This window comes from Schistocerca nitens, chromosome 9 (genome assembly GCF_023898315.1).
Source record: "Schistocerca nitens isolate TAMUIC-IGC-003100 chromosome 9, iqSchNite1.1, whole genome shotgun sequence".
Taxonomy (NCBI): domain Eukaryota; kingdom Metazoa; phylum Arthropoda; class Insecta; order Orthoptera; family Acrididae; genus Schistocerca; species Schistocerca nitens.
The window spans coordinates 252070329-252142417 of NC_064622.1; the positions used below are offsets into that span (position 1 = coordinate 252070329).

General features: G+C 41.8%; 1 protein-coding gene across 1 annotated transcript; it reads right to left on the reverse strand.

The window, feature by feature from the left end:
- Positions 1–19557: 19557 nt before the first annotated feature.
- LOC126202925 (endocuticle structural glycoprotein SgAbd-5-like) lies at positions 19558–29446 on the reverse strand. The gene is made up of 3 exons (XM_049937011.1): positions 29337–29446; positions 25200–25321; positions 19558–20587 (listed from the first exon to the last, which is right to left on the reverse strand). The coding sequence occupies exons 1-3, from the start codon at positions 29343–29345 to the stop codon at positions 20395–20397; spliced, it is 324 nt and encodes a 107-aa protein (XP_049792968.1). The 5' UTR covers positions 29346–29446; the 3' UTR covers positions 19558–20394.
- Positions 29447–72089: the final 42643 nt, after the last annotated feature.

The window sequence follows — 72089 nt, forward strand, 5'->3', positions numbered from 1 at the left end:
TCAGCAGTGGGTGGTGGCTTATGTCGATACTAATGATGACTGTCGCTTCGGAATGGAAGAGATTCTCTCTGGTTTCCGACGGCCGTCTGAAGTGGTAAACACAGCCAGTCTCACTTGCGAGATGAAGGCAGAATCACCGTTTATAGCACCATTCACATAAATGATTGTGGATCTTTGACTCTGCGACCGTCAAGGCGGCAGATTCCACGACGTGCACCATAGTGTGGAGAGGTGTCGGAATCCAATTGACAGGTCCATTACACATAGGAAGCAACTACACAGGTACCGGCTACTGAGTGGTTAGGACGTGGGGTTTTTCATAGGGTCTGAGGAGACTACAAAATGAGCTGCAGCCTCAAAGGATGCAGGTCGCATACAGGACGACAATAGACCTAGGAACTGTCGCTATTGCAGCTGTAAATTGTCGTACCGATGTTGGTAAAGCACCACAGCTACAATCGCTAACAGAAAACACTAAAGCTCAAATATTTATAGGAAATGAAAGGTGGCTGGAGCCGGAAATACGTTCAGACGCTCTTTAACAAGGACCTTGTGGTGTTCTGAAAGGATAGATTAAACTCAGGTGGATGTGGCGCATTTAATGCTTTCAGAACTTGAGCCTTGTGTGCACACTCGAAACGACTCTTACATTTGTGAAATTTCTTTAAGTTTTGTTATCTAGCTACGGCTTCGGCTGTCCTGCATCACCTCGGAAACCATTTAAGCGCGTGCATAGCTCACGCTTGGGCGCTGATAGAATTTGACTGTCAACGAGAAAGTCTAGTTTTAACGAAATCTGCTGTTATTTTCGTTAAAGAATAATTATTAATTATTATTGCTTTTAGTTAATTAATTTGCCTCTCTCTTAAACTGTCTTCTGTAAGTACGAACTTTGTTGTAGAACCTCTCTCTTACTTACATGTGGTAATAAAAATTTCACTTTCAAAAGAATTACGTACATTTAAGAATTACGTGAACTCATATTAACTGATTAAGCATATTTAGTTGAGAATTAAATCCTTTACATAATCCGGCCTTGGCACACATTTTCTAAATCCAGTGGGTTTTTTGTTAAATATTTACTGAATTCTATCCCGGCGTTAGCTATGGAACACAAGATTATCTCTATTAGCAGAAAATGGTTAATTATTGCCAAGCCGACATTTAATTATCACAGATCAAACCTACTTCGCTATACATTTAAGTTATTTGAAGAACCAAAATTATTATATTTCAATGTTAACTAACATTAACTATCCGCCTACGAATGCACAAACGTATAATTAGTTTAAAAATTCATCAGTCTCAGGACCACTGTAAAAGAAGAACATTTTCTTAATTCACTGTTAATTTTTATCTATCTGTTCCCGATTTACGGGTTTGGTTGATTTTTCCTTTAGCGGAACAATTTTTTAAATGTGCCGCCGCTGCAAATCGATCGGTCGCGGCACAGCCCAGCAACACCACTAAAAAATGCTGAAAATTCTTTAAAGAAATTTTATAGATGACATGGGCAAGCTAATTTACATTAATAATACACACATTTGATAAATTCTGATATATTTAGATCCAACAATAATTCAACTCACATTAATATGTAACGCCTCCTCTAATGGCGGCTAAATCTAGACAGAGACAAAAGAAGTCTACCCATTCATAAATCGTCTCGACACAGCTTCCTCTCGCATTCAGCTCTACACAGAGAAGACCAAAGAATACGCTGTACATGGTTCTTTTATACTACTGCTGACTATTAACATTTCTTTGTAATTTGACAATATTATCCTCCTCTGGCTGAATTTCACATCTCTGTTATCGCAGATACTGACACATTTCACAATCACATAATAAATATAGAAAAATTACTATCCTAAATACAGAGAGAATATTAATACAAAAAATATTACGATAATAACAAATGTCTTTTACACAAAATTCAGTAATATTTTTTGTTCAATAATTACGGTATATACAACTTGCTCGGAGCGGCGTATATAGTACAAATAAATTCTTTTTCATTAATAGCGTGAGTTTGCCAGGGAACGTTACATAGTGTATCGCTGCCTCAACTTCCTAGCCATGCAGTTCTGCCTACGGTGTTTGGGTGGTGGATGTGCAACTTGGTGAGCATGTCCAAGTCTATTGAAGATTCATGGCTTCCCTCTGCCTTTCCGGTAGCGCACCGTGCGTAGAAGGTCGACTACGCCGGTTTCTTTCTGCTTTGGTTGGAGGACGTAGCAACATGAGTCATCCTTAAATCTCCCATCCTTAAATTTCCTGGACCCGACGCATGGAAAATGGTGAGATTCACTTTTTGTGTGCGATAAAGTATCTGCTTCAGTTTGTAAAAACTCCTGTGTTTCTTAAAGCGTTTATTAACGGATCATTGTACGTGAAATTCGTTGAAATTTTACGTAATGTACTTTGGACTTTCTAAACATTTTGGTATATCATATATTAAAATCAGACAATTGTGAGACCTTCAAATAATATTTTGAATGTTGTGTGACTCTCAAATTTCGCAGCTACGCATATACTGCCACAGTTGAGCATTCATATCTTGGGAACTACGCGGTCTAGAAGGCTGTAAATTACTTTGTTTTGTGCCTACTGCTATGTCTCTGAAGCTGGCCTTATGAATAAACAAATCAGTCCTTTGTTTCTGATACCGTCTGATGGCAAGACAATAAAATGTACTGGAAGACTAATGGACGAAGTAATTGATGAATTACAAGAATATTATGGGAAGACCATTAGAGATAACTGTGACAATTTAGAGAAGATGAAAAGAGCTGTGTGGAGCACATTCTTTCATCGAATATCAACCGTTCAAAAGCAAACACCAAACACTTGGTGTATGTAAAGGCAATCAAATTTTCTGGCACCCTCAATGAATTAACACATAAACATTCTTTTCCTTTGGCAGTAATGGAGGCAATGAAACCTATTCACGGAGCTACTAAAGAAGTGTTTACATGGGAAGACCCAGAATGTGAATGAGTCCTTCAATAACGTTGTGTGGTGCCGGATGCCTAAAAACGTATTGGTTGGCCTCATGAATCTAAAGTTAGCTGCGAAGAAACCATGGGTAACACAAGAAATACTTCAGTTGATTGATTAAAGGAGGAAGTGTCTGATGCTGTAATAACCTTTAGTGGTTGGAACTATGAAAGACTAAAGGTTCTGGAGAAGTTAGGGGTAAGATTTGGACAGGATACAGCTAAAGGACTATGGGAACTGGATAAGCTTCGTGTACGTAATTGAAGAAGTGTCATGATGATCTCTCCATTGGCAAAAGATTCCGGAATAGTCCCCCACTCGGATCTCCGGGAGGGGACTGCCAAGGGGGAGGTTACCATGAGAAAAAGATTGAATAATCAACGAAAGGATAACGTTCTACGAGTCGGGGCCTGGACTGTCAGAAGCTTGAACGTGGTAGGGAAACTAGAAAATCTGAAAAGGGAAATGCAAAGGCTCAATTTAGATATAGTAGGGGTCAGTGAAGTGAAGTGGAAGGAAGACAAGGATTTCTCGTCAGATGAGCATCGGGTAATTACAACAGCAACAGAAAATGGTATAACAGGTGTATGATTCGTTATGAATAGAAAAGTAGGGCAGAGGGTGTGTTACTGTGAACAGTTCAGTGACCGGATTGTTCTAATCAGAATCGACAGCAGACCAACACCGACAACGATAGTTCAGGTATACATGCCGACGTTGCAAGCTGAAGATGAACATATAGAGAAAGTGTATGAGGATATTGAAAGGGTAATGCAGTATGTAAAGGGGGACGAAAATCTAATAGTCATGGGCGACTGGAATGCAGTTGTAGGGGATGGAGTGGAAGAAAAGGTTACAGGAGTATATGGGCTTGGGACAAGGAATGAAAGAAGAGAAAGACTAATTGAGTTCTGTAACAAGTTTCAACTAGGAAAAGCGAATACCCTGTTCAAGAATCACAAGAGGAGGAGGTATACTTGGAAAAGGCCGGGAGATACGGAAAGATTTCAATTAGATTACATCATGGTCAGACAGAGATTCCGAAATCAGATACTGCATTGTAAGGCGTACCCAGGAGCAGATATAGACTCAGACCACAATATAGTAGTGATGAAGAGTAGGCTGAAGTTCAAGACATTAGTCAGGAAGAATCAATACGCAAACAAGTGGGATACGGAAGTACTAAGGAATGACGAGATACGTTTGAAGTTCTCTAACGCTATAGATACCGCAATAAGGAATAGCGCAGTAGGCAGTACAGTTGAAGAGGAATGGACATCTCTAAAAAGGGCCATCACAGAAGCTGGGAAGGAAAACATAAGTACAAAGAAGGTGGCTGCGAAGAAACCATGGGTAACACAAGAAATACTTCAGTTGATTGATTAAAGGAGGAAGTACATACATGTTCCGGGAAAATCAGGAATACAGAAATGCAAGTCGCTGAGGAATGAAATAAATAGGAAGTGCAGGGAAGCTAAGACGAAATGGCTGCAGGAAAAATGTGAAGACATCGCAAAAGATACGATTGTCGGAAGGACAGACTCAGCATACAGGAAAGTCAAAAAAACTTTTGGTGACATTAAAAGCAACGGTGGTAACATTAAGAGTGCAACGGGAAATCCACTGTTAAATGGAGGGGAGAGAGCAGATAGGTGCAATGAATACATTGAAAGCCTCTATGAGGGTGAAGATGTGTCTGGTGTGATAGAAGAAGAAACAGGAGTCGATTTAGAAGAGATAGGGGATCCAGTATTGGAATTTAAAAGAGCTATGGAGGACTTACGGTCAAATAAGGCAGAAGGGATAGATAACATTCCATCAGAATTTCTAAAATCATTGGGGGAAGTGGCAACAAAAAGACTATTCACGTTGGTGTGTAGAATATATGAGTCTGGCGACATAGCATCTGACTTTCGGAAAAGCATCATCCACACAATTCCGAAGACGGCAAGAGCTGACAAGTGCGAGAATTATCGCACAATCAGCTTAACAGCTCATGCACAGAAGCTGCTTACAAGAATAATATACAGAAGAATGGGAAAGAAAATTGAGAATGCGCTAGGTGACGATCAGTTTGGCTTTAGGAAAGGTAAAGGGACGAGAGAGGCAATTCTGAACTTACGTCTAATAATGGAAGCAAGACTAAAGAAAAATCAGGACACTTTCATAGGATTTGTCGACCTGGAAAAAGCGTTCGACAATATAAAATGGTGCTCTTCAAGATTCTGAAAAAAGTAGGGGTAAGCTATAGTGAGGGACGGGTCATATACAATATGTAAAACAACCAAGAGGGAATAATAAGAGTGGACGATCAAGAACGAAGCGCTCGTATTAAAAAGGGTGTAAGACAAGGCTGTAGTCTTTCGCCCCTACTCTTCAATCTGTACATCGAGGAAGCAATGATGGAAATAAAAGAAAGTTTCAGGAGTGGAATTAAAATACAAGGTGAAAGGATATCAATGATACGATTCGCTGATGACATCGCTATCCTGAGTGAAAGTGAAGAAGAATTAAATGATCTGCTGAACGGAATGAACAGTCTAATGAGTACACAGTATGGTTTGAGAATAAATCAAAGAAAGACGAAGGTAATGAGAAGTAGTAGAAATGAGAACAGCGAGAAACTTAACATCAGGATTGATGGTCACGAAATCAGTGAAGTTAAGGAATTCTGCTTCCTAGGCAGTAAAATAACCAATGACGGACGGAGCAAGGAGGACATCAAAGGCAGACTCGCTATGGCAAAAAAGGCATTTCAGGCCAAGAGAAGTCTACTAATATCAAATACCGGCCTTAATTTGAGGAAGAAATTTCTGAGGATGTACGTCTGGAGTACAGAATTGTGTGGTAGTGAAACATGGACTGTGGGAAAACCGGAACAGAAGAGAATCGAAGCATTTGAGATGTGGTGCTATAGACGAATGTTGAAAATTAGCTGGATTGATAAGGTAAGGAATGAGGAGGTTCTACGCAGAATCGGAGAGGAAAGGAATATGTGGAAAACACTGATAAGGAGAAGGGACAGGATGATAGGACATCTGCTAAGACATGAGGGAATGACTTCCATAGTACTAGAGAGAGCTGTAGAGGGCAAAAACTGTAGAGGAAGACAGAGATTGGAATACGTCAAGCAAATAATTGAGGACATAGGTTGCACAAGTGTTACTCTGAGATGAAGAGGTTGGCACAGGAAAGGAATTCGTGGCGGGCCGCATCAAACCAGTCAGTAGACTGATGACAAAAAAAAAAAAAAAAAAAAAAAAAAAAAAAAAAAAAAAAAAAACGTGAATCTGAGTTAGCTTCTCAGCAAATGACAAAAGAAGCAAGAAAGAAGAGGAGGAGGCAAGCAGTGGGCTGCTGTGACACTGAAGAAGACACGGACTGCGGCCCAGGGCAATCCTAGTGCATCAAAGACGCAGAAATGTAGGTCTGTATAAGAATTTGTAATTAAAAAAAGTTTAAAACCCCAATATCTCCGAACTACATTTCTATCAATAAATGACCCGTTTCCTAAAAAATTACTGATAAATCAGAGATGAAATTTTGACAGCATGCTAAGTGTGAGATTCAACACGTTTTGAACTATAACAGCTAAAAAATCCTGACTTCTTATGTTCATTTATTTACAAAATTCTATCAAAAATTGAGTCTTTGAAAAAGAAAAGATAACATGTCCCACAATAAATTTTAGTAACAGTTCCAGTTCAGTGTATCTAGGAAGGTGCACTCAGTAATTATGGGAAATTGTAAATTGCTTTCCTAAAATGTTTCCAAAATAATAGGTCACAAATTTCGATAATTTAACATTGGTGGCATAGGACATACAATGTCCGATTAACGGTTCTGTCAATATAAACGCTTCAATGAATTCAAATAAAGTTGCTGCCTCCTGCCAACGAAATGTTGAAACTGAAGAACTACTGTGTTTCGTTAGGAGTCACTGTTATAATGTGGTCAGTCTTATACTGATGGCCGTTATTTTGCCGGATCACCTTAAGAGATATTACATTTTACCTAATTCTCTTTCGGGGTGCCTGGTATAGAAATATTTGCTTTTACCCGCGCTACTCCTGTGTTTATGTAGCTCTAAAATTTTTCATTGTCAGTTAACTCTGACCCAGAAAGATTTGCTTTATCTGCACCACTGATGCATTTGCCTTGTAGGTTAAGGTATCTTTAAAATTTTCACTGTCAAACTTCCCCTTATATGCACTACAGGCGGACGTATTTTTTTAGGTTTATGTATCATGAACATTTTTCATTGTCAGTTAACTTTATCAACTTGTATCTCAAATGGACTCTCTGTTTCTTTATTATAATCACTCAGGCAGAATTAAAAAGCCTATGTGAATATTGCAGTTTATTTGTTTATGTATATTTTACTCTTTGAATACAATGGGCCGATAGGGGCTCAGTTGACTGCCCTATCTGTGGAACGGTTGGAGGCCCGTGTGATATGTCAATTATTTGGTGTGTGATTTTAACGTTGATTCTATGTGCATGTTGTAGAATCTGTACTGAATCGAGCAACGTTAGGGGCGTGGGCCGAGCTCAGGCCGGTTATCATACGTTAGCTAATCTGTGTGTTTTAGTCCCTTGGTTTCAGTTTGTCTTTGTTGCACTCCTAAATTACTGCGCATGCATGTTGGTTTCGGCTGGTCCCGGTGGAGGTTCGACTCCTCCCTCGGGCATGGGTTTGTGTGTTTATCCTTGGGATAATTTAGGTGAAGTAGTGAGTAAGCTTAGGGACTGATGACCTTAGCAGTTAAGTCCCATACGATTTCACACATTTTCACATGTTGATTTACTGACGCTTCTTTTCTTATTCTAAACTCAATATTTTGCTATGTCGAGGGTGCTTAAATATTTAAAGTGTCATGGATATGGTGTTCATTGTAATATCAGTTTTCAAATAACCAAGACAATTGTTACATTCCTCGATTACCTCTGGGGTCGATGTTTTTAATATTTAGCACGCCCAAAGGCTTTGCTTTGTTATAGGTTAAAGTAAAAGATTTCTCTGAAATGTTTAAGGGAATCTAAAAAGTAACTTACTGTCGTCTGCTTGAGCTCAACTATCATTTTTATTCATATTGCATCTGGCCTCTGTGAAAAAGAAAAAAAGTCTAAAATTACCAATTCCCAGCACCATGCCACACTAAGATCCAAGCTCTCTGCCGTTATAATCATAGCAGAGCATTGTTCTGATGGTGTACTGCGCTATAAATACACTAAGGAGATTTTGTAGATCATTAAGATATTCAGTATCGGCAAAGTGCACTGATTTTTGTTATTGTTGATTGGAGGTGCCTATAAAGGTGGAATCAGCCACGGACAGGAGTGCAGTGCTGGTTGACTGGAAAACAAATGGCACATGGTCTGGGGCAGAAGACAGCATAGCTGAGCTACTTCAAGGACTGAGTGGTACGTTGGATCGTCGCCTCAACAATCCACTGCAATCTTTGTGACGCCTGCGGAGTATACGGTAGGTCACGTCTGGTGTGAAGGCGGAAATCTACACCGAAGAGCCAAGGAAACTGGTACACCTGCCTAATATCGTTAGGGCCCCCGCGAGGACGCAGAACTGCCGCTACACGAAGTAGCATGCATTCGGCTAATGTCTGCAGTAGTGCTGAAGGAATGGACGCCACTAATCCTGCAGGGCTCTCCGTAAATCCTTAATAGCAAAAGGGGGTGGAGACCTCTTCTGAACAGCACTTTGCAAGGCATCCTAAAGATGTTCAGTAATGTTCATGCCTGTCCAGTGGAAGTGGTTAAACTCAGAAGAGTGTTCCTGGGGCCAGTCTGTATTAATTCTGGACATGTAGGGAGTCGCATTGTCCTGCTGGAATTGCTCAAGTCCTCCGGAATACACAATTGATCTGAATGGATGCAGTTGACCAGAGAGGATGCTTACGTACGTATTACCTGTCAAGGTCCCATATGACACATATCATTCCAACTGCACACGCCTCACACCATTACAGAGCCTTCATCGATATGAAAAGTCCCCTGATAACATGGATTCATGAGGTTGCCTCCATAACCGTACATGTCAACCCGCTCAATACAATTTAAAACGAGACTCGTCCGATCAGGCAATAAGTTTCCAGTCAACAACAGTCTAATTTCGGTGTTGACGGGCCCAGGGTTGACGGGCCCAAGTGAGACGTAAAGCTTTGTGTCGTGCAGTCATCAACGGTACACATATGGGCCTTCGGTTGCGAAAGCTCATATCGATGATGTTTCGTTGAATGGTTCGCACGATGATACTTGTTGGTGGCCCATCACTGAAATCTGCACCAATTTGTGGAAGAGCTGCGCCTCAGCCACGTTGAACGATTCCCTTCAGTCGTCGTTGGTCCCGTTCTTGTATGTCCTTTTTCAGGCCGCAGTGATGTCGGAGATCTGATATTTTACAGGATTCCTGATACTCGCGGTACACAGGTGAAATGGTCGCATGGGAAAACTCCACTTCATCGCTACCTCGGAGATGCTGTCTCCCATCGCTCGTCCGCCGACTATAACACCACGGTCAAACTGACTTAACCGATATAACAAGTGCGCCAGACACTAGATGTCTTATATAGGCCTCGCCTACCGCAGTGCCGTATTTTGCCTGTTTGCATATCTCTGTATTTGAGTACGCATGCCTATACTAGTTTCTTTGGCATTTCAGTGCAGTTATTTCAAGGCAAAGTTCCTTCGCGTTTGGAAGACTGTAGGATTCAGGCGCATTTGAACCATGTTTGTAACGATATTCGGGGTTTAAGTGTAATAAATACGTATTGTAAACAAGTCCCTGTTATTGAAGACCTGCAGGGTAAATTTTTCAGTTAGGGCTTGATGCCAGTTTACTGGATTGGCGACATACCTCTGGGCGGGGGAATAAGATGGGTGTCTTCCCAACCCAACAGTCTGCGTTGAGGTGTTTGGAACCTCAGGTAGAATTTGTTAGGAAAGGTGGAAAATATTTAGCAAATTACCTAATACACTTTTAATAACTGATATGTTGTCAATTGAAAAGAGTAATGAAATTGTAGATCCTTTGTGGTTAACCGTACATTTACAAAATCTGGATGAAGTTCAGCAAATTACACATTCTGTGATATTTCAGATTATTTACCCATTAACATGTGGTAAAAAGAGCAGAGCTCTAGCTGAGGCCACGGACAATGGTGTGACGCGACCAGCGTCCGTAAAAAACGACTAGAGGAAATTAAGGAATGTTTATGTCAGCATCCTTATCGAACTCAAAATCGTAAGAGAAAATCGTGCGATGTACTTTGCTTAGAGTTCTCAAATCGGAAGCTATATACAGGTTGGTTCATTGATAGTGACCGGGCCAAATATCTCACGAAGTGAGCATCATACGAAAACACTACAAACAACGAAACTCGTGTAGCTTGAAGGGGCAAACCAGATGGCGCTGTTTTTGGGCTGCTAGATGGCGCTGCCATAGGTCAAACGGATGTCAACTGTGAATTGCGGAAAAGGTCGATATCGTCTTGTGATCAAAATGCCCAACGGGCGTGTGTTATGTGTACTGCTCGGTATCCTGGACGACCGTTCGCCGGATAATTACATTATTTAAGGAAACAGGAAGTGCTAGGCCACATGTGAAACGTCAACCACGACCTGCAACAAATGATGCCCAAGTCTTTCTTTTAGCTGCTGTCGCGGCTAATCCGCACATCAGTAGCACACAAATTGCGTGAGAAATGGGAATCTCAAAAACGTCGGTGTTGAGAATGCTACATCAACATCGATTGCACCCGTACCATATTTCTACGCACCAGGAATTGCATGGTGACGACTTTGAACGTCGGGTACAGTTATGCCACTTGGCACCAGAGAAATTACGGGACGATGAGAGATTTTTTGCACGCGTTCTATTTAGCGACGAAGCGTCATTCACCAACAGCGGTAACGTTAACCGGCATAATATGCACTATTGGGTAACGGAAAATACACGATGGCTACGAAAAATGGAACATCAGCTACCTAGGCGGGTTAATGTATGATGTGGCACTATGAGAGGAAGGATAATTGATCCCCATTTTATCGATGGCTGTCTAAAGGGTTCAATGTATGCTGATTTCCTACGTAATGTTCTACCGATGTTACTACAAGATGTTTCACTGCATGAAAGAATGGCGATGTACATCCAACATGATGGATGATCGGCACATAGCTCGCATGCGGTTGAAGCAGTATTGAATAGCATATTTCATGACAGGTGGATTGGTCGTCGAAGCACCATGCCATTTCACGCACGTTCACCGGATCTGACGTCCCCGGATTTCTTTCTATGTGGAGAGTTGAAGGATATTTTCTATCGTGATCCACCGACAACGCCTGACAAAAGTCTTCAGCGCATTGTCAATGCATGTGCGAACATTACGGAAGGCGAACTACTCGCTGTTGAGAGGAATGTCGTTACAGGTATTTCCAAATGCATTGAGGTTGACGGACATCATTTTGAGTATTTATTGCATTAATGTGGTATTTACAGGTAATCACGCTGTAACAGCATGCGTTCTCAGAAATGATAAGTTCACAAAGTTACATGTATCACATAGGAACAACCGAAATAAAATGTTCAAACGTACCTACGTTCTGTATTTCAATTTAATAACCTACCTGTTACCAACTGTTCGTCTAAAATTGTGAGCCATATATTTGTGACTATTACAGCGCCATCTATCATAAAGCGAAGAAAGTGGTACAACTAAAACATTGATATTTCTTTACATACTACATGAATATGTAATAAAAATGGGGGTTCCTATTTAAAAAAACCGCAGTTGATATCCGTTTGACCTATGGCAGCGCCATCTAACGGGCCAACCATAGCGCCATCTGGTTTCCTCCTTCATGCTACACAGGTTCCGTTCTTTGTAGTTTTTTCTTTTGACGCTTATTTCGTGAGATATTTGGTCCGATCACGATCAGTGGACCACCCTGTATAATATTCTACAAGGTATTTGTTCAGACCATCCGTGTATTCTCTTTACTAATATAACGGAGACCTTCGCCGAGTTGGATAAAGTAGTGGCGAGCATAGCAAATACCCTGCCTAGTGATGAAAGGCACGGCAATCTTGAATGTAGTTTGAAAACCTTTGTGACAAAAAAACCCAAAATAAAAACAGGCAGCATCTGATAGCTAGACAAGTACACCGTGAAATCCATTAAGTTAGCTGGTGCGAGATTACCCGAACTGTTCGGTAGTGGCTTACAATAAGAAATGGCGCGGTCCTCTCAAGGGCTGAATTTAGTTAAAGTTTGTTGTTTCTTCATCTTTACAATTTGTTTGTGCCACCTTTAAGGACACATTTACAGGATGAGCGAGGAAATATAGCAAAAATCTAGATACAAGTTCAGAAATAAATAAAGAATTACGTAAGATATTAATTAGTATAAGTGGTTGTGTCGATTGTGGCGCGGAACCGCTGAAATATGGGAATTCACCTGTGTTGCCGAGAAGACGGCACCTTTTTGTTCTGTAAGCCGTCCTGATAGGACACATATCTGCCATCGCTGCAGATAATTATTTGGCTCACCACCGTTATTCTATGAGACGCAGTCTCACGAGCCGTAATCATAGTTGCACACGGCAACAGAATTAATGTGTCTAAGGGTAAGGCGAACTCTATATTGCGGTTTATTGATAGAATCCTGAAGCAATGCAGTCCTTCAACAAAGTTGGGTTTGATTCCACAAATTGAGAAGGTTCACAGAAGAGCGGCAAGATTCGTGACTGGTACATTTAGCCATTGCCAGAGCGTTACAAATCTGAGAGAAAGTTTGAAGTGAGACACACTTGCAGGACGACGCGCTAAACGGAAGGGACTACTCACTAAATTCCAAAATCCGATCTTCGCCAAGGATGTAGAGCATATATAATTACCACCAACTTTCAAATCTTGCAAAAGCGCCATTCAAAGATAAGGGAAATTAGAACTGGTCCTGAGGCGCTCAGTCGTTTATCCCTCGCGCGATCCGCGAGTGGTACAGAAAATATGCCTTTGGCGCGAATAGTGCCCTCCGCCACACACCGATTGGTAACTAGCGGAGTATATATGTAGATGTAGATGTATGTAGAAGTAATTTAATTTAGTATAAATTTTTGTGAATACAGTGATATTATTTAATCTTGTGTTTCATTTATGTTGCAAGCTATTATTACATTTAAACGGCGTCTTGACAAGGCTAAAGGTTACGAGTTACAAATTACATCAAATGTCCATTATGAACTAAACCTTTGGAATTATTCAAACTACGAAGTCCGATATTTTCAGAAAAATCACTAATGGTCATAATTACAAGGAACGGACGTTACTCAAAAATCCATTTTCAAGTGCCCAAAGTTTGTATAAATTGATCACAAACTATTACCATTACTTCTTGTTGTTCTTTTATATACTCAAACCAGACAGGAAAAGCCAATATAAATCAAACTGGCGACTTCGCATGTGGACCTTTTACTGTATTTGCTACATTGTTTTTCTTTGTTGCCTGGATAATGGGATCATATCTGATGGTCCATTGCCACTGAATATTTGTAAAGACCAAACAAAAAGACGAACCATTGAAATTGTTGATTAAACCAGGAATCTACACTGAGTACTTGGATCGAAGGTAAGACATCATATTTTTACATTAGCACGCTAGTCCAAGCTCTTTCAGTAATTGTTTGCCTCCTAGCTTTGTCAAAATTTTCCATAACTGTAGCAGTCATTTTTGCGCAAAATCGCGTATTTATATCATACAGTTTCTTACAACAGTACAGTCATACCATCCCACAAAATGGCCGAATTGTGTCATGTGCAACGCAAAATGGCAAGCAGCCATGAACGTTAATTTTTTCACCATTAGTGGCAATTCTTGCTCAATTAAGCCAACATTGTTTCCATACAGAATTAGTTTCATGGATTCATCCTCAAAATCGAGTTTAAAGACTTTTTAGCAATATACATTACTTGTAGCGTGGTGGTAACACGTAAACAATTAGCAAAAATGGAACACGACAGACAACAGATACAAACCGAATCCAACTTGGACATTGGACAAAACTTTGACAATGACTCCACAGTTGATTCCAACAGTAACGATCAATCAGCAGCTAACATGCCTAGTGACGGAAATTTCATAAATAGGCCGACCAATAATCATATAGATAAATCCAGCTCAGAGTCCAATCTTGTCCGTGACGTCATGTCAAATGACGTGGCGGGGGCAGAGTAGTTTAAGTTGACAAATATTGCCAGCATGTTTGACACTATAATCAAGCAAATGACTGAAAGCAAAAACCACATGACATCAGTACAAAATCAGATCACTAAAAACAAGGAAGACACCGACGCACATATGTTATCAATACATAATCAGGTGACTGAAAACAAAAATCTGATAACCGAACACACGACAGTTTTAAAAACGCGACATGACGAGATTAAGGCTGAATGAAGAGCGCTAAAAACTTGCAATGATATTTTATCTGAAAGAGTAAACGAGATTAATATGAGACTGAGCGGCCATATGTCCGAGTTTGACTCAAAATTTTCCGTATTGAACTTACAGCAGGAAAAAACCACAAAAGACGTAAAAGATATTCAAACTGAAGTCAAACATTTAAACGCTACATGCGAAGCTGTTGCCACTCCGTCAGTTCATGACTCAGTAAAAACACGCATTACTGTAATTGAAGGCAAATTTAACACTATGGATAAACAACCAACAGACAAACTGCAATTACACACTGACAACCTTTTTGCCAAGATAAATAAAGAATTTCATGACTGGGTTGATCACACAAATAAATATTTTGACCAATGTATAGAGGAAAAACTACCGACGATTGTGTATGACAGCGTAGCCGAATTTGTTGAAAATAGTAAACATATCATAGCTGAGGCAGCTCAGTCCAATGCAGCACAACAGAAACAACTAAACGATGACATACGATCGTGGAGGAGTAATACTAATCATGCCCGCCCGGTTGGCCGTGCGGTCTAACGCCGGTGAACCGGCCAATCTGTGGATGGTTTTTAGGCGGTTTTCCATCTGCCTCGGCGAATGCGGACTGGTTCCCCTTATTCGGCCTCAGTTACACTATGTAGGCGATTGCTCCGCAAACAAGTTCTCCACGTACGCGTACACCACCATTACTCTACCACGCAAACATAGGAGTGACACTCGTCTGGTCTGAGACGTTCCCTGGGGAGTCCACCGGGGGCCGAACCGCACAATAACCCTGGCTTCGGTGTGGGGCGGCGGAGGGGTGAAGTGGACTGCGGTAGTCGTCGTGGGGTTGTGGACCACTGCGGCTGCAGCGGGGACGGAGCCTCTCCGTCGTTTCTAGGTCCCCGGTTCAAATACAAATACAATACTAATAATCAAAGTGTACGATTTGGTAATGAAAACAGATATGTTTACGACACGTGTCCTCGATACACAACACACACCTCACAGCAACAACAGTACACACCCGTACACATGACACCTAATTACAATCGCGACATTTATGGGTAGTGCACTCTTTTCCATTCACCAGCCGATCACTACAGTAATTACAGTGAAATCAATCGACATTACAGTGCCAAAGAAGAAGAAAGTCTGTTTAAACATCGGCAGTTTCAACCTTACATCCCAGAAAAACGTACTGTACATCCTGTAATTTTTCTGAAAGCATTTAGAAGTACATTCCGAAGAGCATGGAGTGACCAAAAGAGAATTTATTACGTTGTTGGTTACATCCAGGATGACTCAGGTGTGTGGGCATATAATGAAACCGACTGATTCGTGACACATGAGCAATTTGAAAAAGCTTTCTTGGCCAAGTTTTGGCCGCAGTCAGTACCAGAACGACTAAGCAAACAGATTGTGCAACCAGACCCTTTCAATGCTAAACATGGAAACCTGCGCCAGTATTTTGAGAAATATTTGAATATGGACCACGTACTTGATGAACCTGTAGCTATGCTTGATATACTCCGTGCATTGAAAGCCAGACTGTCTTTTAACATTAAAGAGGAGTTACTGCACATTTGAGACAATGATTCAGAATATTTTCTGACTGTGATTGATTCTGTTGATATGTTATATGAGGATCAACGTTCTGCATGGCTAAACAGCTGCCACAATGTTTACGTCAGAGGCGTACAAAACGCGCAGCTATCCAAATAATCCTGGGGAGCCGGCCGCTGTCGGTTACGTAGCGCAGCAGAATCAACAGGTTCTTTCCGCGAAACAATACACGTTCCATAAATCAGCAGACACACCCCATTATGAACAATAATCATATCATACACAACAAGTGACCACACAAGAAGCACCGCAACGATAATAATGGAAATAACATATATGGAAACAACAGAAACTGGAACAAAAACAGAAACAATTATCGGCCTGTACAAAATTCTGAAGGCAGCTTGGACAAAATAAAGATAGGGAAAGATTGTTTACAGCTTGAACATAAACGGGATGGCAGGTACTGTATTAGAGTCAAGAGGCATGAAAGATAATCAGTGGTTCAAAAGGGAGTAAAACAGGGTTGTAGCCAATCCCAGCTGCTAATTAATATGCACATTGAACAAGCAATAATGAAAACCAAATAAAATTTGGAGCGGGAATGAAAGGTCAGGGAGAAGAAATAAAAACGTTGAGGTTGGCCAGTGGCATTGTAAGTCTCTTAGAGATGGCAAAGGACTTGGAAGAGTAGTTGAAAGGAATGGACAGTGTCTAGAAAGGACAAATAAGATGAACATCAACAAAAGCAAAACATGGAGAATGGAATGTAGTCGAATAAAGTCAGATGATAGTAAGGGAATCAGATTAGGAAACGAGATGCTTAAAGTAGTAGATGAGTTTTGCTATTTAGGCAATAAAATATCTGAAGATGACCAAATGCATAGCAAGAAAAGCATATCTAAGGAAAAGAAATTTCTACTAACACTTACCATAGATTCAAGTGTTAGGAAGTCTTTTCTGAACCTATTTGTCTGGAGTGTAGACTTATACGAAAGTGAAGCATGGACAATAAACAGTCTAAATAAAAAGAGAATAAGGCTTTTAACATAACTGTTTTCAAAAACAGAATAGAAGCTTTCGAAATGTGGTTCTACAGAAGAATGCTGAAGATTAGATGGGTCGATCACGTAACTAATGAGGTGGTACTAAACAGAATTTTGAAGACAAGAAATTTGTGACACAACTTGACTAGAAGAAGGAATCAGCTGATAGGCCTCATTCTGAGTCTCAAGGGATCACCAGTTTAGTCTTGGAGGGAAGTGTGTGGAGTAAAACTCTTACAGGGAGTCTAAGAGATGAACAGAGTAACCAGGTTCAGAAAGATGTGGGTTGTAGTAGCTATTTGGAGTTGAAGAGACTCACACAGGATAGAGTCGCACGGAGACCTGCATCAAACCAGTCTTCGGACTGAAGATCACAACAACAAGCGCCGGCCGCGGTGGTCTAGCGGTTCTGGCGCTGCAGTCCGGAACCGCGGGACTGCTACGGTCGCAGGTTCGAATCCTGACTCGTGCATGGGTGTGTGTGATGTCCTTAGGTTAGTTAGGTTTAAGTAGTTCTAAGTTCTAGGGGACTTATCACGTAAGATTTTGAGTCCCATAGTGCTCAGAGCCATTTGAACCATTTGAACAACAACAAGCAACGTGAGGAATATAAATTAAATCGTAAATTTCATTCAAGTACGTCCAAGCTGGAGACCGTATCATGCTTCAAGTAACTTTTACCACGGAATATGTGACACACCCTAATACAGTCCACTGTAATTGGTGGTTGACTGCTTTTAGAACGTAACACACTCTATAACCCAAGAGATCAACTTGGAAGAAGCTCAAACAGTAAGATTTCGGCTGCGACAGTTTACACAAATATGAAAGATCGTATGTATATCTTTGCGTAATTCATCAAACTAATGAGTGTATCTTGGTGATATTATATTACCGATACAAAGGGACAAAAGTGAAGATGGAACCTCTCTGCAGGGTGAATACGAGGCAACGTTACATCACCTTAGTTCGCCACACCTCGAGCAAAAGATTGAAGTCGCATAAATTTAATTACTGTCAGTGATTGAACATGTAAGACGTACTTAATATGCTGTAACTGAACCCTAATAGAAGAGCCATATCTTAATCATCAGTTGACACTGGAGGTGACTAGCGGTTCTAGGCGCTCAGTCCCGAAACGCGCGACTGCTACGGTCGCAGGTTCGAATCCTGCCTCGGGCATGGATGTGTGTGATGTCCTTAGGATAGTTAGGTTTAAGTAGTTCTAAGTTCTAGGGGACTGATGACCACAGATGTTAAGTCCCATAGTGCTCAGAGCCATTTGAACCATTTGAACACTGGAGGTGAAACATGTTGCCTAGCAATGAAATGGTTTCAGTTCCTATCATACGATAACTTAAGATGACTATTACTATTAATTTTTTATCAATAGAACAGTAGTCACAGTGTTGTTTGACGAAACACTTGCTGGGAAAAGGAATAAGCGAAAAATTTACGTTTTGATTGTAGATTCATACTTTTGACGCCAAAAATGAAATCCAAATTTCGTCGTTAAATATTTCCGAAAGATTAGACGGCGACTCTTAAGACATTCAGGATTAATGTTTTGAACGTTACTTTTTCTTAGTCCTGTTTAAAAGTACCATATTTTTTATTTTGCAGTATCTAGGAGTTACTCCCCTCTAAAAATGGTTCAAATGGCTCTGAGAACTATGGGACATTAACATCGGAGGTCATCGGTCCCCTAGACTTAGAACTACTTAAACCTAACTAAACTAAGGACATCACACACATCAATGCCCGAGGCAAGATTCGAACCTGCGACCGTAGCAGCAGCGCGGTTCCAGACTGAAGCGCCTAGAATCGCTCGGTCACAGCGGCCGGCCTACTTTCCTCTACATTATCATTTAGTCTACATTACTCTTGGTACTTTATTGGTTAAGACAAGTGGTTTTGTTTTCATTGTCGCTCAATTTTATGACTCCGTTCAGAATTCCGAAATTTTTCTTTTGCTGAGTCTGGTGACAGGTGTCTTCGCAATGATTTACATTTTACTATGATTAGTTAAATGTACGTATATGTACATTTACGAGAAAAAATTTCAAAATAGTCCCTTACGCCTCAAGTTGTTTATACAATGTATACTTCATGTTTCAGAATTTTCAGAGTATCAAACACCAGTAAAAAGTTGTTGATACAAATTTGGTGTAATTGTTTCACCGTGATATCAGATCAGAAACTATTCATGAATTTGAAGTAGTCATAATTTGTGTGACATTAATTATATAAAATAAGACACTGAATTTGTGAAAATTATTTTTCGTGACGTTTTTATGTAGCGACACGAGATATTCACCTTTGCTGTTTTTCTCACAGGACATAACAGAAATATGATGTAAGGCATAGAGAACTGTTGATTGAAGGATATCTGAACGACATGTCTATTACCAGCCAGGCTGGAATGTGCGTTAGGAATAACTAGGTAGATAGGAAATACAGAAATAATAATACGGACAACGTTTTATATGATTTGAGTTGTACTTTATTTATGCACTTCACCTTACACACAAACAACACCGAACAGGCAAAGTAGATAGGTATAGTACAAAAAATAGAAAATCATGAGCAGGTGTGTCGAGTTGTGTGCTTCGGTGAATTTATTTACAGTACATAATTGCCACGTAGAGTAATAGTGGTAGATACGTCTCTGTAACGAGAAGTTTCCATGTCTGAGCCACAGTCCGCTTTACACTAATTGTACGCTCTTCGTACGTCCCTATCCTCCTCCCTCTGGAAGAAAGTGTAGGTAGGGTAAGGTAGGCGAGAAAGAAAGTGAACGGGTTACTTTTTGGGAAAATAAATAGCATCCCAAGTCCATAGCTAAGTTTCGTCGTGCCTCATGTTCGTAGTTTCGTCACCTACCGCTCTTTGTTGTATGTACTCCGTTTCAAGCCGACCAGGCAATGCTTCCGTGTGGGTCTGAGTACTGGCCGTGCGTCGCCGATGTTTCGACGCAGAAATTAGTTGAAGTGTTGTGACTGCTGATGTGATGTGCTTGAGTTAAAGCAAGTGTCTGTTACAGTACAGATGCTTTCAGCATCGTCTTGTTGCAGCTATTGTAAGTATATCTGTATACATGTGTGTGCTTGTGTGTGTGTGTGTGTGTGTGTGTGTGTGTGTGTGTGTGTGTGTGTGTGCGTGCTTTGGTCGGTTCAGTGTCGAGAAACCCCGCGACAATCGACGCTAGAGTCTACAAGCATCGTTCATGGTGGCGTTTCGGTTACGAGGGCGAGATAGCTACTGTCGGCGAAAACGGAGCTCGTGCGGTTCAGAGGCGGTATGTGGTAGAGGGTTGCTTATCGGCGCTTGGGCAGGAAGTCACCCTGGGGCTGGAAGCCGTTCCTGTCGGCGACGTAAGTGATGGTGTAGGTCTTGCCGTCGGCGCCGATGAAGGAGTAGCTGCCTCGAACGGCGATGGCTTCATCCTCAGAGCCTTGGTTCTCGATGGTGCCCTGTTCCTGCTGCGAGATGCCGTTGCTGGTACGGTATCTGAAGCAAACAAGTGTTGAGGTTTCTGATTCGGTCGCCATTTAAAGACGGCTGCAAAAAAATCTAGGTAAAATGTCCTCAGCTCTCAAGATAACAAAATAGACTGAGACGAAATATGACATCATCATACTTGAAACTTCCTCGTCTCCTATGTCTCCGCAATTTCCTTTCTTTCAGGAGTGCTAGCTCTGCAAGGTTCGCAGGAGAGCTTCTGTAAAGTTTGGAAGGTAGGAGGCGAGGTACTGGCAGAAGTAAAGCTGTGAGATCCGGGCGTGAGTCGTGCTTGGGTAGCTCAGTTGGTAGAGCACTTGCCCGCGAAAGGCAAAGGTCCCGAGTTCGAGCCCCGGTCCGGCACACAGTTTTAATCTGCCAGAAAGTTTCGTATCAGCGGACACTTCGCTGCAGAGTGAAAATCTCATTCCGTCATCATACTTTTCTGATTTCAGTTATGTCTCGAATTTGGTTTGGATTATGTCTGCTTTTTGGGAGTAGAGCTTTATCAACTGAGCAGCCTAGTTACGTTTAAGGGCCCGCCCATAGCTTCACTGTGCCAGTACCCCACTCGTCGACATCTACAGTTCTACTGAATGTCTTCCGGGACTCGTTGTTGCAGGAGAAAGCACATAATATAATCATAGCCTACAACTTGGTTCACTATGCAGCATCCTGCACATTATTGCGAAATGTCTGAAGGATTGCAAACTCGATGCTTGAGCTCAACAGTGCAGTGTGCCTGCGTAGTTGAGTTGGTATCGTCGTTATAAACCAAGGGCAGTGTCAAACCCAGTACTAATCTGAATGGAAATTTCATAACAGCGTACATTCACCGTGTATTTTACAGTTCGGGTTGGTGGGTAAATGACAAATTACCACATTGCCCGTGCAAAGGACCATGGTTCGATCCTTGGTGAGCCGCTGGAATTTTTTCTGTAACTTATCACTACATGCAAATCTTACAAAGTTTGTTGTGTGATAAATGCAGAGTTCCATCGTATTTCGGAGTCCACTTTTAACTGTAGGTCCCGTTATAACTACATGGGTAGGTGAAGTTATAACCACTACCTGCTCCGTGAACTTGTGGTTTTGTGACAGGTTTACGTTTAATGCCTTGATATCAGTAATGTCAAGACCAAAGCTTAAATTGAACGTGAGTCACAAACGGTGATAATCATTGTAATTAGCTGTGCTGAAGCAGTTGTAGAGAAATAATGGTAACTGTGATTTTGATAATAAAATATTTTACCAGAATCCGGTGATACAGCTGACTCATCCGTTTACGGTTCATTTTGTTGATATTACTGTCATCAGAAATGGAGTAGTAGCTCAGTCAAAATATACCAATAAGTTACAGTCGGTTTTATTTACATAAATATTCCAGCAGTTGTCTAAGGTTTTACAAAGAAACCATGAATAACTTTGCACGACAAGACTGGGATGAATTACCACCTTGTCCGTCGAATGTAGGAACAGAATCACTTTGCAATAACGTTCATTGCAGATAAAAAAATTAAAATTTTCGGAGATCTCAAACCTTGGAAGAAAAAGCTTCCACTATGATTTAACGGATAATAAACATCCTATTTTAGTGTAGTAACGAGAGAAATGTTAACCAGAGTGCCAGAATATTACGCTAACTACAGGACATTGGAACTGCATAGTTAGTATTCCTTTGTGCCAAACTGTCTATCAGTGGTTTCCTTGCTGCGTGAACTAAACGCAATTGGCAGCTGCCATCATCTTCGCCCTGTCTTCTTCTCTATCTACATGATTCTTTCATAATCTCTTCTCAGCGGCTATTGTTTGCTGCTCTGCACCCTGAAATTAGGTAAGGCCATCTGTGGGTTACTCTGAAGAGAATAGGAAAACGATCTCTTGAAAGCGAACTCGACGTCTGACATCGCGATAGGGCAGTCTGAACATTGTGCAAGAGTGCCGCTCTGGCAGTTTGCAAGACGGCCTGTGTTTCAAACAATTAATCCGCAGGTTATGGGTGGTGTCACAAGAACAATGGGCCATTAGACGGACGCTGCTTTCTGTTTCTGTCCGTGCACCCAGTGTTTACCTACTGCTTGATACAACAGCGCAACAAGCCTCTCATGCGTAATTCATGCATTTTTCTTAGGCCATAGCATTGGTCGAGCTGATTTTGCGTGCAAACAACATGGTGATGTTTCTCTTTCTCCGTAGCCGTAAGACAGTCGTTCCTTAGAATATTGGACGACTTAAGATAAAATGAGTAAATTAAAGAAAAGTGCTGCGCCATATATTATGGCTTCTTCCCATTTCACTCAAATATAAATAATGGGAAGAAAGATAACTTCTATGGTTCTACGCGACGGTTAGTCAATATATATAAAATTCCACGACAGTAATGTGTAGTAAAATTGTATCATTACTATGCCAAAACAGAAGCGGGCATACAGTAACCGTAGAACAACAGACCAGCTAACGCTACTGATCATAGTGTCCGTCAATGAGCAGTGTCTCAGTCAGTCACTTTACTGTTTTACCTCCAAGGAAAGATTGGGTGACACTAAGACGCTGATCATGTGTGCACTATCCCGTTATTTTTAGATTCTGTTCCCAATGATAGTTCTTATATTTTAGTAAGTACAATGACGTTTGTCATTTGGAAAATTTGTTTTGCATCCTCCAACGAATGAAATAAAGGTGTACCCTGTAGTGCTGTCCTCTGTAAACCGGACCCAGAGGCAGAATTAAGAGCAAGTGTTTCGTAGGCGGTATCCTGCATGATTAGTTTCAGTTTTCTAATATTTCACCATTAGGTCTCATGAATATGCGCCTACTACGACAGCAGCTACGTTTCTAAATGACAGAGGTATATGTTGTCAGTAAGCACTTATCATATCTCCGTAATCAGCTAATCTTGTGAACTAAACACTGTGATCGTAGTACAGCCAAGCTAAAAAGTGAAACTGTATTTTTTTTAATAAAAGAAAGGCTATATATGCTTTGACTACAGCTAAGCCAATAAGTGTACAACGGAGCTGAAATCAAAGTCCTTGTTATAATCCTGGAAATGTTTCGTAGCTCACATTAATCTCCTTATGCTAACTGAGAGATTGTTCCTTCATAAAATCCATGGTCGATATTCTGCTCAATCAACTCGGCTGGCAGCCCATCTGCGTGATTTCAATGCATAACGAATGAAATGATGGGGACGTAATAAATAGCGTAGGCATAGCATGTATTCGTCTCCAAAAATGAATCAGACTTCGACTCAACTTGATAAAGAAATTCACGAAAATATACATCTTGAGAACAGATACATATAGAATCGATTCATACACTGCGGGAAAAGTGCAGAATCGAAGTGTTTGAGGTGCGAAGCTACAGAAGGATCCTGAAAAATATGTGCACTACTAGAAAATATATGAGATGTTTCTCCACAGAATCAGGGAGAAACAGAATAAGTGGAAAACATTATCTAGGGAAAGGAAGAATTAGGATACAATACTAGGGGCTAACAGATACCGCAAAAATTGAAACAAATTAGTTAGGAGATATTCTCAACACTCTGTCGGATTGAACAACGATTAAAATATGTATTTTAATCCACAGTGACAATAATAATAAAAAATTGCGACTATAGGCTAAAACACACTTTTTCTAGTTATTCAGCAGTTTCGCTGTAAATAGTACTGGGACTGGTGCAAGAGAGAAAGTTGTGGAGATTCGCAAGAAAAAACTCAGAAATCAGATGGCGAAAGGTGAATTTTAAATTCCGTTTTAATGTTTCCTTAATTCCTAGGAAGTTTCTGGTCACAGTGTACGGATATTATGGACAGAAATGAAATGCAGCAGTAAATTAGGAAAGCAAGAGACATGGCCCTATTAGGACCAGTGGCAGGTCTGGTGCTTCCGCACCGCCAGTTGCTGAGTATTTTCGGCTGCCTGGTCCAGGAGGTTCGCGATCGCTGCCCAATTAGCGTTGCCTTCGGGGATCCCGAACGTCTTCGCAGACGGCAGTTGGCGCCGCTGACCCGGCGTTGCCCTCTTCAGAGGCATTAAAGACGATTTCGTAACATGCCTTTCGCCTGTGGCTGAATACTGCTTACATGTGAAGGCAGTTGCCGGATTTCGTCACATGTTTGGATAGGAGCAAGCCAAACGAAAATTAATAAGTGTACGTGCCTCGCTATGTAAATTAAGACACCAGGTGTTGTCACAGATGAGAAAACATTGGGGAAGAATCCGAATAATGCCAGTTGTGACTGACTAACGAAGAAAGTCTTTGGACCAGAAATTGGTACCTGCAGTCAGTACGGTGTCGTTTATGGATATTGATAGAAGTCTTTCGATTTACGGCATCTCTGCGAACCATGTATCAATATAGTCTGCATTTATACAACGTCTACAGTGGTTGACTGGACCATCTTCCAGAATTTTCTCCACAGAAAACCCTAAAGCGGCAGGTGCGATTAGACCACTGTTCTCTCTTATGCCCAGCACACGGTAACGTAACATTTTCCGTGTGTCCGTGCCTGCTGGCTGGTTTACGCTGCAGGTACACTACCTGCTGCATTCACTTCGTTAGGTGACTGGGCCACCTGTCGGTTAGTCCTGGATGTGGATCGAGAAAGCTACTCACCCCCAGCTCCAGGGTCCAACACCAATGTTGTCGCTGGTCAGCTCCTCGATGACTGCCGTCCTCGGGTCGGCCTGCTGGGGCCTAGCTGCGCAGATGGCCACCAGGGCTGCGAGAATCACAACCTGAAACATCCAAATGCCGTGGAGTTAATTACCGACACGAGTAACAAAAAGCTGAATCTTGAATGGGCGAAATAGTGTATGTTGGACTGCAGTCCTGCGGTAGCCACTATACCTTGTAAACTGGACATCACCACGAGCGTGAAACTTAAACGCATTTTGCGCACATGCAAGCGCACGGGATTGACCGACAGTTACAGTCAGCACTGCTGAAATGTGAATATCGATGGGCTGACTGAATAGTCGCGTAATAGATGGAAGAGAAAGACACATAAAGAGAGAGAGAGAATTGGACGGCTCACCTATTCGATCAGATTCATATAATATTACACTCTATGTTTACCGAAAACTTGCTTAAATTTTATAACAGCTAGAATATCGCAAACTGTCTTACCTTATACTGTGTATATTACTTTATCGAGGCATGAACGTCTATTGACAGACGTGAACGGATATTTTAGCTAGCTACGTTTCCCTAACACAAACCGTTGATCAAGAGTTAGAACTATAAGCACTATAAGCAGGTGCTGTTGTAAGGCTAGTGAGATGCGGTTCTTCGACGTGCATTTTGTCGGAGAGAGCAGTTGAAGGAATCGGTCGTTGTAGTTTTTGAGAAACCTTGCCAGATACCCCTCGATGAGAATCAGTGAATTTCCTGATTGGTCAAACAGGATTCTCAACCTCTCTGTTTCCTAATAATATTTCAGTACATTACGATCCTTCATTGTTTGTCATGTGACTTTATGTTATGGAAGGGAAAGTAATAACACACACAGGAAATTACCAGTAACCGCATGATTTTTATTTATGTCAGGGGTGTGTACCCCAAAATTTGAGGAATGCTAATAACGTGCGATACACGACGTAAAAAGCATCAGTGTTCCAGCTACGTCGTGACGTTGTATCTGTTCCTAAGCGGAAACTATGCCATCACAAACCATCAACGCCTCGCAGTTACGTTATGTGCGAATAAAGCAAATACTTCACTGAAACGCGCTTTTCAAACCTTTCTTTCTATGTTATCTCTTGACGCCCGTCCACAGTTAATGCTATGCTCACTGGTAAATGTAGTATATCCCAGCGACTGCATCCTCTTAAGCTTCAAAAGGGATTCTTTACAGCCCTGTATATGAGAATAATCACCGATGATGTCCGATTACGGAAAAGTGTATTTGTATCTTCCGTAAATGCCCCTTTCTCTGTGTACTTGAAACAGTGTTTTCATTCATTATCTTCTAGTACATTTCTTTCCGCTGTTTCTGGACTTTATTTTGCAGTTCTACACCACAAATCCCTTCTGTTAATTTGTGTTCGTAGCACGTATATATGCTGATTTCTTCCGGCACAATGTGAACTACAAATTGAGCTACAATATACGTTTTAAGTAATGTCAGGCGATGGCTTCGTCCGCTTATCTCCTGTCGAAGGCGTAGCCATAGCTCTAACGATGAACTGGTTGAAATATTTGGCAGGAACCAAAAGGAGCGCTTTCACACCTAGCGAATTTCACTCTCTGGTAACGTATCACAACGTGAACAAGGAAAATCGTTAGTAAGTCTAGCAGTACACCAGAATTTGACAACTGAAGTACGTTTCAAATGGACAAATGTTTTCCATTCAGGTTAAACGAAATGCTGAAGATAACAGTGACTGGCAAGTAACCGCTTCAGTCACGTATAAGAGCTGCCGCACTAGCAGCACAACGGATGCAGTTTCGAGGATATGCGGCAGACTCTCGGGACCTTGCAAGATCTGCCAGGTGCTGACACGCTGGGGGCGGATTGTCCCACAGTTAGTGCAGCAGTTACCGTTGCTGTCGCCAGCGGGCGCTTCGCCAGTCTCTCAAGTAGGTTCGTGTCGTCACGTGTCCTCGAGACAGCGAGAAGCGGTGCCAAGCAGCGGCGAGGCGGGGCAGCTTCCGCATTCATCCCCGGTTCCGTCCTCGGCGTGCGGCGCATTCATTAGCGGCACCAGTGTAGGAGATAGCAGGCATTTACGTCTTAACCTGAACCTCGCTTATCTCACACTTTAAACGCTGCGTTGCAGCTGGATATTTAGTTATGGTGAACGAAAAGGATACTAGCATTGGCCTGTCACATGGTGCTGCGTCTCCTCGAGCAGAATATCATGCTGAAGATAAAAATCACCTAGTCCGTTAGGCCACACCCTGTTACTTATTAATTATTTATTACACAAATCGGCGTTTCGAACCCTATACTAGCAACACCTTCAGGATTGGTAAGTGTTCCAGTCAACTGAACAGCTGAGCAACTGAATAGCTGAAAAGTAGAACGGCATACAAGGAACAGCAGAAGTCTCTGAAGAAGATCCCAACAGAGCGATCGAAACGGCGACCGGTAAAAAGTAACTGAAGAGGACCATGATGAGGCCGAGCGCCTAAAAGACTAAACCTCCAACGACCTTCAGATTTACTGAGAATATCCTAGTGTTTGTTATGTACTTCGAATTATACCGGAAGAAGAGATTTAGAGCCTATATGCTGTTTCATAGTATTTGCATTCTTTCAGAATTCTCCACTGAACAAGTTCCCTCGTATAGGGAACAGCTCTGTGTATTTCTAATACCAGGCTTTCGTTACGTCCCTGAAGAATGGACCTATTAAATCTTAGTCTGGGGCCCGAATCCATGTCTTTACCATCACAGGAACTGTATGTACAATTGTCGACTTGTTCCCTACATGAAAATAATGACAATCAACTACTATTCTCAGCCTATTGTCAGTTCTTGAGGAAATGCTTTATCACAATGGGAGTTAACTTGTGTCAAACGTAACTACAGCTTCAGAACTTCAAAAGTGATATATTCACGCTCCATCTAGAGCGTTAGCATAATGAGGTTTAAATTCAATGTGTTTTACAGCTAATTGCAAAATACATGACATCAGCAACGTTACTTATGCCAAAATGTTTCCAGATTCATATAAAGATATAAAAAGGTAAATTTTAACGTCTTCTCCATAGCTTGCTAGTAAAGGACGAAGCACTTTCTCTAATAGAAAAGGGTGCAGACAGTTCTGAATATCGAATGTATATCGTAATAATACCAGAAACATTTACGCTGGGAACTTCTACCTTAGCTGAGAATGGAATGCATGTGATGTGGATGATAGATTAGTTGCCATATTTTGTTACAATACAATCCTAGAAGATCTGGTGACTTAGGACCCCACCGATCTCATTTTCATGATACAACAGACAGATGATCCCCACAGAAAATCGCTAAGGCTCTCAGCGTGTACTAGAATCGGCCGTCTACTGAATGCTGTATCCTGTTATACTCCAATGACTGTCACTTCTTAATAGCTCAGAACAGCCATATAAGGTATCTAGCTTCACCAAGTTCCACGTGGATGATCAACTGTTTAGACATAGAGGGTGCCCTCTTAAAATGCTGGCCAATTAACTCAGTCGGTCTGATAAAATGCTATAGAACCACAGTAAATCCGAATCAGAATAGCTGGTTTCGGACTTCTCTCGAATAGGAGAACAAGTTGTATCAGAAGTTTTCGAGACAAATTGTCCTTGTGGAAAAGCTCTCAAGAACTGTGTTGTTCTAGAAATATTTTTAACATGCTTAAATCTACACGTAATAAGCTATAATCGATGGAAATTTGATATAATTTATATTTGAGGCTGAAGTATACGATTACAAACTAAGGCCGCAATGCTGACCCATCTCCGTTAAAAGTTCTGAGTGTGACTGAAGTATAGGAGTCACTGTGGAGGAGTCTAGTTTAAGAATAGAGAGCACGAAGATATTTAAGCAGTCATTCTTCCCGCACTCGGTTCGCAATTGAAAATGGAAGAGACCCTAACATGCGGTACAATGATGAGTGTCGTCTAAGTGTTTCGCAGAGTATGCACCCAGATATAAAATGATGGGAGTAACGTAAACCGAGGTGTCTTGATAAGATGAACAGAGTCTCTCGTTACAAATCTAAAATGTGCTAGAAATCGTAGTGTGCAAGAAATGTGGAGCCGATGAAGCGCACACTTACAGTCTTCATGGTTGGTGTTGGTGGTGGTGGTGCTCGCTGACTGGCTGTGGACTGCTGGAACTGCTGAGGTCCTGTGGCTCGCAAAAGCTTTCGGCAGTCTTATATAGGGGTACACCGGCCTGGCCGGCAGACGCATCTCCCCCCCCCCCCCTTTCCGGCCCGAACGACTCATCTTCAAACGACGCGCGCGACACTCAGCCCATCCCCACCCCTCTCCCCCATCAGCCGGCGCGCCCGCTTGCGTGCTCTGGAGCCGGCTTCCCCTCCACCACCTGCGCGGTCTCGGCGGGCAACACGTAGCGTACCTTTTGCAGTGCGGAATCCCGCCTGCGGCAACGGCGGTAACCTTTAGCTTGTCCAGCCCGTGGTTCGCAGTGAAAGGGGCCATTGGGTCAGGAGATGCGCTCAGAGTCGGCTCGTGATGACCCCACCAGAGCTGCGCGGGCTCGCGAGTTTCAAGGCCAGCGCGGACAAGGTCCAACCTCGGGACGGAGTGGCCCGGCGAGGCGACACGGCTGGGCCGACGAATCTCTCCTATTAGCGGTTTCGCCGGGGAGGAGTGACTCGCTCATTTGCCTACCGTTATGTCATACACTCATTCGTAACCTAGGAGTGGAAAGCGTATAGTTTCGACACCGCTGTCGGGTACAGCCTAGAGTTGCGGCTGGTTTTTGACCGGGAATTTTTTAGAAAAGAAACGCGGAAACGTTTGTGACATTGGTAGAAGACACGTCTCTTTTAGAAACTAGATGACTCCGTGGAGGGATGTGAAACTAAGAAAAATTTACAACCTTGTTAGTCTAATGATGTACAGGGAAAGAAAACAAACTGGTAAGCAAAAGCTGAACGAAGCAAAACTAGTCTTGAAGAGTGGGATGAGAGGAGCGTTCAGTGGCTTTGAAAGTAGAATTTTTTCAGCCGATCTGAGTAAAACCCGTAATAGGCTTTTGTCTTACATAAAATGTGTATGTTGTTGTTGTGGTCTTCAGTCCAGAGACTGGTGTGATGCAGCTCTCCATGCTACTCTATCCTGTGCAAGGTTCTTCATCTCCCAGTACCTACTGCAACCTACATCCTTCTGAATCTGTTTAGAATATTAATCTCTTGGTCTCCCGCTACGATTTTTCCCCTCCACGCTGTCCTCCAATACTAAATTGGTAATCCCTTGATGCATCACAATATGCCCTACCAACCGATCCCTTCTTCTAGTAAAGTTGTGTCACAAATTTCTCTTCTCTCCAATTATATTCAATACTTCCTCATTAGTTATGTGATCTACCCGTCTAATCTTCAGCATTATTCTGTAGCACCATGTCTCGAAAGCTTCTATTCTCTTATTGTCCAAACTATTTATCGTCCACGTTTCATTTCCATAAATGGCTACACTCCGTACAAATACTTTCTGAAACGACTTCCTGTCACTTAAACCTATACTCGATGTTAACAAATTTCTCTTTTTCAGAAATGCTTTCCTTGCCATTGCCAATCTACATTTTATATCCTCTCTACCTCGACCATCATCAGTTATTTTGCTCCCCAAATAGCAAAAATCATTTATTACTTTAAACGTCTCATTTCCTAATCTAATTCTTGCAGCATCACCCGATTTAATTCGAATACATTCCATTATTCTCGTTTTGCATCTGTTGATGTTCATACTATATCCTCCTTTCAAGACCCTGTCCAATCCGTTCAGCTGCTCTTCCAGGTCCTTTGCTGTCTCTGACAGAATTACAATGTCATCGGTGAACCTCAAAGTTTTTATTTCTTCTCCATGGATCTTAATTCCTACTCCGAATTTTTCTTTTTTTTTCCTTTACTGCATTCTCAATATACAGATTGACTAACATCGGGGAGAGGCTACAATCCTGTCTCACTCCCTTCCGAACCGCAACTTCCCTTTCATGTCCCTCGCCTCTTATAACTGCCATCTGGTTTCTGTACAAATTGTAAATAGCCTTTCGCTCCCTGTATTTTACTCCTGCCACCTTCAGAATTTGAAAGAGAGTATTACAGTCAACTTTGTCAGAAGCTTTCTCTAAGTCTACAAATGCTGGAAACGTAGCTTTGCCTTTTCTTAATCTATTGTCTGAGATAAGTCGTAAGGTCATCATTGACTCACGTGTTCCAATTTCTACGGAATCCAAACTGATCATCCCCGAGGTCGGCTTCTACCAGTTTTTCCATGTAAAATAAGTAAGCGATTCGAAGTCTAATATTTGCATACGTTATAAATATACTGCCATCAAAACGAAAGATGGCAGAGAGAAGGCCGAAATTCTTTATTTACTCTTCCAAAACTTTTCACCTACTAAGGTCGTAACAAGGTTCCTCATTTCTAACATCGTACAAACGTCCAAATGGCAGATACTGAGATAAGCTACTGCAGAACGGAAAAGCAACTACAATCATTTAGTAGTGAAAGGGCATCATGTCAAGATAACCCCTTCCAGCAACAGTTTATAGAACAGCGCTAGAACAACGAAATACACCTTGCAACTGGGAAAATGCGCAAATCATTCCCGTTTTCAAATGGTTCAAATGGCTCTGAGCACTATGGGACTAAACTGCTGTGGTCATCAGTCCCCTAGAACTTAGAACTACTTAAACCTAACTAACCTAAGGACATCACACACATCCAGGCCCGAGGCAGGATTCGAACCTGCGACCGTAGCAGTCGCACGGTTCCGGACTGCGCGCCTAGAACCGCGAGTCCACCGCGGCCGGCATTCTCGTTTTCGAGAAGGGTATGAAGCCGGATGCATATAGTTATATTATACCATTATCGTCGACTGAAATCAGTTTTAGAATTATGAAACATGTTTTGCGCTCATATTTATGTCGCGTTTGGAAAGGACTACAAAAACCGACATGGATTTCGCAAACAAAGATCTTGCGAAATTCAGCTCGCTCTCTTCCCCCATGAGATCTATAGTGCAGTAGACATCTTTGCTCGTGTTGATGCCGTGTTCCTTGACGTCAGTAAGGCATTTGACACCATCCGGCACTGCCGTTTAGTGAGGATAAAAAATACGAGATTGCTGATTTTCAGGCCAGATTCAAGACTTCCTTGCAGAAAGAACTCAGCATGTCGCTTTAAACAGAACAAAATCGACAGATGTAAAAGTATCCCAGGGAGTTGTGGTGGAACCGTTACTGTTTATATTGTACATGAATGATCTAGTAAAAAGCGTCGGAAACTCTTTAAGACTGTTCTCAGATGATGTAGTTGTCTATAAGAAACGTCTGTAAGAAACTAGCAATCTCGGAGAAGAGTATCGATATGCAGAACTACTAGCAGAAGGTTGATAAATACTGTAGACTACGGCAGTTGAGCCTGCACGTAGCCAAAATGTTAAGTACTGCGTATACCTAGGAAAAGAAATGTACTACTGTACAACTGCACTATTGGTGACAAATTGCTGTAAGCGTTATCTATTGTAAAGCATCTAGGAGTAAAGAGTCCAGGAAGACCTTAAGTGGAATGACCATATAAACTAAACATAAAAAAGCATATGAGGTTGACAGGAAGGATCCTAAGGAAATATGACGCATCAACGAAGGCAATGGTTTACAAGGCGATTGTTCGATCAATTCTTTGAACCTTACCAGGTAGGACTGATAGAAGAGATAGAGAAGATCGAAGACGGGTATTCCGCGCCACGAGTTCGCTTAGTCGGCGCAAGAGCGTTACCAAGATGCTGAAAAAACTCCAGTGGCAGATGCTGCAATAGAGATGTTGCGCATCACGGAGAGGTTTACTATTGAAATTTCCGGAGAGTCCTGAGAGGATTCGGAGTCTAAGGAACGGTGTTTGGGGACGTCTAATCCAGAACCGCAATTTATCGTTACTGTAATTGAACTTAAATGTCGAAGTAGTAACAAAGAAACGAAAGTTCTAAGTGAACCGAGCTTCACCGACAAATTGTAGGTGATTATTCGTAAATATTTTATAAGTATTTTTGTGTGACGCACTCGTGGGTCCCGGGCGCTGATTATACAATAATTGCATTTGGTTTGTTTTATGTCATTTATTTTTTATCTCTATTGAACGAAAAATATCTGCATGACAATACAGATGTCGATTTTATGCACTGTGTGTCTACAGGTAGTTTGGAAACAATCTTGTTTCATTCACACATCGTACTTGCTGTGGACAATGCTAAGGTCCACTTAGCTTTTCGCCCAAGTCTGCATTCTGTACTGCACGGTTCTGTTACCGGTTTTTCCCCCGTTAACAGTGGTACCCAGCGGAATGGATAAGTTTGCTTGTGGGGAGTTGATGGATTCACAACTCGAGTGTTGATTCGCTGAATGCAGTGGAGGGGCGGCGCATCGACAATATGCTGAGCTAGCGATGGCGGTGATCGCTGAAACACCCGGTTTTCGGTTAAACCGGTTTTTTCAACGCCGGTTGGACCCGAATGCTAAATCCGCTCAAAATAACTGTTTTCTGAAATAACCGACTTTCTGTTTTCTATTGCTATTATTTCCTATGATAAACCTACAAATAGAACAAAGACTAAAAATTTTCACTCCTGCAGTTTCAGAAAAAAATAGAACCAGAACACTAAACTAAATATGCACATAACAGAAAACTTTGTCCGCCCACCGTTCGCTGCTTTTGTTGAAAAGTGAGAAGTAGCTGAATACTGAAAAAAGTCTCCAGTGCTCTCCTATCGATTCTAAGTTTTTAAGACTCCGCTCAGAAATCATGTTGTACTTGAGGAATATTGGACCATTTAGGTATTACGAATAGTTTGTGATAAAGGCTGAAAGTTGACGTTAAGAAGTATATTTCATGTTAATTTGTACGTTTTCGAGAGCTACAGTCAGATAAAGGCTTATTATCCAAACAGAGGCAATACAAAAATGGTTCAGATGGCTCTGAGCACTATGGGACTTAACTTCTGAGCTCATCAGTGCCCTAGAACTTAGAACTACTTAAACCTAACTAACCTAAGGACATCACACACATCCATGCCCGAGGCCGGATTCGAACCGGCGACCGTAGCGGTCGCGAGGTTCCAGACTGTAGCGCCTAGAACCGCTCGGCCACCCGGCCGGCTAGAGGCAACAGATCATCTACTTCCTATTTTTATTGTAAACTATGAACGAAGTGTTAACTTTTATTTTTTCTCGTTATATGATGCCGCAAGTGTCTTTTGGATCCTCCCGTTGTTAATCTCTTAAAGCAAATGAAGCATTCCACTTCACTGACACAGTACTTCGTCAAATACTTTCTGACTGCTGATTGTGCCGTTCTGTAATACAACTAATGTCCTGTGACAATAACGAGAAACCAGCGTGCATACTAGACGGTGCAAGTTTCACACATTGCAAGTACACGCCTGTCATGCAATAGGGTACGCCACGTGGTGACGTGTACATTATTGTCACAGCAACGCTGTACCAATTCTTAAGTAATGTGTTTGTTATTCGCTTCTGTCGGCCTCGTTATTAATATAACACTGGTCGCTTTTACGGTTTTCTGTAATAACTGCGTATTTCAAAGCAAAAATTTTAATAGTGCTGCTACGGAAAATTGGTATTTCGGTTTACTTTACGGTTATTAGGAAACAATATAAAATACCTGTTATACCAAAGACAAAACAAATACTGAAGAATACCGCTTATTCAGAACTAAAATACCAGTTTTGGTTTTTCCCATCCTTTTGCTGAAATATTCCTGTAGACGGTACCCATATCAAGGTACTTTTGAATTGTAGGTTGTTGCATTACTCTGCATTCCGTGCATCATGTTTTGTTAATTCAGTACCATAAGTTTTTTCAATGCTGCGAAGGTACTTCAGAGGAACAACGTCAGTTAGCGTAACGAACAAAATAAAATAATCATAGCATTATTACTCTGTAACGAGCCACCGAAACATGGGTCACTCGCACCAAAATACTAAACGAAATACCTGAAAAAGCATAGAAATTTTGTCGTTGTAGTTTTTCATCTTATATATCATAACAGCAAAGGAAAAGGTTTCCTACAGGCACAGCTATGCTGCTGTGCGAATATTAGAAGTATCACAGCGTGTGAGTGAAATGGCGTGGCTGCTGGAAACTTGCTCTAAAGCTGAAGTACGCGGGACGGTACGACTGTTGTGGGTAAGACATATAACACGGAAACACCCCCAGCGGTTTTGAAACTATCCGTATGGTGGTGTAGGTTAAATCTCAGGTATCACACACTGCAGCCATTCATATTGGTTGCCCTCGTTTGCGAGTAACTGACGAAGAAAAAAAAATTGTAAGACACTCAATAGCATTAAAAAGTTTTATCGTGCAATTTTCAATAGAGCTTCACGTGTGGGAGTTTGTAGCTTCGACTGTCGGTGGGTGCATTTATTTTTCATTTACAGATCTTTATCGAAATTACTTCGATCACTACTTTTATTCAATTAATTCGATTAAATGTAATTTTTTATCTCGACTCCTTTGTCACATCATCTTAATCACCGTACGAACTATTTCATTTAACATTTTGCTTTAAATCTTGCTATATCCAATCGGAATTTTTGTGAATATGAATTAATTGCAATAATCAACTCTTGGAAAATTCCGATGCATCACTTAAAAACAGAAGACAAAATAATCTTTTTAAATTTGTGCCATGTGTGAAAAATATTTTTTTGTTACCAGATGTGCAAATTTTTGCAGGATAATCGTCATACAGACATTGAAAACAGAATGAATACCTATTCCACTATGCACAAAATAACACAGATGAAAATTTAAATGAAAGACGGGTTTATAAGTAAAACGAAACTCAAGCAAAATGAGAAATAGTTATAATCAGCGCAATAATATGAACGAAAAAACACTATGACGAAACAAAAAAATAAATCTAAATTAATAGATGAAGTTAATTAAAAACACATGAAGAAATTTTTCAAGTGGAGAGAGAATGATAGGATTAACAATGAGAGTAAATGCAGAAGTTGATGTTATGATTAAAATTACGTGACGAAGGAACAGAATTAAAAAAATTACATTTAAACCAATTAATAGAATAAAAATAATGATCAAAGTCATTTCGATAAAGATTTAAAAATATTAAAATTGGTATATGATCAAAGTCATTTCGATAAAGATTTAAACATATTAAAATTGGTATATCTAACGAGATGCGAGCCCACAACCCCCGGCACGTAAGGTAGTTATCCCATCTGTTATGCCACGCCACCAGACAGTACGATGAAACGTTTTTCAATTCCATTCAGTGTTACACAAAATTCCGAATTTTTTCGTCAGTTACTCGCAAACGAAGCCCACCAGAGTGAGAAGACACAATGTTTAATACCTGGCCTCTTTACCTACATCACTGTATAGCTAGTTTCAAAAAATCGATTGCACCACTGTGGGCCTCTTTTCGTGAAATACAACGTGAAATCCTGGCGGTAAATGGACCAAGTGCAATGTCGCTTCCGGCCGTAGAGAAATTGTGCCAACAATTTGTCCAAGGCCGCAAAGACGTGGGAGATGCTGATCGGGAAGGAAGGTCTGCGGCATCCACCACAGACGACTATGTGCAGGTGTTCGAGGAATTGATTCACAGTAACTACAGATTTGCAAACGTTCACACAGTGCTCCTCAGACGGCTTCGTGAACGGATTTCTATCGTCTAGGAATTGAGCTACTGGTGGAACGTTGCGACAGTTTTTTTACAGAGACTTCGTGACCATGTTGAAAAACAATAATGTATCTGTGTCACTTTGATCTGTAGCGCTGCACTCAGTTACTTTGACTGTCATAATGATGTGTAACTTAGTTTCTGAAGTTCGTTCCTAGCTTAAGAGATTAACTTCGTCTGTTTCACGGTTACAGTTTTGATGTTAAATTTGTCGCTAGTATTACTTCTGCTGCCAACAGTTTCCGTTTTCAATCCCTATTCTGTACCTTCCATTCAGCAGGTACCGTATTTTTTCTCATTTTCATAGAACATAGCAAAGTCATCAACAAATCTCATTGATGTATATCGCCTTGAATTTTAATCCCACTTGTGATTCTTTTCGACACTGTGTTAGTGCTCACAGTCAGCAGTGCTAAAGTCATTAGGCGTGTCTGAGAGAATTACAATATCTTCGGTAAAATGTCCTTATTTCTTCCGCCTGAAGTGTAATTCTAAAGTTCTCTTTGGTTGCCTTAACTTCTTGCTCACTGCACAGTTTGAATGAAGTCGTTGATGTGTTACAATAGTGTCTCACTCCTTTCTTATCTACTATTTTCCTTTGATCTTGTTCGACGCTTACGACTGCAGTCTAGTCTCTCTAAAAGTTGTATAACCTATCACTCCCTGCATTTTATCACTACCTACAAAATTTCAAGGCGTAGTACAGCAATAATTTTCCAAAATCACACAAATGTTGTAAATACAAGTTTGTCTTTTTTCAAACTATTTTCATAGATAAGACCCAGGATTAGTATCACCTCACATGTTTCTACGTTCCTTCAGAATGCGAACTAATATTACCCCAGGCCAACTTCTTCAAATTTATCTTTTGTTTCTGCAAATAATTCGTCCCAATATTGTGTACGTATGAATTATGAAAATGATGGTTTGATAGTAATTATACCTGTCAGCACCTTCATTCTTTGGATCTGGAATTATTACATACTTATCGAGGCTTTAAAATATTTCCCCTATCTTACATATATTGTACACCAGTTTTGTCATGTATGACTCCGTAGGGTCTCAATAATTTCAGAGAAATGTCGTTCATTCCAAGTTTTTTTTTTTCACTCAGGTCTCTCAGTACTCTGTCAAATTCTTCTCGTTGTATCATATACCACATCGTATCATCAACTATTTCCTTTACAGAATGAGATTTTCACTCTGCAGCGGAGTGTGCGCTGATATGAAACTTCCTGGCAGATTAAAACTGTGTGCCCGACCGAGACTCGAACTCGGGACCTTTGCCTTTCGCGGGCAAGTGCTCTACCAACTGAGCTACCGAAGCACGACTCACGCGCGGTACTCACAGCTTTACTTCTGCCAGTACCTCGTCTCCTACCTTCCAAACTTTACAGAAGCTCTCCTGTAAAGTTTGGAAGGTAGGAGACGAGGTACTGGCAGAAGTAAAGCTGTGAGTACCGGGCGTGAGTCGTGCTTCGGTAGCTCGGTTGGTAGAGCACTTTCCCGCGAAAGGCAAAGGTCCCGAGTTCGAGTCTCGGTCGGGCACACAGTTTTAATCTGCCAGGAAGTTTCAACTATTTCCTTTTCTTTTCTACAATATTTTCGAATGTTTGCTCACATTTTATTGATCCCCTATACATTCCTTTCGTGTTTCAGCTCCACCTCATTGTTTAGTGCTGGCTTTCCATCCTAGACCCTGATATTTCTATAGCTGCAACTTTCATGGAGAGGGCATCAATCATTCCTCTAGTCATTTATCCCCTATAATTTCGGCTTAGACATGTTGCATTTTGTGTCAGTCTCATTTTTAATGTCTGGATTTTCTTTCGCCTACTTCATTGACTGCATTTTTTTAATTTCCTCTTTTCTTCAGCCAAAGTTCTGCAGAAATGATAAGCAATGAAACAAGTCGGCCGGCGGATTCAACGTCAACACGATATCGCGGCGCAGCACCACCCTCCGATGAAATGAGCCTGCGGCCCTGGTTGTCGCTGTAAACCTAAGGTACTGGATCAGCGTGACTTGAGCAGATGAGCAGGATGCCTCGCAGATGTATGAGTGAACCGTAAAGTCAAACTGGAGAGTTTGAAAGAGGACGCATTATTGATATGAGAGAGTATGATGCAACCATCAGGGCTCGTGTAGGACCAAGTGTTTCCCAAGTGCAACGGGTGTGTCGAATGGCTCACAGAAGACCGTAGAACACGAATAGGTGGGTCATGCGTACCATGCAGACCACCTCGCGAGAAGATCGCCACCTCATCCTAATGGCATTGCATCTACTCTACATCCATACTCCGCAAAACACCTGACGGTGTGTGGCGGAGGGTACCTTGAGTACCTCTATCGGTTCTCCCTTCTATTCCAGTCTCGTATTGTTCGTGGAAAGAAGGATTGTCGGTATGCTTCAGTGTGGGCTCTAATCTCTCTGATTTTATCCTCATGGTCTCTTCGCTGGATATATGTAGGAGGGAGCAATATACTGCTTGACTCCTCTGTGAAGGTATGTTCTCGAAACTTCAACAAAAGCCCGTACCGAGCTACTGAGCGTCTCTCCTGCAGAGTCTTCCACAGGAGTTTACCTATCACCTCCGTAACGCTTTCGCGATTACTAAATGATTCTGTAACGAAGCGCGATGCTCTCCGTTGGAACTTCTCTATCTCTTCTATCAACCCTATCTGGTACGGATCCCAGACTGCTGAGCAGTATTCAAGCAGTGGGCGAACAAGCGTACTGTAACCTACTTCCTTTGTTTTCGGATTGCATTTCCTTAGGATTCATCCAACGAATCTGAGTCTGGCATCTGCTGTACCGACGATCAACTTTATATGATCATTCCATTGTAAATCACTCCTAATGCGTACTCCCAGATAATTTATGGAATTAACTGCTTCCAGTTGCTGACCTGCTATTTTGTAGCTAAATGATAAGGGATCTATCTTTCTATGTATGCGCAGCACATTACACTTGTCTACATTGAGATTCAATTGCCATTCCCTGCACCATGCGTCAATTCGCTGCAGATCCTCCTGCATTTCAGTACAATTTTCCATTGTTACAACCTCTCGATACACCACAGCATCATCGGCAAAAAGCCTCAGTGAACTTCCGATCTCATCCACAAGGTCATTCATGTATATTGTGAATAGCAACGGTCCTATGACACTCCCCTGAGGCACACCTGAAATCACTCTTACTTCGGAAGACTTCTCTCCATTGAGAATGACATCCTGCGTCCTGTTATCTAGGAACTCTTCAATCCACTCACACAATTTGTCTGATAGTCAATATGCTCTTACTTTGTTCATTAAACGACTGTGGGGAACTGTATCGAACGCCTTGCGGAAGTCAAGAAACACGGCATCTACCTGTGAACCCGTGACTATTGCCCTCTGAGTCTCGTGGACGAATAGCGCGAGCTGGGTTTCACACGACCTTCTTTTTCGAAACCCATGCTGATTCCTACAGAGTAGATTTCTAGTCATCATACTCGAACGTAGTACGTGTTCCAAAATTCTACAACTGATCGACGTTAGAGATATAGGTCTATAGTTTTGCACATATGTTCGACGTCCCTTCTTGAAAACTGGGATGACCTGTGCCCTTTTCCAATCCTTTGGAACGCTACGCTCTTCTAGAGACCTAAGGTACACCGCTGCAAGAAGGGGGGCAAGTTCCTTCGCGTACTCTGTGTAAAATCGAACTGGTATCCCATCAGGTCCAGCGGTCTTTCCTCTTTTGAGCGATTTTAATTGTTTCTCTATCCCTCTGTTTGCAGGACAGATATGGGTTCTCTTCGGCTCTGGCGAAACAGTGGAACAGCGTAACACATTGTACAGTATCAAGGGTGACAGTCCGTCGACGTTTATTACGGCATGGATTACGCGCGTCTCTACTTCTCCGCCTACTTTTGACGAATATGCAGAAACATGCTACACGCCAATGGTGCAGGGAATGACGTCAGTGCGAGCAGGAATGGCACCAGATTTTTACGACGAATCCAGGTTCTGTTTGATTGAAAATGATGGCCGAAGTTTGATTCGTCGCAGACAGGGCGAGCGATATCACAGTGCCTGCTTACGCACAAGACATACAGCGTGAACTCGAGACCTTATGGTGTAGGGTGTTATTGGGCACAACCACACAAATCACAGGGCACTGCGACCAGTGTGACCTATGTGAATGACATCTTACGACCCGTAGCTATATCCTTTCTGCATAACATACCAGACGCCATTTTTCAGCAAGACAACGGACGACCACATGTTGCTGCACGAACACATGCCTTCTTTCTATTACAGGACATCAAACTTTTGCCGGGTTCGTCATATCACTGGACTTGTCACCAATCGAAAATGTGTGGGATATGGTCCTAACCGAACCAAACGGGTGCAGCGCTGTGACCCAACGCCGATCACGACGGATGAACTTTGCAGCCAGGTGAATGCAGCTTAGATGGCTACATCACAGGACACTTTTCGCGCCTGAGACGCGTCGATGCCATCACGCGTGGAACAAGTTACCAGGCCCATGGCGGATCCTGTGCCTATTAGGCAACAGGACACATGCTGAACCGAGCTAACTGAAATGCCAACCACTTCTGCAGAATATACTGATGTACACGTCCTGTGAATATTAATTTCCTATCCCTAGACGTTCGGGGCAACGGCCTTGCCGCAGTGGATACACCGGTTCCCGTCAGATCACCGAAGTTAAGCGATGTCGGATGTGACCAGCACTTGGATGGGTGACTATCCGGGCCGTCATGCACTGTTTCCATTTTTAGGGGTGTACTCAGCCTCGTGGTGCCAATTGAGGAAGTACTCGACCGAATAGTAGCGGCTCCGGTCACAGAGAACCATCGTAACGACCGGGAGAGCGGTGTGCTGACCACACGCCCCTCCTATCCGCATCCTCATCTGATGACATGGCGGTTGGATGGTCCCGATGGGCCACTTGTGGCCTGAAGACGGAATGCTAGACGTTCAAGATTTTCTATTTTCTTTGAACGTGAGGACAGTAAAAGCTTTACCTTTTCGAATGCTCTCTTTCCTGTTCATAGCCTTCTGTACAACTTCCATGTCATTAAACTTACCAGGTATAGAAACCATATTACTTATTCTTTTTTCTGCCTTAGAATATTTTAACAGGCTCTTCCTTCTTGCCTCATCACTTTTGTCTTTTATGTAGTTATCTCCATTTCAGTCTCCTTGCCTTTCTCACAATACTCTTCAACATCTGTTCTAGCCCCTGCTTCCACCTGCACCTTTTGACCACCCTTCTACTATTAAGTCTTTAGGCTTTTCCCTCCTTTCATAATGCCTCTTGCATCCTCTGTGGCCTTACGTATCAGGTCTTCTCGATATACGTCGAACTTCTCTTTTGAACGTAAGAATACTTGCCTTACACCCTATCTCAAGCTCCCCTACTCCGTCTCCTGCTTCCTTGCCCTATCACATTCTGCTTTTTATACAACTATTTTATTTTTTGTCCTTCTAGTTTACAACATCTAAAATTCTGAGCATTATACTCCATTGACTCTATCTAATGCCTTCTTCAAGTCGCTAAAACAAACGTATATCTTCTTGGTCTTTTTCATCGCTATTCCTTCAATCATCAGAAAACCCTTAGCGTCTCTTGTTCTTTTGCCGTTTCCGAACGCGAACTGATCTTCCCCAGAAATTTTCTCAATTTTCTTTTCAATCATCTTTACCACGACGCTCACTACACACTTCGTAATATGACTGGCAAACTAATTGGCCTCTAGTCTTAGCATTCCTTTGCGTTGCACTATTTAGATAAAAGTATTACAGTAGTTGACTACTACAATCAGTCCGGCAATAGAATTTGGATCTAAGGCTTTTAGTGCCTCAGCTGGTATTCTGTCACATCCAAATGCTTTTTTTTTTTTTCTGGAGCCCGTGAACTCTTTACTCCAATTTCAGTGTCAGTACCTTGGGACCTTGGTGTCTTCATTCTGTTACTCTTCACCTTCGAGTACCAGTCAGGTGTTATCTGGCTGTATACACCGTATAAATCTTTCACAATATCCATACAAACTTTCTTCTCCTTGTCTACACACACTCTTCCTATGTTCTTTTTACGTTCCTTGTTTGATTTTTCGTTTCGTTAACGATTACACTGTTCTGTTTTCTTATTTGAATTTTTTCTTTCTTTTCCACGTATTCTAATTCCTTCCGTTGTCTTCTGTACTGTTCCGTGCTTTCTACCGAATTGTCATTTTAGTGTTTCCTTGTGCTCATGGTTCCGCTACAAAATTACTTTACATGACTGGAATATTCAAACGAAAGTCTGTTAAATCAATTCCTTCAGCTCTTCTGCAAGGTAAACAAAATAAAACTTACCCGGGAAATATTTCATACATCTTAAGATAGGCAGTTGGACAGATTTTGTAAATCGGGTTGCCTGTCTTGGATTATAAGAAATAATTTTCGTGTCGTTTCTGTTTTGCCCGCCCTGTATAAAACTCTTAAGTGACCTTTACAAACCCGAAGATGTATCGATACTTTACCATTCCTTTCATCTTCACCCCCTATTACACGATATCTTGATGCTTGCACAATATTCTAACGTGCTTCTCTGAAGGGCTGCCGTTTTGCAACACACTGAAAATCATTGTGAGTCTTTCACTTGCTGTACCAACTACCTGTACCTTCCTTAGTTATTAAGAACAAACGTCAACAGAGCTTTTTACAGCCTCCATCCGTACTGTGCTGTCATTCGCACAATGGAATAAATGTCTAATTTGTCCAGGAGACAGTTGTGAAACCGTAATTACACAGTATAATGGGTATTAAAAATTACTTGCTAGCCTTCTCTACAGTGCTATTACAGACTCATTCATCTTGTCAACTTTAGTTTCAATTTCTGGCCACTTTACGTCACGCGATATCCACCACAAATTTCCGTTGGCGGCTCTCAGCAGTGACTTGCGCATCCGTTACCACCGACCGTCTTAATCAACCAACGAGAAAACCGTTACGAAACTTGTTTCATCTTTCTCCCGTCAAGGACGACGCAACGTACACCACAGTGCGTGGCTGTTCATAGTCCCTGCGAATAGCAACGACCCGAGGATTGTGTAGTACAAGATTCCTCCGTCACTGCAAGTTGATGTATCTGAACTTTAACAGCAATCTTGTGCTTCCAGTCAGACCAGCTGCTGGAAGACGTCTCCGCCAATCTGGATATGGATGTAAATATAATGAATAATTTGTCCCGTTACTGTGCCTAGAACAGGTGATGTAAATTCAAAGCCGCCTCGGTCCTTGGCAATACGCCAGTTACAGCACCCTGCGGTCCTTACAGTATTTTTAGGGCTCTGTTAAGGTGAAAGAAAATTTTAGTCAAGGTATGAGGTTCAGTTGTGATATAAGTGACAACTACCCAGTTATTTGTCATAATTCTTGTATATTTTAGAGGTTTCTTTGACAAACTAATTTGTACATAGGCGGAAAGAGAAATGTTCAGCAACACCCGGACGGAATGCTACCACAGATATTCCGATATTTGAATGCATATAAGGTACGTTTCGTCATTATGAGGGATTACTTTCCACATTTAAAGTATCGAGAAAACTTGCGAATGATGAAAAGTTGTATGAGTACAGGATGGGTACTGAGTTTTCAGTTTGCGATCGCAACTCAGAATACTCAGAATGCGGGCACATGAAGGTTATGGCCATCTTTTGGACTTCAATAAAAGTCGAATCATTGGCACGAGCGATATGGGAGACTCATAGAAAGATCACATAGACGTTTGGAGACAGCCGGTGAGAAACAGAGTTATTACATGTAAAACATGGTACGTGATGTATTAGTTGGTAGTTTCCCGACAAACCTAGAAATGGCAGCTCCGCCTCTAATTTCAGATTATCACTAATTGCAACTTTACCAGGATTAATAGCGGTACGTGCCAGGTACTCGGCTGCCACTAATAGTCACGTGTGCTGTGTTAGTGCCTGGAAAATGATTTTCAGGAATGATTTGTACAAATTCGATGGAGATGTGGACAAGTACGTATCAGGTAAGGATCTTGAATATCTTTCTGAATGCAAATGCACCTCAAAAGTTGTTGCTAATCAGGCAAACGTGGACAGTTCTTTAAGCAAGTAGCCAATTTGTGCCCTTACTAATGGTTTCCTAAGGTTACGAGACTGTTTGTTGGCTTTCCTTGACATTATTTACATCCTGCAGTAAGGTGGCAAATAAAAATAAATTTGCTTTGAGCTAGTTATACCAGATTATCTCAAAAATTGGCAATTAAAATCATAGTATCATAAACGGAAACAATGCGGACGTTATAAATGAATAGTTTTGAGAGGTTTCACAATAATGTGTCGTTAATTCGCCCACCACGTACACAGTGGTAACTACAACTACATCTACATCTACATTTATACTCCGCAAGCCACCCAACGGTGTGTGGTGGAGGGCACTTTACGTGCCACTGTCATTACCTCCCTTTCCTGTTCCAGTCGCGTATGGTTCGCGGGAAGAACGGCTGCCGGAATGCCTCCGTGCGCGCTCGAATCTCTCTAATTTTACATTCGTGACCTCCTCGGGAGGTATAAGTAGGGGGAAGCCATATATTCGATACCTCATCCAAAAACGTACCCTCTCCAAACCTGGACAGCAAGCTACACAGCGATGCAGAGCGCCTCTCTTGCAGAGTCTGCCACTTGAGTTTGCTAAACATCTCCGTAACGCTATCACGCTTACCAAATAATCCTGTGACGAAACGCGCCGCTCCTCTTTGGATCTTCTCTATCTCCTCCGTCAACCCGACCTGGCACGGATCCCACACTGATTAACAATACTCAAGTATAGGTCGAACGAGTGTTTTGTAAGCCACCTCCTTCGTTAATGGACTTTATTTTCTAAGGACTCTCCCAATGAATGTCAACCTGGCATCCGCCTTACCAACAATTAATTTTATATGATCGTTCCACTTCATATCGTTCCGTACGCATACTCCCAGATATTTTACAGAAGTAACTGCCACCAGTGTTTGTTCCGCTTTCATATAACCATTCAATAAAGGATCCTTCTTTCTATGTATTCGCAATACATTACATTTGTCTATGTTAAAGGTCAGTTGCCACTCCCTGTACCAAGTGCCTATCCGCTGCAGATCTTACTGCATTTCGCTGCAATTTTCTAATGCTGCAACTTCTCTATATACTACAGCATCATCCGCGAAAAGCCGCATGGAACTTCCGACACTATCTACTAGGTCATTTATATATATTGTGAAAAGCAATGGCCCCATAAAACTCCCCTGTGGTATGCCAGAGGTAACTTTAACGTCTGTAGACGTCTCTCCATTGAGATCAACATGCTGTGTTCTGTTTGCTAAAAACTCTTCAATCCGGCCACACAGCTGGTCTGAATTTCTGTAGGCTCTTACTTTGTTTATCAGGTGACAGTGCGGAACTGTATCGAACGCCTTCCGAAAGTCAAGGAAAATGGCATCCACCTGGGAGCCTGTATCTAATATTTTCTGGGTCTCATGAACAAATAAAGTGAGTTGGGTCTCACACGATCGTTGTTTCCGGAATCCATGTTGATTTCTACAGAGTAGATTCAGGGTTTCCAGAAATGACATGATACGCGAACAAGAAACATGTTCTAAAATTCTATAACAGATCGATATCAGGGATATAGGTCTATAGTTTTGCGCATCTGCTCGACGACCCTTTTAGAATACTGGAACTACCTGTGCTCTTTTCCAATCATTTGGAACCTTCCGTTCCTCTAGAGACTTGCGGTACACGGCTGTTATAAGGGGGGCTAGTTCTTTCGCGTACTCTGTGTAGAATCGAATTGGTATCCCGTCAGGTCCAGTGGACTTTCCTCTGTTGAGTGATTTCAGTTGCTTTTTTTATTCCTTGGACACTTATTTCGATGGTAGCCATTTTTTCGTTCGTGCGAGGATGGTAAGACATGTTAATCGCGCTTGGTCTGCAAGTAAAGAATTATCAACTGACGTGATTTTCAGAATGAAAGTTGGAAGAAATTAACGATTTCAAAAATATGTTGTTACTCTAGACGTATCTGAGAACAATAACATACCTGAATTAAAATTCCACAATTGACGTACTGGAAATATCTTATTTTTGAGATTTTATTGAATCTTTGATTAGTGCGAGGATTCCTCAAAACAACCAACTTCACTTTTACGATTGTTTATAGCTGTGGTCTTCATTTGGAAATGACTGCAAAACAGGCGGTGACGAAATAAACTGTTGACGATAGTGCACCAAGAAGAACAGGCACTGCCCCTTGCAGAAGGGCGCCGTCTCCAAAAATCATAAAATATCTCGACTCTGTGTGTTGAGCAGAATGAGGACACCGGCTGAAATGCTGGAAGTGACACCACGATCTGTCTGGAGAACTTTACTGAAAGAGTGGCACAGATTCCTAATTGCCACACTTCGTGTACTGCTGACACTATACCGTATACAACAGAGACGCTTACATATTGCATAGCCAGAGTCAGTTAGGAAACTGTGTGGCGTTCTAAGATGTTCAGCGGTCTCACTTTTGTACAGTACGTGGCGGTGAGCTCGACGCCATTATGTCAGTAGACGGCCTGGTGAAAAGGGCTCGATGCAGCGATTCTTGAGATCACAACTAACAATCGAGTGTATTCGTACACGCGGGTTCGTAACTCATACTGACATACGAACTCATACTGGCCTATGAACTTCTGTTCCGAAAAGAAAGAAATTTTAATTAATTAAAACCTGTTACATGGTGAACACCTCCACAAAATTTGATAAACAAGAGTCAGCTGCTTCATGGTGCAACACTCTGCATTTCCGACAAAATATTTCTATACAGTACAACATTTACGCTTAAATTTAAGAGGCATTTGAGGTTCCGTAAAATAAAATTAGCTAAGAAGCGTAACATCTTTTCTCGAAATTTCTATGTCACTTTTAGCGCTTTTCAGAATATCAACCGTGTCTGCTATACAGTTTTAAAATGTAAGCATTTGTCTTCGTTGAAAATCAGAAATGTTTAGGTGACGTTGCACGACAATCATGTCAGCAACGTCAGTCTCATCAGCTACTACCAATACAGCGACCACGATTATCCAGGAAGTACTTCAGTATATTAATTTCCAGTCCATTCTATCAAATTATTGTGTAGTAACTGTGTGGGTAAGAGACATACGCTCAGCTGCAACTATATATCATTCAAAACATGCTTAGCTCGTTCTTGTGTAAAAGTGCTCAGAAGAAGGTATCTCTGCTACATTGAAGCTGGGTACGGACCCGGGACTCCAACCTTGAATGTTCGCCCTCCACAGTTAGCGCTCTTGCTGAATGAGCTATCCCAGCACGCCCGAATTCGGAGCTCTACGTCCGCAAGTACCTCTCTCCTGTTGTCAGCTGCGGTCCTGACTGATGCCTTGGAGTGATCAATCAGTAAGGGCACTCACCGCGAAAGGCGAGATTTTGAGGATGGGTTCCTGCTCCAGCACATGGCATTTTATCGTTCAGGATTAAAATATCAATACTCTCAGCTGCGCGTTGCCAATTCATCTTCAGTTCTTAGCAAATTTTTACACAGCTTGACGGGAAAAATGCCTAAGGAGAGAAGTAAACGAATCAAACTTTTGAGTTGAGAGGGTAAGTGATTTTTGTTTTCACGACGACAAAATCGAATCAAATTTACAAAGAATCTCGTAGTATGAATCTGTTTATCAGTGTAAAGTTGCACCTCGCTGTGCTACAAGCATGCACCAACTGGGCAGCGATGGTTGTCACAAAGCCGTTGCATCCTATCCTGAGATATGCTGGTCCGCAACTGTTGTAACTGGTCTATGATGCCCAGGACACTTACACCGAGACGGAGTTGACATAGGAGCTAGTCCCACACATGTTCTCTCGCAAACATAGCTGGGGATCGTGCTGGCTATCACGAAGACAGCTTGTAGGGATGCGTTCCATGTGGGTCGAGCATTGTCCTGTTGAAAAACTGCCACACGATACTGTGGCGTGACAGATAACATATGACGTAGCATATCTACGACGTATGAATGTGACGTCCGTTGCGTCAATCATTACCAGCGTCAATCATTACCAGCTGTCACCTGAAATAATGGCTAACCGCCCCCCACACCATGATAACAGCAGTAACTCCGCAGTCACTGTCCAAAACATTGAAAGAATGGGACACCTGTCCAGGTCGCTGCCAAAGTCGCCAGCGTGTGGGGTCGATCAGAACCATGATTCATTGCTGAAAGCAATGCGACGCCATTCATCAATACTTCATGTTTCCTGCTCTCGGCACTACTCCAAACGCAGCCGTTTACAAAACACATTATGCAATACGAAATCTTTAAGTAGTGATTGTGCAATCTCCTACTGTTGAAGCAGCTCAGTAGACGATATACACTATGTGATCAAAAGTATTGGCACACCCACAAAAACATACGTTTTTTATATTTGGTGCATTTTGCTGCCACCTACTGCCAGGTACTCCATATCAGCAACATCAGTAGTCATTAGACATCGTGAGAGAGCAGAATGGGTGATCCGCGGAACTCACGTGCCTCGAACGTAGTCAGGTTACTGGGTGTCACTTGTGTCATACGTCTGTAAGCAAGATTTCCCCACCCCTAAACATCCCTGGGTCCACTGTTTCCGACGTGATAGTGAGGTGGAAACGTGAAGAGACACGAACAGCAAAAAATCGTACAGGCCGACCTCGTCTGTTGACTGACAGAGACCGCCAACAGTTGTGTAATAGGCAGACATCTATTCAGAGCCGGCCGAAGTGGCCGTGCGGTTAAAGGCGCTGCAGTCTGGAGCCGCAAGACCGCTACGGTCGCAGGTTCGAATCCTGCCTCGGGCATGGATGTTTGTGATGTCCTTAGGTTAGTTAGGTTTAACTAGTTCTAAGTTCTAGGGGACTAATGACCTCAGCAGTTGAGTCCCATAGTGCTCAGAGCCATTTTTTTTGTCTATTCAGACCATCACACAGCAATTACAAACTGCATCAGGATCCACTGCAAGTACTATGACAGTTTGGCGGGAAGTGAGAAAACTTGGATATCATGGTCGAGCGGGTGCTCATAAGTCACTCATCACGCTCGAAATGCCAAATGACGCCTCGCTTGGTGTAAGGAGTGTAAGCATTGGACGATTGAACAACGTTGTATGGAGTGACCAATCGCGGTACACAATGTAGCGATCTGATGGCAGTGCGTGGGTATGGCGAATGACCGGTGAACCTCATCTGCCAGCTTGTGTAGTGCCAACAATAAAATGGGGAGGCGATGGTACTATGGTATGGCCGTGTTTTACATGGAGGGGACTTTTAACCTTGTAGTTTTGCGTGGCAGTATCTCAGCACAGACCTACATTGATTTAAGCACCCTCTTGATTGTCACTGTTGAAGAGCAATTCGGGGATCGCGATAGCATCTTTCAACACGATCGAGCACCCGTTCATAATGCTCGGCCTGTGGCGGTGTGTTTACACGACAATTACATCCTTGTAATGGACTGACCTACAATACTCCTGACCTGAATCCTGTGGAACACCTTTGAGACGTTTGGAAGGCAAACTTCGTGCCAGGCCTCATCGACCGACATCGATACCTCTCCTCAATGCAGGACTCCGTGAAGAATGGACTGCAATTCCCCAAGGAACCTTTGCAGTGCCTGATTGAACGTATGCCTGCGAGAGTGGAAGCTGTCATCAAGGTTAAGGGTGGGCCAACAACATATTGAATTCCAGCATTACCGATGGAGGGCCCCACGAAGTCATTTTCAGCCCGGTGTCCGGATACTTTCGACCACATAGTGCATTTTTTTAGAAGCGGAAGTGCCTTGTTCTTCATATTGTTTAATATGTTGGTACAAAGTATTTTTCATCGCATCCTTTTAGCATATGGTGTAAGTTCTTCGCATGACTTATCTAAAACGTTATGTTTTTCTGCGATGTATGCAGTGGACATAACACATCATTAACACTTATGGTCCTATGCCGTCTATCAACTTGCATCTTTCCACCTGTGATAACGTTTACATATCCGAGATAATTGTTTTCGCCATCATCTTAGTAATGTAATGCAGATATTCTAATATCTATCAGTGCCTACTAATTCTTCCCAGCCGAGCGGAGTGGCCGCGCGGCTAGAGGCGCCATGTCACTAACTGTGCGGCCCCTCCCGCCGGAGGTTCGAGTCCTCCCTTGGAAATGGGTGTGTGTGTTGGTCGTAGCATAGGTTAGTTTAAGTTAGTTTAAGTAATGTGTACGTCTAGGGACCGATGACCTCTGCAGTTTGGTCCCTTAAGAACTCACACACATTCGAACATTTTAATTCTCCCCACTACAGCGCTACCGTATACCTGATTACTTCTATTCGCTTTAGAATGTGTCTCATTAAGAAGTCTTATTATTTGCACTGTCAGTAATCAATAGTAACTGTTACAAACATTGCACTGGTAGGTCTTAAAAATAATTCTGTTGTATTTTATGTACGCTTAGAAGGACAAGAATGTTCGAACGGACATCGAGGTAATAAGAAAAAGAGCACGACCTCCGGTTGATCAAGGAAGAGGCAGGAAATCAGCCTCTTCTGTCTAAAAAAACATTCCCAGTCCACCGAATTAATGTGTCGGTAACTACATTATTGAATGGTTAAAACGCTCACGCAGTCTCAGTCGCAGGATGCATAGGTAATGACTTCCTGGGAGAACAAAAAATTGATTTTCAGTATTTTATACAACTACTCACCGAATATTAAATTTTAAAATGCTGTCGTAATATACTCATTAAAAAGTATAATCTTACCGTATAGGTACAGGGTGATTCAAAAGTTATGTCCCATTGAACGAAGTCTACATTGATGATTCAGTAGTCTTGGCCCACAGGACAAAGACGTATTCGGAATATGAGAGGAATACATACCTTTGGTGCTTTGAGCGCTTTTTCAATGGGAGAGATGAGTTTCATACAAGCGAAAATGAGCAAGTGCTCATAGCTCTGAACGTATGCACTTCAGAGCACATGCACTTTTTATTTTGTTTTCGTTCGTAGTACCACTTCTCAGAATATGGAATGTAAGACCTCGCAGAAGAAGAGATATGTTTCACAGTATCTAAGATGAAGAATTGCTCTTAAAGTAAGCAATTTACAGCCCACGTGTGCACGTTTTTTGCTTCGAATGATGCTGCCCTATCTCTGAATAACACTTAGTTCCATGAGGCAAGACTATTGAACCACCAGTGTAGACTGTGCCCTACAGTAAATCACTTCTGGAAAGCATCCTAACTCAAGTGCGCAAACTACCCAGATTACATTCTTTCGATATGCGAGAATGAGAACACTTCGCGAGTTCCGACGAACTTTCCACATAATTTCAAAACCTTTCTGAGACTGTTTTCGCTAAAACCTACCACAAAATAAAATCGTATTGCTTACTAGTTTTTCGATTTCCATACCTCAGCATCAGGCATGAGGTTTTAATTTATTTCTTCTTTATGACTACATTCGCAACGCATATTGCAGATAGTACCCACACTTAACTACTGGAACCATTCTTGTTTGCCGGCCGCTGGTGGCCGAGCGGTTCTGGCGCTACAGTCTGGAACCGCGCGACCGCTACGGTCGCAGGTTCGAATCCTGCCCCGGGCATGGATGTGTGTGTTGTCCTTAGGTTAGTTAGGTTTAAGTAGTTCTACGTTCTAGGGGACTTATGACCTCAGCAGTTGAGTCCCATAGTGCTCAGAGCCATTTGAGCCATTCTTGTTTCACGTTAAGTAATTCGTAGACTTTAGCTATAGAATTATCATGGTTGAAATGGTTCAAATGGCTCCAAGCACTATGGGACTTTACATCTGAGGTCATCTGTCCCATAGACTAAGAACTACTTAAACCTAACTAACGTAAGGACATCACACACATCCATGCCCGAGGCAGGAGTCGAACCTGCGACCGTACAGCAGCGCGGTTCCGCACCGAAGGGCCTAGAACCTCTCGGCCACAGCGGCTGGCAGAGTTAATATGTCAATAGATGGTCTTAATTTCTCGGATATTCATATTCTTTCAGCAATATACGTGTGAACATGATGGCATATCTGCACACACTATTGGTTTTTGTAGTACTTTACAAAATAGTAGGGAGTTTGTGGAGTTTGTCAACCGAAAACTGTGAGATTACGTGTGTGCAGCATAGCTAGTTAGCGGTAGATCGTCACGTCATCTTCACATATTTTTCTCTGTCTCTCTCCGTGACTCACTCTCTCTCTCTCTCTCTAAGGTCTAACTCTACGTGAAACTTGCTTGCTGTAAACCCATAACGGTCAATCCTTTACCCTGGTCTATGCTGACTTTTCCCTCTGTTATTATTCTTTACGTTGCCTCTCGCTTTTTGGCAATGACCAGAATATTATAAGAGATATTGGTCGACACAAGTCGACACTCTCGGTCTGATGCCGAGCTGCCTCAGGAGCGAATCATCAGTTCGATGTGCGGTCAGTGATATTCGAAGTAATCTTCGATAGCACCACATTTCTAGAGCATCAGTCCTGAAAAAATTCGCCATCTTCCCCGTCCGCGTTTCTGCTTTGTAGGTCTCGACAGTGAAAATCAGGGTTCTGGCGTGAGTGTTTTGGCAGTGGTGGAGGTGAGCTTCTAAATGCGAGCAAGTTTTTCTGTAGAATTTTTCGCCATAGAAATGTACCTACGTATCGTAGGTTAGTAACCTGCAGTGCAAGTGACAAGTGATCATAACTACTTGAAGCTACTGACATTTTCTGATGTCAAATATGCTGTCATTATGGCGAGCAATACACTTTGATCTTTGTGTTGTCGATTTCAAGATAAAATCCTCCACTTCGTTCGGCCAACCTCAGCATGGTGGTTTCCAATTGATGTTCGTTTGTTGCAATTGCCAGAGTGTCATCTGCATGTCGGAGAGTGTTAATTTGCCTGCCACCTGCAACGATGACGTCATACCGGTCCTCAGTAACCTCCCTCATAATGTGCTCGCTGTAGGCATTCAACAGTAATCGAGAGAGAGTGCAAAGTTGGCTCACGCTGGGAATAGTAGAAAAGAACAGTTGCCAGACCAGCTACACCAAATATCTCGTCGTATTCTTCGCTATCTCAAAGAGAAAATACGCGAACACTTGTATTTATATTTCATGACTACACTTATACTTAGCTTTCTTGTCAATTATCGTGATATTTTACAGTCGATAATAGTGCTATGATGATACAGCAGCTCAAAACATCATAGCAAGAATGTATCTTCATTTTGTGAATTGTAAAGGAAGATTCTGTATAATATTAATAATCAGATGCGAATTATACTTTCGTACCAAAATTTAAGATTTCGTTCGACAGCAGACTGATACGGCATGCGTGCATACATCAAACAGTATTCGATAAGCACTGCCAACACACGCCGCGTGGCTTGAAATTCTTCAGAAAATTGACTTCCTTGCGGCAGTTTCTTTTCGAGAAATAGTTTAAGAGAAGCTCCTTTATATATTCTTTAGTTTAGAATTTACTTGTCTCGAGGTTCATAATCTGAAACATCGACAAATTAGATGCGGACTAGTTAGTCACTCAGTAACAGGAGCGGGAAGATGACCTCTTCATTCTTGTACCTGCTCGAGTGGGTTGCGGAACTTTCTTGTTAAACATATGTATAATATCCGTTTTTATTTTCAACATACTTCTTACTCTTTCTTTAGATATAAGACGCTTTAAATCAAATGCAGTAGACCTATGGGAAGTGCTGTGAAAAAATATATTTCTAGAACGTTCTACTTCTCGGAAATTTTCTTTTCATAAATATTTAATTAAATGAGAAATATTGTTTGAACGTTTTTCAATTCTAGATTAAAAGGTTGATAATAGGATTACATGTTCCAAATGATTTTCTCGGTACACCAGGACACTTATGCGAAAACCTGATCAACCTCGAAGAAGGAATAACGAATATCAGGATGTCCCAGCGAAACTGGCACAATTAACATGTTTCAGTGTACAACAAAATTGAAGTTTCCGTTTTTTTCTGGCTGGACTCCAGAGTACGAAATCTGTCTTCGAAATATTGCACACAAGAATTCTATCGTCAGCTGCACTGGTAACTTGGAAACGTAATTTCTAAAAATGTAGTGGTGGTGGGATGCATTACATGTTTCCGCCTTGCAAGTGCGTCTCTTGAAATATCTTTGTTTTACGGGCATCAAGACATCGCCGTTGTCTATGTTATCTGACTTTGGGATCTCCATGTCAGAGAAGCCGGCACTCCCCACTGTCACTTTCGGTATTCCCGGCGAAACACTGCAATCGTTGGAACCATCGGTAATCCCGCCTGAGTGACTAGACGTCGACTTCTGCGTATCTAAAAGCCAAAAGCTTGCATCGCTTACTCAAGCGGGTTTCTCTACCGACATAAATATGCTTTATGACATCAGCGGGCCTGCTGATTCACTCGGCTTCATTAATTACGCTTATCTCATTTCATCAATTAAGAAATGTCATTTTGTATAGAGTTCGCTTTTGCTTCTAGGGGTTGATAAAAGCTTCCCAAGTGGCTAACAAGATGGAATGATTAAAGGGATTATTTACCGCACAATTTTTCTGTACGAAATATGACCGCGAGAGATATGCACCTGGACACTGAGCGACCCACAGTGATACCAGTTTTTACCGGAATCAGAAGAACGTCGGATAGAGAAGGAAGGCATGACTGTATCGCCTCTGAATAACTTCTTCGAGTTTCCCCGCAGAATGACACTGTGTGTTAAACTGGCACTCGAACTTCGAACGTTGGCCTGTGCGGACAGTGTTCTTAGCGACTGAGCTAAGCAGAAAGATGATAACAGAAGTAAGGCGATGAATTTTGGTAAGTCTGGAATAACACTGCCTGCCAAGCATCCATTCTCGGTCTGCCGGCCGGTGTGGCTGAGCGGTTCTAGGCGCTACATTCGGGAACCGCGCGACTGCTACGGTCGCAGGTTCGAATCCTGCCTCGGGCATGGATGTGTGTGATGTCCTTAGGTTAGTTGGGTTTAAGTAGTTCTTAGTTCTAGGGGACTGATCGCCTCAGAAGTTAAGTCCTATAGTGCTCAGAGCCATTTGAACCATTTTGAACCATTCTCGGTCTGGTACAGAGTTTTGATCTGCCAGGAAGTTACATAAGAACGCACACTCCGCTGCAAAGCAAAACACTCGTCCTTATTCCTGAGCTCTAAAATCGAAGTAACTTTCCCCAAATATCTCCTTATAATGCATTGTTTGCCAGTAGGAGAACTGACTTTACAAAGTACACTGATGACGATTGGTTAATATCCAGGATTAAGTAAAGACTACCTCTGTGTAGAATATTTACGAAACTAGTTAGTCACTGATAAACTCAATAACAGGTACGGGAAGATGACTTCTTCATTCTTGCACTTGCTTGACTGGGTTGCGAAACTGTCTTATTAAACGTATATACAGATTTATAGAACATACAAATATAATATTAGTAATGAATGTACAAACACTTTTTCTATAGCTACAATGTCATTCTCAAGCATCTATACATCATTGCCACTCATTTCAGGTCTACCATAAACGTAAACTTCAATTCCAAATGATATGATTAAACATCGAATTAAATTTCTAGCGATATATAGGGCGATGGACGTTAAAGTACTTTGATCGCATCCCCTTGTCGACCTCCAGGAAATCCTTTTATATTCTACTAGGTTTCCAGGAATTATCTTGTTGTGTCACTCGCAAGCAGCGCGCTTGCAATTACTTCCGAGCCACTCAACATTCAACAAGCTGAATATATCACAAAATTCAAATCGAGGTATACTCGTTTTTTGCTAGAAATATCCGACATGGTAGTCATCCACTACTTCCCTTAAACAGCGCAAACATATTCAAGACCCTTCTTCCCTTGGAATAAATTTTACTTTATGCAGTAAGTCTCCTTGCGTATACTCGCCGGAGGTATTATTTATTTATTTTTTTTTAACTTGCCACATCCGTTATATACGTCTGCTGGGATGGTCATGATTTGCATTTTCCCACACAATCTCACATTATCTTGAAAATCTCTGACCTCTAGAAAAAAAGTGTCTGAGGACGTGGTGGTGTCTAGGAGGGAGCGGTGGAGATGTTTTCGTATAACTGTAGCAACAACGGTCGGAAAATAGCAATAAGGACACACTGCAAGGCACTGTAAAGACTGAATTATACTAACCATTTCATGAAATATAATCAGATCCTCTCTTAAATATATAAAGTTCTACTCATTACTAAAAATAATCGCTTGGGATTCCTCAAGAACTTCCTGTGTAAAGTCCCCTTAGAAAAATTTATAAATGGCAGTGCTGGAAAAACTCTTACGTTATTAGATTTTCAAACAGCTGAGGAAAATTGAACGTACTCAGACATTTCTCTCTTTACTTATTCTGATCATCACTAAACTGACACACCATATTTTTTTTAGCGCAACGCAATCTGACTTTCAATAATCCCTACAAAAGAATGCCCCTGACTAACAATAACCTATACCTTTCATGAATCACTTACCTCAGAAAAATCTTCGTTCCTCGAACTACTGCAATACAGCGAGCGCCAATACTGCCAGCTAAATGAAAGATTCTAACTACTGAAGGCACTAACTACTGATAGGCATAGTTAGCAAATGAAAGATTTTGATAGAGAACAATGTATTTACCTTAATACTGTTCAAAAGTTCATGACATCCAGTCTTACAAATTTCCTTTTTCTGACGGACACACGTCCAGATCGTCCGCTCTCAAAACTTTGCCATCTCTCTCCCCACATCCACCACTGCTGGCGGCTCACCTCCAACTGCGCTACGCTACGCGCTGTTCACATCCAACTGCCCAACACTACAATAGCAAATATTCCAACAATGGAAACCAGCCACAGACTGCACACAGCACAGTCAGTGATTTTCATACAGAGCGCTACGAGGCGTTACCAACATAAAAACCGAAACAGCCTACTTACACCTGTCATAACGGAGACGTATAGACACTGGGCCGGAAGGTGAAATCTTAGAAGCTGAAATTTGGTAGAGAAATAATGAAACGTAAGGAGAATTTTTCACCAAGGTAAATATGGTAACCTTCAGCTGACACTGTGTCGCTAAATAAGTTAATCAATGTGAATTTTTTATAACTAAGGTGGTGAAGTAACTCTTCGATTTTCAATTGAAGCGGAAACCTCATAGTTGTTCCTGACTTGGTTTAAATATCCCTTTTAACAGCCCTAGATGAAACAAGAAAGTGTAAGACAAAATTATATAATTATTAAAATATTACGAAATGCTGTAGCCGTAAGAAATTTAATAACTGTGGTATTCTAGGCAATGACAGAGGTGAAGGAAACACAATTGTTCATTAAAAAATAAAAGAAACTAACGCAGATAGGTGATAGATGACAGCTTTCCAACGCTATAAGGGAAACACATGCGCTTTGCGGTGAACAGGGAATATAGAGAGACATCAGTTTTGTTTGTGTCTACATCTATACTCTTAAGCGACCTTACGGTGGAGGGTACTTTGCGTATGAGTGTCACCCCTCCCTTTACCTGTTCCAGTAGCGAATAGTTCGAGGGATGAACGATTGTTGGTAAATCCCTGTATGGGCTCGAATCTCTCCAATTTTACCTTCATAGTCTTCTCACGAGGTATACGTAAGAAGAAGCTATATATTGGTTGACTATCTTCGGAACATATACGCTCGTAATTTTAACACTAGGCCACACCGTGATGCAGAATGCCTCTCTTGCAGTGTCTGCCGCTGGAGGTGACCAAGCATCTCACTGACGCTTTCACGCCTAATGAATGAACCTGAAACCAAACGTTCTGCTCTTCTTTGGATTTTCCTACTTCCTCTGTCAAGCATATCTGATGCGGATCCCAGACTGGCAAGTAATATTCAAATATTTGTTAAAAGAGTGTTTTGTTTGCTGCCTCATTTGTCAATGGTCTACGTTTCCTGAATGAATATCACTCTGGCATCTGCCTCGTCTCTGACTCTAAATCGTTCCGTACGCGTGGTCTTGGCTATTTTACGGAAGTAACTTATCCATTCTTGTTCTGCAACCGTGTAATCACAAGGGTCTTTCTGTCTGTGTATTCACAATGCGTTAGATTTGTTCACGCTGAGGGTCTACTGCCACTCTCCGCAGTAAGCGTTGATCCATTGCGTGTCTTCCTGCGTGTTTTGTAGCGTTTCGACTTTTCTGTATACGACAACGTCTTCCGCTAAAAGACTCATGGTGCATCCGAAGTTATCTGCTAATGATTAAAATTATCTCATAAAACATAAGCGGAAGCGCACGCGAACAGCTCATTATCTTTTGAAGAATAGAAATGCGAGACTTTCATTCCTAAATAAAAGGAGACTTGACATAACAAAGTACACCACCGTAAAATCAGAAGACGGTACAATGAAATGGTGACATTTCAAACATTAAGACATGTAAAATGAAAGAGGAAAGCACAAAAATTTAATTTTTAATTTACTACAGTCAGTGTGTAAAAGTAGGATGAAGCAAACAGCTTGGTGGAATGACACAGTCAAGGCAGCCTGTAAAAGGAAAGAGAAGGCGTATAAAAAATGGCTACATACTAGAACTCAGGTAGACAGAGAAAGTTATGTTGAAGAAAGAAACAAAGCCAAACAGATAATTGCTGCATCCAAGAAGAAATCTTGGGAAGACTTTGGAAACAGGTTGAAGACTATGGGTCAAGATGCTGGAAAACCATTCTGGAGTGTAATTAGCAGTCTTCGAAAGGGAGGTAAGAAGGAAATGAAGTATTTTGGACAGGTCAGGAAAACTGCTGGTGAATCCTGTGGATGCCTTGGGCAGATGGAGGGAATATTTTGAAGAGTTGCTCAATGTAGGTGAAAATACGATCAGTAATGTTTCAGATTTCGAGGTAGAATGGGATAGGAATGATGATGGAAATAGGATCAAATTTGATGAGAAAATGGTCAATAGATTGCAGTGCAATAAAGCAGCTGGGGTGGATGAAATTAAGTCGGAACTCATAAAATACAATGGAATGTCAGGTCTTAAATGGCTACACAGGACAAAAGCAGTAATCACACCAATCTTTAAACATGGAAACAGAAAAGATTGTAACAACTACAGAGGTATCTCTTTAATCAGCGTTGTGGGTAAAATCTTCTCAGGTATCGTTGAAAGGAAAGTGCGAGTATTAGTTGAGGAACAATTGGATGAAAATCAGTGTGGGTTTAGGCCTCTTAGAGGTTGTCAGGACCAGATCTTTAGCTTACGGCAAATAATGGAGAAGTGTTATGAGTGGAACAGGGAATTGTATCTATGCTTTACAGATCTAGAAAAGGCATATGACCGGGTTCCTAGGAGGAAGTTATTGTCTGTTCTACGAGATTATGGAATAGGAGGCAAACTTTTGCAAGCAATTAAAGGTCTTTACATAGATCTTCAGGCAGCAGTTGGAGTTGACGGTAAATTGAGTTCATGGTTCGGAGTAGTTTCAGGGGTAAGACAAGGCTGCAACCTGTCTCCACTATTGTTCATATTATTTATGTTGAAAACAATAGACTGGCTGGGTGAGATTAAGATATGTGAACACAAAATAAGCAGACTTGCATATGCGGATGACTTAGTTGTGATGGCAGATTCGATTGAAAGTTTGCAGAGTAATATTTCAGAGCTAGATCAGAAATGTAAGGACTATGGTATGAAGATTGGCATCTCCAAAGCGAAAGTAATGTCAGTGGGAAAGAAATATAAACGGATTGAGTGCCAAATATGAGGAACAAAGTTAGAAGAGGTGGACGGTTTCAAGTACTTAGGATGCATATTCTCACAGGATGGCAACATAGTGAAAGAACTGGAAGCGAGGTGTAGCAAAGCTAATGCAGTGAGCGCTCAGCTACGATCTACTCTCTTCTGCAAGAAGGAATTCAGTACCAAGACTAAGTTATCTGTGCACCGTTCAATCTTTAGACCAATTTTGTTGTATGGGAGCGAAAGCTGGGTGGATTCAGGTTACCTTATCAACAAGGTTGACGTTACGGATATGAAAGTAGCTAGGATGATTGCAGGTACTAGTATATGGGAACAGTGGCAGGAGGGTGTCCACAATGAGGAAATCAAAGAAAAACTGGGAATGAGCTCTATAGATGTAGCAGTCAGGGCGAACAGGCTTGGATGGTGGGGTCATGTTACACGCATGGGAGAAGCAAGGTTACCCAAGAGACTCACGGGTTCAGCAGTAGAGGGTAGGAGGAGTCGGGGTAGGCCAAGGAGAAGCTACTTGGATTCGGTTAAGAATGATTTTGAAGTAATAGGTTTAACAACCAATGTTAGCACTGAATAGGGGATCATGGAGGAATTTTGTAAGGGGGCTATGCTCCAGACTGAACGCTGAAAGGCATAATCAGTCTTAAATGATGATGATGATGATGATTTACTACAGTCGTAGAGAGAATTAAGGATTTGATTAAGGTACCAAATTTGGATACAACTTTGGATATAATGTGATTTATTAATGAAAGAAGGATAAATAGATATGAAAATAATACTGATGGATTAAGGTGATTATATACGAGAAGAAGAGAAAAAGTTAAAACCGGAATCAGACTTATGGAACAGTGTTGTGAAGGCGAACCTCCCGGAATGTTTAATCGAAAACAATACAGAATTAAGTGTGGAATCTCTACGCCTGGACCGAATTGCAGACCACAAAATGTGCTGTCTTCATTAAGTTATTCAATAAAATTTAAGAAAAAGCAGTCCCAGGCAGCTGCTACTTCAAGTCGGGAGGGACGTGCAGTGGTGAAGCGCAGTGGGCATATGTGCCGATCACATGTGCCGAACAGTAAGACCAATAGTCACAGCGAGTATTAGCAGCGGCTACAAATCCCAAAATGCATGAAATTATTCTCCAATTCGTCATTTGTGGGCCACATAATGGCCACCAGCCATGACTTCGGTAAGGAGTTGTACAGCAGCCTCACCCGACATGTCGATATACGTTGGTCGGACCTCGCCAGGCATACACCTAAACGTGGACGTGGGAACACAGCCGTTAGTTTCAAGTAACGAAGAAAAGCAAATTAAAGTATGTAACATGACGGTCAGTTTCGGTTTAAGATGCGTAAAGCCATCGAGGAGGCCGTTATAACGTTGCATTAGAAAGTGAAGGCAAAATTAAATATTAAAAGACGTTCATAGGATTTGTAGACTTAGAAAATACTATCTAGAACGTAGAATTTTGAAACATGTTTGAACTACTGAGAAAAACCGTATAACTACACGAAAAGAGGGTCAGTATTCAACACGTACGAGGACCAGTAGCAAACAATAAGCATGGAAGACAAAGAATAAAGTGTTCTGATAAAAAGGCTGTAAGACGAATTTCCTCTCCTACAGTCACATCTCGATGTCGAAGAAGCAATGACGGAAACAAATGAAAGTTTCAAGGATAAATCGCTGATGACGCTGCTAACCTCAATGCAAATGAGGAAGCATTCCTAGGCCTCTTCAAGGCCAGTCCAGAATATGGATTGAGAATAAACCAAAGAAGGACATCAGTAATGGATAGTAGAAGAAATGAGACCAGAGATACACATAACGTCAAAGTTAGGAACTACGTAGAATATAAAGTCAAGGAATTAGGGTACCTCGGACACGAAAATAACGCAAGGCATCGGAAGCAAGGAGGATACAAGAACTGGACTAGAACAGGCAAAGATGACTCTTCTGGCAAAATAAAGTGTACCAGTATCAAACAAGGCCCCCAATACCAGGAAGAGATTCCTGTGAATGTACGTCAAGAGTATGACATCGTCTGGAAGTTGATCATGGATTTCGGAAAAGAAGAAGTTCGAAGCATTTGTGATGTGGTGTTGTATAGGAGTACCAGATATTAAAATGACCTATCAGAAATGTGAAAGGGGGGCGGGGGAGGGGGAGAGGGGTGCGCTGATGAATCGGCGACGAAAGGAATATGTGGGACTTCTCACTAGAATCAGGAACAGGATGGCAGATGTGTTGTAACTTCACAACACAATTTGCGTGATTTTAGGTGAAGTCGTACACAGCAAATCTGTAAGAAAGAACTGATATTGAAATGTATCCAACGAAAATGTTGAAGCATGTTGAGAGTGTAAGATACTCTGAGATGAAGATGTTGGCAGAGGAGAGTTAGTGTTGACAAAGAAAATACATAGAGTCGCCTGGAATGATTGTCGCTGTATTTCTCGGTACATATCAATAATAGGATACGGGTGCGTCGTAAACCATACGAAATGTTGTTTCCCACTTTCGAGCACAATGCTCTTGAATGCATTGTCGAGTGAGAAACGTTTTGAATGGTATGAAGAACAGGTCTTCGGCAAATCTCCCAGCGCTTTTGTTAGTGAACTAAGTCCATTCCATTGCTTGAAAATAGCACCACCAAGCAAGTTGTACCAAGGGTGTGAGAGCAGTTTCCAGAAAACTTCCACGGACATATGAGTGTTCGTGTGTTTCACCTTTCTACAAAGCAAATGTAGAACGCCTCCGAGCGAAAAATGTAAACCTTCCAACCCGCTTTGACCAACGCCGGTTAATTGTAGATAGTCGTGTATCGGGATTATTCCTCAATACTGTACGCATCTCGTGGTTTCGACGAACACAAGCTGTAATCGGGGTAAAGTCCTATGAGCTATAGGGTGCTGCCTCTGATTCATCAGGTGAGTGTACTATGTTTGCAACCACAGCACTAGAAGTATCTATATGGAACTGGAAGATAAGATATAGAAAGGAGTGTAAGGAAGCATTCAGCAAATCATATTTCTTCGCTACATTCGCTCTCCATGAACTGCAAGTCACCAACGGTTTATTTTTCTATGTAACTAGCATTGTGTTCAACCATCTCATGAAATAGAACAAGTGACATTACTTAGTATGAATCTCTGCACTATTCAACTACAGATTGGAGCGGCTATTTCGTGTGCGGAGCGAGATTTGAAGGCATGGGATTCGTTTTCTGGAGGAGAAAGTCTCAGCCCCTTCGTCGCCTTAGTCTTGATGGACATTTAGATTATTTCTCGTCCTTCTCCAGTCAGGTGCTCTATATACATTTTTGTCTTTCTGGATCTAAGAATTCTTCCGAAATATTTGCTGTAAAGTTCTAATTGAGTAAGAACTCAACCGCGTATTCCTTCATCGTTATTTAACATTTACAGCTTTTTCTCTGACTGAAAGCCAAGTACTTGCACAAGCTGTTCACTTGTGGCTAGCTCTTCAATTAAAAACCCCTAGGGGTATTAGACTGGTGGTATCGATACTTACTGTCGCCTGTAGGCCCACCTAACACCGATCCGAAACCTCGTTTCTCGACTTTTTAGTTTCGACATTGAGAGTCGTCTGTCTCTTTGTTGTTAATATTCTTTCACTGTGTATTGATAGATTTTAAATCCGTTTTAGTTGCACTCAACAATCTTGAGGCTATACTTGTATTCTCTGTTGCCATTTACCAACTTAGCTTTATCTCGATCATAGTGGTTTACACCTCTCGTTCCAAGAACTCCATGAACCATGGACCTTGCCGTTGGTGGGGAGGCTTGCGTGCCTCAGCGATACAGATGGCCGTACCGTAGGTGCAACCACAACGGATGGGTATCTGTTGAGAGGCCAGACAAACATGTGGTTCCTGAAGAGGGGCAGCAGCCTTTTCAGTAGTTGCAGGGGCAACAGTCTGGATGATTGATTGTAACATTAACCAAAACGGCCTTGCTGTGCTGGTACTGCGAACGGCAGAAAGCAAGGGGAAACTACAGCCGTAATTTTTCCCGAGGACATGCAGCTTTACTGTATGATTAAATGATGATGGCGTCCTCTTGGGTAAAATATTCCGGAGGTAAAATAGTCCCCCATTCGGATCTCCGGGCGGGGACTACTTAAGAGGACGTCGTTATCAGGAGAAAGAAAACTGGCATTCTACGGATCGGAGCGTGGAATGTCAGATCCCTTAATCGGGCAGGTAGGTTAGAAAATTTAAAAAGGGAAATGGATAGGTTAAAGTTAGATATAGTGGGAATTAGTGAAGTTCGGTGGCAGGAGGAACAAGACTTTTGGTCAGGTGATTACAGGGTTATAAATACAAAATCAAATAGGGGTGATGCAGGAGTAGGTTTAATAATGACTAAAAAAATAGGAGTGCGGGTTAGCTACTACAAACAGCATAGTGAACGCATTATTGTGGCCAAGATAGACACAAAGCCCATGCCTACTACAGTAGTACAAGTTTATATGCCAACTAGCTCTGCAGATGATGAAGAAATTGATGAAATATATGACGAGATAAAAGCAATTATTCAGGTAGTGAAGGGAGACGAAAATTTAATAGTCATGGGTGACTGGAATTCGTCAGTAGGAAAAGGGAGAGAAGGAAACATAGTAGGTGAATATGGATTGGGGGGAAGAAATGAAAGAGGAAGCCGCCTTGTAGAATTTTGCACAGAGCATAACTTAATCATAGCTAACACTTGGTTCAAGAATCATAAAAGAAGGTTGTATACCTGGAAGAATTCTGGAGATACTAAAAGGTATCAGATAGATTATATAATGGTAAGACAGAGATTTAGGAACCAGGATTTAAATTGTAAGACATTTCCAGGGGCAGATGTGGATTCTGACCACAATCTATTGTTTATGAACTGCAGATTGAAACTGAAGAAACTGCAAAAAAGTGGGAATTTAAGGAGATGGGACCTGGATAAACTGAAAGAACCAGAGGTTGTAGAGAGTTTCAGGGAGAGCATAAGGGAACAATTGACAGGAATGGGGGAAAGAAATACAATAGAAGAAGAATGGGTAGCTCTGAGGGATGAAGTAGTGAAGGCAGCAGAGGATCAAGAAGGTAAAAAGACGAGGGCTAATAGAAATCCTTGGGTAACAGAAGAAATATTGAATTTAATTGATGACAGGAGAAAATATAAAAATGCAGTAAATGAAGCAGGCAAAAAGGAATACAAACGTCTCAAAAATGAGATCGATAGGAAGTGCAAAATGGCTAAGCAGGGATGGCTAGAGGACAAATGTAAGGATGTAGAGGCTTGTCTCACTAGGGGTAAGATAGATACTGCCTACAGGAAAATTAAAGATACCTTTGGAGAGAAGAGAACCACTTGTATGAATATCAAGAGCTCAGATGGCAACCCAGTTCTAAGCAAAGAAGGGAAAGCAGAAAGGTGGAAGGAGTATATAGAGGGTTTATACAAGGGCGAAGTACTTGAGGACAATATTATGGAAATGGAAGAGGATGTAGATGAAGATGAAATGGGAGATAAGATACTGCGTGAAGAGTTTGACAGAGCACTGAAAGACCTGAGTCGAAACAAGGCCCCGGGAATACACAACATTCCATTAGAACTACTGATGGCCTTGGGAGAGCCAGTCCTGACAAAACTCTACCATCTGGTGAGCAAGATGTATGAGACAGGCGAAATACCCACAGACTTCAAGAAGAATGTAATAATTCCAATCCTAAAGAAAGCAGGTGTTGACAGATGTGAAAATTACCGAACTATCAGTTTAATAAGTCACAGCTGCAAAATACTAACGCGAATTCTTTACAGACGAATGGAAAAACTGGTAGAAGCGGACCTCGGGGAAGATCAGTTTGGATTCCGTAGAAATGTTGGAACACGTGAGGCAATACTAACCTTACGACTTATCTTAGAAGAAAGATTAAGAAAAGGCAAACCTTCGTTTCTAGCATTTGTAGACTTAGAGAAAGCTTTTGACAACGTTAACTGGAATACTCTCTTTCAAATTCTGAAGGTGGCAGGGGTAAAATACAAGGAGCGAAAGGCTATTAACAATTTGTACAGAAACCAGATGGCAGTTGTAAGAGTCGAGGGGCATGAAAGGGAAGCAATGGTTGGGAAAGGAGTGAGACAGGGTTGTAGCCTATCCCCGATGTTATTCAATCTGTATATTGAGCAAGCAGTAAAGGAAACAAAAGAAAAATTTGGAGTAGGTATTAAAATTCATGGAGAAGAAGTAAAAACATTGAGGTTCGCCGATGACATTGTAATTCTGTCAGAGACAGCAAAGGACTTGGAAAAGCAGTTGAACGGAATGGACAGTGTCTTGAAAGGAGGATATAAGATGAACATCAACAAAAGCAAAACGAGGATAATGGAATGTAGACAAATTAAATCGGGTGATGCTGAGGGGATTAAATTAGGAAATGAGACACTTAAAGTAGTAAAGGAGTTTTGCTATTTAGGGAGTAAAATAACTGATGATGGTCGAAGTAGAGAGGATATAAAATGTAGACTGGCAATGGCAAGGAAATCGTTTCTGAAGAAGAGAAATTTGTTAACATCGAGTATAGATTTAAGTTTCTGAAAGTATTTGTATGGAGTGTAGCCATGTATGGAAGTGAAACATGGACGATAAATAGTTTGGACAAGAAGAGAATAGAAGCTTTCGAAATGTGGTGCTACAGAAGAATGCTGAAGATAAGGTGGGTAGATCACGTAACTAATGAGGAGGTATTCAAAAAATGGTTCGAATGGCTCTGAGCACTATGGGACTCAACTGCTGAGGTCATAAGTCCCCTAGAACTTAGAACTACTTAAACCTAACTAACCTAAGGACAACACACACATCCATGCCCGAGGCAGGATTCGAACCTGCGACCGTGGCGGTCGCGCGGTTCCAGACTGTAGCGCCAGAACCGCTCGGCCACCAGCGGCCGGCGAGGAGGTATTGAATAGGATTGGGGAGAAGAGAAGTTTGTGGCACAACTTGACTAGAAGAAGGGATCGGTTGGTAGGACATGTTCTGAGGCATCAAGGGATCACTAATTTAGCATTGGAGGGCAGCGTGGAGGGTAAAAATCGTAGAGGGAGACCAAGAGATGAATACACTAAGCAGATTCAGAAGGATGTAGGTTGCAGTAGGTACTGGGAGATGAAGCAGCTTGCACAGGATAGTGTAGCATGGAGAGCTGCATCAAACCAGTCTCAGGACTGAAGACCACAACAACAACAGTGGTTTACAAATTCGTTTTTTTTTCCCTTTATTTTTAATTTTTTGTTGTTGCTAAAAATACACCTAACATAGGATATGGTGAATTTTCATGTTGTTTCGTTTCCCAGTTCCAACGTCGTCATTATGACATTAATGGTCTTTTATTGCATATCTGAAATGACAGTCTTCCGGCATCGTCGAAAAAATATAATTGCTTATTTACCGCTATTAGTCATTTTCGGATGTTATGTAATTGTAAAATGGTGTCGTTGCACCAACATGTAAAGAGCAATCGTAAGTTTTACGAGAATTAGTATATACGCACACATGACTAATTGTAGTCGATGGGTAATTTTCTGCGGCTATGGTATCTGTCCGGACGAAAGTAATAGTACCTAATTCTCACTGCTCAAGACATATAGAGAGACAACATATTAAACAGCAGCATTATTTTTCTAGGACTGTTCGGTGTGAAATACACTTCCGTGCTGAGGAAATGAAATTTTTATTTAACAGGAATATGCATATATCTCATTGGCATCCGTTCTGTCGGACATGGGTTAACTGACGAGGGACGCTACATTGCGGGGTGCGATAATCTAGAAATTTGAGTCTCTCAGGGACCGTGTCCGGATGACCGAAGCGATAACGGAAACCGTTCATGAGATGCTGTATACATGGTTTCGATTCCTGGTCTGGCACAAATTTTCAGCTTTCGCCAGTGTATTTCCACAAGGCCATATGGGGCTCGAAGTCATAAATTCCCAAACATCCTTTGCCTTTCTTTCCCCATTCCCTTTTTCATATAAATATCAGACATACGTTGGTACTGTGGCAGGAAATTCAACCCAACGTCACAAACCAAAATGGAAACTGTTTCACTTAAATCACGTAAGGCACAAAACGAAGCAATTCAATAACTGGTGGGCCCTCCGTGGGCCTGCATTGCTGCCCCACATCTTCGAGACATATTTCTGAGAAGTGTGAAAACATTTTCTTGTGTAACTTTTTTAAAAAAAATTTCCAGTCGTCAGTAAGAATCTCTGCAAGTTGTTTAAGACACTGAGGTACTACAGACCGGGCCCAGGATTTCTGTCCAGCATATCCCAGACATTCTCAGTAAGACTAGGCCATGACTCAGAGCAGGCCAGTCTAATTTTTGAACGCGAGGTCATGTACTGTTTCCATGGTGGCTGCTGCTGAATGCGCTCTCACATTGTCATATTACAGCATAAACTGGGTATTCATTACAACTGCAGTTTGCATAACATGGTCCAGCACGATTTCGTTGATGTACCTCTGAGCATTAAGTCGCCTTCTGGGTATCTGAACGTCAGATCGGCCATCAGCAGTGATGCCACTGCACATTATCACTAGGCTGGAGCCAAATCTGATCATTTCCTGGACTGCTGCTTTATTATAACTTTCCTCCCGACGGTGATATACAAGTATACGTCCGTCGCACCATGTTACACGAAAGCGGGACTCGTCTGTGAACAACAGTAACGCATCTACAGGTGTTTATGTTCCTCAGCAACTGGAAGTCGATCTCTCATATGCCGAGCACTTAATAGACGGACTTGAAGAGGTCTTCTTGGTGTTAAACCGGCCTCTCGAAGTCTACTGCGTATTGTAACATCAATGACACTGCAACAAGTTTCTGCTCTCACATGTTTTTATGGGCACCGGTAAGACACTGTGTACCTGCGAGGGAACAATTAAACACATATCAGTCGTCTCTGGTTGATGTTAACACCCATACGATTACTATGAAACTTTGGTCGGATGTTTTGTGCGTACCTATCATTCATGACGATGTAAGCGGGTAACACAGAAGATTAACTCAGGAAAGTATGCAGCAGGTTTAATCATTATTTGTATAGAAATATTTTTGGTGGTAATGCCCCAACAATACTTATGAAGTGGAAGTAGGAGTGTGAAGACGTTATATTTGAAACTATTTGATAACGACCGATTTTAGTACCATATCCATAGTTATCTAGGTCAGTAGAGTTAATGGTGACTGACATGATGTTTCACCCATAAAGTGTCAAGACAGTGACGTACGAGCAGATATCTGTAGCTGCTGGAACCATTTCTAGCAATCTTAGCAGACTTATCAGTTGCTACCTGAAAAAAAAATATTGTAACAGTAAGACACCACTAGAACCTCTACAGCTGAAGATAGGGGTGTAAAGAGGTGACGTGAAATCACAATTCTGTAACACACGGAAAATTTTCCGTCTATCATTATATACATTTCACCCATTACATGAATGGAAGAAATGGAGAGTAAGATACTCCTACTGCCACTAGGGGTAACTGTTGGTATTTCTTTCCTGCAGTTAGTTGACTTGGTGGCGATTTAAAATTATGGAGTGCAATCTGTCTCTTATTTGCGTTGTTGAATGTATCAGTCACACCGTGAGAATGAGCGGAGCAGTGAGCCAATAATTATGCCAGTGTGTTTTGAGGAAAAGATGATGCGAGATACATTTAACGCCCTCTCTAGACTCACATGGTATAAAACAGCAGAGAATAAGTCTATCACCAACGACAGTCCTTTTTCTCGATAGAACAAACACTTACTAGCGGAATTACAAATTTCCTCAGAACTGAGATGAAACTGAGGGGCGAGATTCGCTACAGAAAAGGGTCCAATATTTCCACAAATTTGTTCGTAGTGTTTTCAATATATGTGAAATATATGTACGTGTAAAAAATATGTGAAGTATGCACATGCTCACACAACAACTCACGAAAGTTTCATCGTAATCAGATAAATGGTGTAAGACATAAAAGACAAATAAACAGGCAACAAACATACTGAAAATATTAATTTTTAAATTTTACATTTAATTTCACGTGTACTTACCATTTAAAGAGTCAGCTGTACTATACCAAAGACAATCAGTTTTCTCTTTATGTTTCCGTAAATAGTTTAATGTAAATGTTTTCTCTGCTAATGACATAATTTATGCTAAGACACTTATGTTTAATGTTCATTCGGCACAAATAAATTTGTGTGCTTTGTATATGCGTAAGAAAGGAAAACAGGGGTTGTAGCACAGGCCTGGCACATGAGATGTGTAGTGAAACAGACATTTTGCTTGTCAGCAGAGGGCTGCTCATGGCGTTGGTGCGGCGTATCTCATGTAAAGGGTGTTAATAAATAGAGGATGACATGGAGTCAGATTATGAGTCCAAGTGTTTCTCTCTATCGGACAGTACAGCCATGTGCATCAGTTTATACTCCTAGAGCACCCCACAGGGTAGCTGGAAATTCAGCAAGACAATGCACCAACTCATTGATCCCAAATCGTTTCACGAAAACTCCACTTACGTGAAGGTACTTCTGCCCTCCGCATATGGTGATGTAACATGAATCCTTTGGATCTCTTTTGGATGCCACAAGGCGGGAGGGGCGCGCCTTCGACCCAGCTCCACATGGTTTCCAAACTTTATAGTGACTCTTATAATTCATACCACAGAGCCGGCCCTTTGGCCGAGTGGTTCTAGGCGCTTCAGTCTGGAACCGCACTGCTGCTACGGTCGCAGGTTCGAATTCTGCCTTGGGCATGGATGTATGTGCTGTCCTTAGGTTAGTTAGGTTCAAGTCTAGGCTCAGTCTAGGGGACTGATGACCTCAGACGTTAAGTTCAAAAATGGTTCAAATGGCTCTGAGCACTATGCGACTTAACTTCTGAGGTCATCAGTCGCCTACAACTTAGAACTACTTAAACCTAACTAACCTAAGGACATCACACACATCCATGCCCGAGGCAGGATTCGAACATGCGACCGGAGCGTTACCTCGGCTCCAGACTGTAGCGCCTAGAACAGCACGGCCACTCCGGCCGGCCAGATGTTAAGTCCCATAGTGCTTAGAGCCATCTGAACCATACCACAGAGAGTCGCCGCCATCAGTATAGAGACTGGAGACGATGCTCATTACTTGGTATTCAGTCGTTGATAAGTGTAAAGCAGTTTCGCAAGTCTGTCTAAAATTAGCAACCAGGAATGCCGTATGTACCGGTCTTCCGTGACTTAAG

Excerpts from the sequence above, each read along its gene's own strand:
- LOC126202925 (XM_049937011.1), bottom strand. Across the intron at positions 20,588-25,199 it reads GTTGGACCCTGGAGCTGGGG|ATACCGTACCAGCAACGGCA; the intron begins GTGAGTAGCTTT and ends TGTTTGCTTCAG.